Genomic DNA, 72,089 nt, shown 5'->3' on the forward strand with positions numbered 1-72,089 from the left:
AGCTGACATTATCCGGGTATATTGTCTGACATCATCCGGGTATATTGTCTGAATTCATCCAGATACATTTCCTGATAAGACCTTGGTTGATTTCTCGTCATCATCCGGGCATATTGTCTGATCATCCAGATACATTTCCTGATAAGACCTTGGTTGATTTCTCATCATCATCCGGGCATATTGTCTGATCATCCAGATACATTTCCTGATAAGACCTTGGTTGATTTCTCGTCATCATCCGGGCATATTGTCTGATCATCCAGATACATTTCCTGATAAGACCTTGGTTGATTTCTCGTCATCATCCGGGCATATTGTCTGATCATCCAGATACATTTCCTGATAAGACCTTGGTTGATTTCTCATCATCATCCGGGCATATTGTCTGATCATCCAGATACATTTCCTGATAAGACCTTGGTTAATTGCTCGTCATCATCCGGGCATATTGTCTGATCATCCAGATACATTTCCTGATAAGACCTTGGTTGATTTCTCGTCATCATTCGGGTATATTGTCTGATCATCCAGATACATTTCCTGATAAGACCTTGGTTGATTTCTCGTCATCATTCGGGTATATTGTCTGATCATCCAGATACATTTCCTGATAAGACCTTGGTTGATTTCTCGTCATCATCCGGGCATATTGTCTGATCATCCAGATACATTTCCTGATAAGACCTTGGTTGGTTTCTCGTCATCATCCGGGCATATTTTCTGACATTATACGGGCAAACTAGCTGACATTATCCGGGTATATTGTCTGACATCATCCGGGTATATTGTCTGAATTCATCCAGATACATTTCCTGATAAGACCTTGGTTGATTTCTCGTCATCATCCGGGCATATTGTCTGATCATCCAGATACATTTCCTGATAAGACCTTGGTTGATTTCTCGTCATCATCCGGGCATATTGTCTGATCATCCAGATACATTTCCTGATAAGACCTTGGTTGATTTCTCGTCATCATCCGGGCATATTGTATGATCATCCAGATACATTTCCTGATAAGACCTTGGTTGATTTCTCGTCATCATCCGGGCATATTGTCTGATCATCCAGATACATTTCCTGATAAGACCTTGGTTGATTTCTCGTCATCATCCGGGCATATTGTCTGATCATCCAGATACATTTCCTGATAAGACCTTGGTTGATTTCTCGTCATCATCCGGGCATATTGTCTGATCATCCAGATACATTTCCTGATAAGACCTTGGTTGATTTCTCGTCATCATCCGGGTATATTGTCTGATCATCCAGATACATTTCCTGATAAGACCTTGGTTGATTTCTCGTCATCATCCGGGCATATTGTCTGATCATCCAGATACATTTCCTGATAAGACCTTGGTTAATTGCTCGTCATCATCCGGGCATATTGTCTGATCATCCAGATACATTTCCTGATAAGACCTTGGTTGATTTCTCGTCATCATCCGGGCATATTGTCTGATCATCCAGATACATTTCCTGATAAGACCTTGGTTGGTTTCTCGTCATCATCCGGGCAAATTGCTGGACAAAACTGAGGTATATTGTCTGTTTTCATCCGGTTACATTATCTGATATTATTCTCGCGCATTGTCTGACTTATTTCTAGACATTATCGGGGAACTGTACTTTTCCTATATGTTTCTTTCTTTACTCCTGCACATCACTTAGCCTACGTTTACTCATAAATATTTCCCACGAGCCCCGGCATTCTGGATACCCAAAGGGGAAGCCCCTTCATCGAGAATGAACAAATTGACCAATCAACAAGCATTTCTGTGTGATTAAGAGTTACGAATAAACAACCCGTCAGATATCATCATTTCGTTGTAACATTATTGATACAAAACTAGTTTCAATTTCTTCTCCTTGCTATGAAATCCACGTAACTCATATTCAAAGTTGTATTATCATATTACATTTAAATAATATTGTGTTACATGTGTTGTAGACTTGGCGAAGTGTGTTTGTATTATTTATCTAGGTTTGTGTATGTGCTACCCTCATTAATTGACCACATCCCGTTAACTTTGTAATTGGCTGCTATGGTAACGTTATATGATACCAAAAATCAATAGTCATGTTTATCATATATTCATGTAACTTAGATTACAACATTTCAAATGTAAATTAACCAGAGTTAACAATGAAACAATTACTGTACACATAAGAATCGTTTACTTTCCGAGGAATCATTAGGTTAGTAGGAAATCCGGCTGATTTACATACACAGAGTCCATATATTAAGTCATTTAACCCACAGTAAATCTTTCAATTTATATCAAAACGCTTTCAATGAGTCACTTTACTGGGATTTACTGATTTAGATAATACACATATATATTACTTCACCGACGTAACCTACAATAAGTAATGTACCTGCTGAATTCATTTTTTTTTTTTAAATTTTCAATAAGTCGCAGCGATTTCATATTGAACTATAAAATACATATATGTTTTGGTTTATAGACAAAGACTATAGTGAGATGTGATTTGTAGGAACAGACCGTTGTGAGATGTGGTTTATTGACATACTCTACATTGTGAGATGTGGTTTATAGACATAATCTACATTGTGATATGTGGTTTACAGACATAATCTACATTGGGAGATGTGGTTTACGGACATAATCTACATTGGGAGATGTGGTTTACGGACATAATCTACATTGGGAGATGTGGTTTACAGACATAATCTACATTGGGAGATGTGGTTTATAGTAATCTACATTGGAAGATGTGGTTTACGGACATAATCTACATTGGGAGATGTGGTTTACAGACATAATCTACATTGGGAGATGTGGTTTATAGACATAATCTACATTGGGAGATGTGGTTTACAGACATAATCTACATTGGGAGATGTGGTTTACAAACATAATCTACATTGGGAGATGTGGTTTATAGACATAATCTACATTGGGAGATGTGGTTTATAGACATAATCTACATTGGGAGATGTGGTTTACAGACATAATCTACATTGGGAGATGTGGTTTATAGACATAATCTACATTGGGAGATGTGGTTTACAGACATAATCTTCATTGGGAGATGTGGTTTACAAACATAATCTACATTGGGAGATGTGGTTTATAGACATAATCTACATTGGGAGATGTGGTTTACAGACATAATCTACATTGAGAGATATGGTTTATAGAAGGATTATTTGAAGATGATGTTTATTGAAAAGGTAATTATTCGAATTAAAAAAAGATGAGAAATGCAGCCAACTGTAAAAGACTATTTGAAGGTGTTGAAGACAGACACTTAGAAGATGCGAACGAATGTACTTGAAGAGCGGGAAATTTGGCTGTGATTCAAAAACCTCCGCCATGCCTAAATGAGTCACCTTGCGTTTGGTCTTGTTATTATGAACGAGTGTTTATAAGCTGAATATGTAACGCTGTATCTTACACCACATCGGACTACCGGCTTAGGTCAGATAACTGCATCGTCATCGTCACGCATGACTAATTACCAATAATCACCATAGGAAACGCCTAACTGAAAACTTAACAAAAATGTATAAATCTGACAGCCATACTTCTTTCTGACAGCTAATTTTAGAATTTGAGAAAATATTTTAACAGCAATCTAGAAAACAATCCTTTCGTTATGCTATGTTAATTAAGAATAGTTCGTCCTAACAACATAGTCACACAAACAAACGAAAGGACCACTTTCAAAATCTAGAAACACGATTATAGGAGTGTTAATGGTAAGGGAAAGAGCAGTAGAACGAGTAAAGCTGATCCAAAAAGTGTCGTTGGGAGTGGCCTATATATTTTCTTGATTCAAAGCAGAGAAAACCACGAATTTCAATTCAATAATTGCCGTATATACCTAGTCACAGTATCGAACTTCGAGTCATAATCGGAAGGCAAGTTTTGGTTTCAATGTCGTAATGCCGTTACACGTTCTACAGTCGCGCAGAGAAACAATAAATAAAAGTTTGCCACAAACCTGTATCCGGTTATGTATTGAAAACACATGGCTATCTTGAAATCCTGACAACATTGGAAATGATACATATGCGAAGCTTGATTAAATATTCTGGTTTATTGTAGCTGAACTTTGAGTGAATTTTAATTATCCTTTACTACTGAAATCAAATGTAATCATTACGATCACGATCAGCGTTCTGTGTGTATCTGTTTGGACGCTAAATTCTCGAGCGATAACAATCAACAAATTAACAGGTATTTTTCTCAAGCTGTACATTTCTAGTTTTGTAAATAAATGTCTTCTTGTATATAACTCTACATCTGAAATAGATACATTTTCATAGATGCCACCTTAATTTGTTTGACTTACAAATATAGACACCTTTATTGACACCGGGAATGAGAAAGAGAATCGAGGAAAAAGTGAATAATTTATATTCCGATGGTGAATCAACTTACCGAACCCTTTCTCGCGATACATGTAAATGGGTTAAGCTGCAGATGGATGAAAAGAAAACATGACGCAGTTTAAGGTGGAGCAGTGATATGACGTAGTGGTGTGGTTAAGGAAAGTATGTGATGTCATTTGTTACCTCTTGTTACTATAGGCCATAACCCAGATCCTGATACATCTACACTTGTCAGAAGGTGTTATTGGTATCATGTAATGTGCTTTTTTTCCCAAAGCACCTGTTTCCAATTTCTGTTGTGGTAGGTGATTATGGTAACCTCTGATAGGGATGTTCCCAAAGCGCCTGTTTTCAGTTCCTGTTGTGATAGGTGATTATGGTAACCTTTGATAGGGACATTCCCAAAGCGCCTGTTTTCAGTTCCTGTTGTGGTAGGTGATTATGGTAACCTCTGATAGGCACGTTCCCAAAGCGCCTGTTTCCAGTTCCTGTTGTGTTAGGCGATTATGGTAACCTCTGATAGGGACATTCCCAAAGCGCCTGTTTTCAGTTCCTGTTGTGGTAGGGGATTGTGGTAACCTCTGATAGAGACATTCCCAAAGCGCCTGTTTTCTGTTCCTGTTGTGGTAGGCGATTGTGGTAACCTCTGATAGGGACATTCCCAAAGCGCCTGTTTTCTGTTCCTGTTGTGGTAGGTGATTATGGTAACCTCTGATAGGGACATTCCCAAAGCGCCTGTTTTCAGTTCCTGTTGTGGTAGGCGATTGTGGTAACCTCTGATAGGGACATTCCCAAAGCGCCTGTTTTCTGTTCCTGTTGTGGTAGGTGATTATGGTAACCTCGGATAGGGACATTCCCAAAGCGCCTGTTTTCAGTTCCTGTTGTGGTAGGCGATTGTGGTAACCTCTAATAGGGACATTCCCAAAGCGCCTGTTTTCAGTTCCTGTTGTGGTAGGTGATTATGGTAACCTCTAATAGGGAAATTCCCAAAGCGCCTGTTTTCAGTTCCTGTTGTATCGGACCGTGATATTAGTATCCTCTGGTGTGCTTATTTCCAGACCTTATATTGTCAGTTCAGGTTGTTTGTAGTGATCCAGTGTGGTCTTTTGTCAATTTCATTTTCACTATAGGTTATCTCTCTCTCTTTTAACATTGGTTTTATATGATCTTGCACTAAATACTTACTGTTGCAGTTTCTATCAACTTTTGCATGGTGAAGATGAGTTAATGTGTAAATATAGAAATGTAAAAATGGAACATATAAAACGAAACTATCGGACCTCATTTTTAACCCACGTTGCCTAAAACATTATTCTAGGTCCTGATATATCTGGATACATAAATTCTAATCTTTTTAACACGCCTCCTGTTGTCCAATAACAGTTCTTTACTAGTGACATGGGAATCATCAGCATTGCCATTAAATTACTTTTAATGGAGGGAATTCTTTCATGATCAGACCATCTTGTCTCTTATATCAAATAGCATTATATGCTAGTTTCTAATTCTATATTTTATATTTAAAGAAGGTATTGGTATCCTGTTTTCAGATCGGGTTATCATTGTAGTGGTCTATTTTGACTCTCGTATGGTTTCAATGTCCTCCTTCTTGTCAATTTCATGCTCACAAAAATAAATTGGTCACTTATGTATTTTTAAGATTAATTGTATATTTTCTTGTACTAACGACTCTCTATTCTGTTATATAAACCTTAAATCTAACTTTGATGTGGTGTAGTTGGGTGAACATAAAAAATATGAAAATATCTAAATTCCAGCATATTAATAAAGGTCAGTAATACATTTATCATGCTGTCAAAACCTAGACAAAAATCAAATCCTAGAAAAGGCGCTCAAGGATACAGAGATAGGAGGACTATTGATAGCTTTCTGTTTTACCAAAGCAAGCCTTGGTTTGCAGTTCACTTGGAATTAAAAAATTGTTTTCCAATTTACATTCAAACGTTTAAAAGAAAGTTTGAAATTGTTACCAAAATTTGAATTTGATTATATTTAGATTTCAACTTGAATTTTAATTCAATGCTTGACTTCCTCAGACTAAATGATTATTCAATCATCTTACACACAGTCATTTCTTTCGCTAAAATCAATATTCATTATAAAGAATCTTTTTAGCAAAAGCAGTGGTATTTAGAATAAATAGAAAATAAAAAAAATATGTATAAATAAAAATATCTAAATAGATAAAATATTAACATAATCATAAATACAAACTTAGTGGAAAACAGTGTCACAAGAATGCATGGCTATAAACGACTTTTAAATGTGCTAGCACTTATAACACTCATTAGTCTGATATTTAAGCAATGATCCACATATGGTACATATACATTTCATGACCCTAATCACAGCTAGAGAAGAATGGGCCATCTATTATCATACACCTACTTTATCTTGGACTGAAATCATTACACAAAACTTCATCACAAATTCATAAATAATTGTTTTGGACAATAAATGGTCAAAAGAAACAATTATTTGAGACATATTACAACATCATTTTTCAAAACATGACCTCTAATTGCAGTCTGTTCTTATATATTTTGTTATAATGAAATATTCTATTTAAAATAAGAATACTACTGCTTTCATTAAAATTTTCATTCAACAGACCAAGGATATTGATAAATATCTGCTCAAGGTATAATACAGCTTACATATGACACATACATGCAAGTGGGTGGTTGATGCAGTAAACCACAAAATCAAAGATATGGGTTTTAAGGTCATCTGTACTGATCTAAAACTGAACCAGATCAAGTGTGTGGGAGGACACAGTGGCTGTTCAATGAATCTCAATTTGAACTCAAAACATAGTATATTAACAATACATTTCAAACAAGGGTATGTCATTTTCAACTTGTTTTACTACATGCTGTGATTTATAAATAAGAATCACAAACTATGACTTCACAACCCCCTTTCCCCTCGCCCACACACATACACAACAAACAACAATCCTGAATCTGTGAATGAAAGAAGACACAAATACTAGATTTTATGATTTCATAAACATCTAATTTGAGAGTTTTAAAAATATACAAACAGTTTTTTATATCCACAATACAAGAACCAGTCAGACAAATTTACTTGATTTATTTCATAACGATATTTCATTATACAAGGTAATCGTGAAAATATTGCAACATTTCCATCAATCAACATCACATAGTGAAATTCACCATTATTAGTCTTTAGCACTTTATTTTTATTCCTGGTCAAAAGTCACATTCACCAAACCTCTGGTTCCACAAACATTTGCTCCTCTTTCTTTTTATCTGAAATCCCAACAATAAAAAAAAAAGTTAAAAAACCCGTTTTAACCTCAATGGTTCTGTACACAAACATTTGTATCATTCAATAAAGTCAATTAATAATATGGTAACTTTGCTCCATGTGGAAAACAAATATTCAGCAAAATATGATAAAAGATCCATCCAGTACTTTTTGACACATATGCATACTGTGAGTCAAAAATTCAAAGATTTCTGTCTGTCAGTCATCTTGTTCATAGACAATTTCGACCATAGCATAAAAAATCTAATGAATTTGGATATATATATATATATATCTTTAACAACCTTATCTGAATGGCACACTATCAATAAAACACTGAATTGTAAGATTGGTGAATTTTTCAATGTTTTCACATTGTACACTTTGAAGATGAAACTCATACTAAACTTATCTTTTCATGTCATTGTCAAAATGAACATTCATAGTCTTTTTGATTTTACTTCTTAATACTCATAATATTCAAAGATGCATCCATGTGGGAGTAATATGTTTGTACAAGGGCTCTGGCCTTCAAAAAATGATGACAAAATTTTGTGGTCTGACCCAAAAAAATGCATGTGTGTAGGTGTGCAAGATAAAAGCACTTGGTGGCGTATTGAACAATACACAGGTTTGCTTGCATCTAAACCACATCCTGTAAAATATCTCATCACAATGCCAATGTAATGCACCTGTAAATATCTGATCTTTCAAAACCGAAGACTCAGCAAGAAATGTAATTTGAAACCATAAAGAAACTCCACTGAATTAAGCATATTGCCAATATTTACTCAATCAAAGCAATATATCTAAAATGTTTGAATAAGTCACACAAGAAGAACATAATTACATCTTTATTATAGTATTAATAAAGTTAATCTGAACAAAGGCTCCTACAATTTTCCTGAGATCAATTATGTAGTACATACTGTCAAAAGCTGACCAGGCCTGTGAACTTATTTTCTCAAGTGACTTTTTTTGTTTATTAAATCACCCGATTACAAATGTTTCAAATAAAATTTTTAAAAATAAAACCTGATTAAATTTGTCTTGTGATATTGAAGAAGACAATGTGAGGCTTCATTTTGTCAGAGGCTTCATATTTCTTAGAATAATATTTTTGCATTGTGTTTGAGATCACTATTGGGCAGTCTCAAATCTGTGTCTAAAGACCAAAAACTAGCTTTACAGAAAGCGAAATTTTCTTAGTGTCTCCATATAATTTGTTAACACAATTTTTATTTCTCTACTGTTACTGCGAATGTTATGTAGTTTATAGGTAAATATACCTGTATGAGAGTATTTTTCATAACTAATCTGCTTTACCTGTATATCTCAAACATTTTCCATAATTTCAGGAAAATTGCAAATTAACTGTTTCCTGCTTGCTTAGTATTTGTGGATATTTACTGCAGCAGCTAAAGTAATGATAAAGATTAACTGAAATGGACAGGTGATATTATTTTCATCTTATTTCATATTTTCTGTTTTCCTACTTTGCAATAGTGAACATGCTCTTCTACAAGATAAAGACAGGTGTAAATTGATTAAAATCTGTCACAACATATGATTTTTTTAGACTAATGACAAACGGTTTTACATAAGATATAACAGATATCCAGGAGTTTGACATACAAAAAGTGGAAAAATAATAAATAATAATTCATGTATTAGACATACTTACCAATACAATCTGATATGGATTTAACATTTTTACCAGGAATGATTTTATAACAAATATACCTCCAAATCTTTGGAATACATTCCTTCCTTTTTCATCACCACAATTTTTTTTAATATCCTTTTTAAGAAGAATAATAAAAAAATAATCAAAGGCTTCAAATCACTTAATGGATTTTGTTTCCAATTTACAAGGAAAATGTAACAAGTGCATTGTCACTTGAAAGTGGTAAGTACAAAACATTTTCAATGTCTAAGTCATGTTTAACTTTATAAAATTTAACATCATATGATCAAAACCCAATAGTCATTATGATAATAGATATGATTCTATTTAATATCATGGTCAATAGTTACGCTATCTTTGAAAGACAAAATGGGAAAATTTGCAAAGTGTTTTGTTTTCTTCTGTGTATTCCATCCCTTATCAATTTGGTATGTGACTTTATGTCCTTGGAACAGTTGGGTCATATGAGGACAAGTGTTCATATGAATGCCAACAGCCTGGATCATATGAGGACAGGTGTCTATGGAGATATCAACAGCTGCAGTCATTAAAGGGAATATCAACAGTAAGGGTCATATGAGGATGGTTCTATGTGTATGTCAACAGGCAAAGTCATATAGAAGATGGGTGTCTAAAGGAACAGCAAGTCAGGGTCATATGAGGATGGTTCTATGTGTATGCCAACAGTCAAAGTCATATAGAAGATGGGTGTCTAAAGGAACAGCAAGTCAGGGTCATATGAGGACAGATGCCTGTGGAGATATCAACAGCTTCAGTCATTAAAGCAAAAGTGTCCAAGGGAACATCAACATTCAGGGTCATATGAGGATGATTTTACGTGGATGCCAACAGTCAAAGTCAAATAAAAGTGGGTGTCTAAGGGAACATCAACATTCAGGGTCATATGAGGATGGTTCTGAACAATATATTTTCAACAAAGAGCAAAAACACTGAACTGCGAGGTCATGGAACCTGACTTGTCTACTCTACACCTTTCTTTTGTGTGGCTTATGTTTACATGGAGTTTCAATATCCTAGTTTACATGCTGGGTAAGTAAAGATCCTATTCCGAAATTCCAACAAATGGCAATAACACTTAAATAAAGGGATTGCAGGCATTAACATTGGTCCACTGCACTTTGTCTTTGTATGATCAATGTATACCGCAAGTTTCATTATTCTACCTTAAATGCAAGCAATTTTAAAGTTGTGCTTAAGACACAAAATTAAAAAAAAGGGTAATAACTCTGTAATTAATGAGATACAGGTCCTGACTTGGTACACTGCACATTATCTTAGTATGCCCAACGTATACACCAAGTATGATTATCTTAGTTTTAATGCAAGCAAATCTACGCTCATGACACAAAATTCCAACAACGACCAATAACTCTGTACTTAGGGGTCATGGGCCCTGACTTTGCTACATTGCAATCTTGTTTTTGTATGACTAATATATACATCTTGTTTCAATATCCTAGTTTAAAAGCAGGCAAAGTGATGCTCAAGACAAAACGAGTTATTCCAACTTATATTCATCACCTTTGCAGGTGTGGATGGAAGCATACGAGGGGTCTTATGGTTTGCGAAACCAAATATCTTGGGGAAAACCCTAGTGGTCAAACAAGCAACACCATACCTTTTCACATCCATTAAGGTCATTGAACCCCAGACCCTAAAGGTCAAGCAAGCGACACCATACCTTTTCACATCCATTAAGGGCATTGAACCCCAGACCCCAAGTGAAAGGCAAGTGCTTTACTGAATCACCACCTGACAAATCAATCTTCTTATTATTTGTTACATCTAAATCTCTTTCAGGTGTAAAGACAATTGTACAATGTTTTTTTTTTTTTTTTTAATTGCTGAAGAAATTTCTCTTCAAAAGTAAAACAAACATTTTTACAATTCATTTAACTGAAAGTTGAACATCTGATTTCATTTTATTACTTCATTTATAAATGTTTGACTTTTTCTAATTTATTTCATTTTAACTACAAAATATAAGGAAGATATCAATCATTCAAAATTATTCTACTCCCATGCACCTATAGTTTCAGTATTTCTGTTTAACTTTTCAAGGAATAGTAGTGGTGACCATGAAACGTGTTTAAAATACTTTAAAATTTGTGTAAATTTTGATCAAAATCAAATACTTTGAGGAATCAATTCCCTGGAACTGATAAAGATTTCCTAAAAAGTTAACGGTGACTTTGATTCTGAACATGATCTTATCCTTGTTATTCTTACAACTAGATTTAAGAAATAATGGCACTGGAGTGATATTTCTGAACTGGTTGACGGTTTTCTTTGATAAACAGTAACAGTAAATTTAAGCTTTGAAACTTTAAAAATAATCTTGTATATGATGTTTATATAATTGTTGTTTAATGTTTCATCAAATTCTCTTAAGAAATGAAGTGATACCACTCAATTGGTTCATGATTGGCTATAATCAATCATAGTAATAGTGACTTTGAAATCCAGTAATAAGATCAAGGTATTGTCATCAATGACCTTTGCGTAAAGTTTTATTAAAATTCATTGAAATATAAATGATCTTGCTACAGTGAAGACAATGACAGGACAGGACAAGAATTGAAGGAATGGGACTGCATCTGACAAAAATGGATAACTGTATACCTCTTCAATACATAGATGGAATGTGAGATGTTAACTAAAATGATCAAATAAGAAAATACCTTTAACATTGCTACTTTCTGTTTCCATAGCTTTAATGTTGTTTGCATCCTTTCCATTTGGTTCATCCATGTTCTCTGTATTTTCCTCTGGTATTGGAGGCGTGATTGACCTAGATACAAAGGGGGCAGCTCTGCAGTGAAGGACATTACAATGGACAATTACTACTAAGCCTACCGCACAACACATGCAAGCACATACATTATCAAACATGTACTGAAGCCTTGTTAATTCATTCAGCTTTCATCAAAGAATAACGCAAAAGGTGGATAGAAGCAAGCCTTGTTGGATACATAAAGGATGAAAATAGTTTACATAGTGTTTCATATAGGACAAAAGCTAAAACCCTGAAATTTCAGTGACCACTCTCTTGTCATCAGATAAATGACCATACAATAACCTTTATAGAACACAGAATGACAATTTACCTGACAGGTTGATTTGTTTAGAAAAGTATATCAAGGAGTCAATAATATACAAAATGTCTATCAAATTACAGAAATATGAAATCGATTAGTTTACACGTCTATTGTACATGCTATTCTTCCATGAAATAGACAACAAAAGGAAAGAAACAGCTGCTACCTGGCCATCTATATGGGCAGCCTTATCGTGATTCACATCTGTACACTTAAGACTTTAATTATCTGTTGCTAAAACATTTCACTATCATGTATTACCTCTTGATTATTTTATCTTAGTGTACATGAAGTGTAAGTATAACAACAAGTCAGTTTGTTGTCAAGTACAATTTACATTTTGGTGTATAAATAAATGACTAGTTAATGGAGATTACGTTATGAAGATAATAGAGAGTAGTGACTGAAATTTCACTCCTAGATTTCTAATACGTTGTGCTACTATGCACTTTGTCGACATACGCTTGGTTAATAAGGCTAAATACAGATTAATATATTTTGATAATGAAGCCACAAGCTCAAAACACAATAATTACAACATATCTGACTGCTAAGCATATTAAGCAGAGGCTTTCTCTGGGGTGCCCCAGAGGTCCATATAGGGCCTTATTCCATAATTTCAGAATTTTTTGCCCATGTGTGATGGTGATTCCTATTTGAACCTTATTAGCATATCTATGACCAAAATAAATCTTCAGACAAAAAAGAAAATGTAAAGTGAAGGTTGTTGTTTGAGTTTGTTGACAACCTGCTTGAAAAATGAATTATTGTCAAGCAAACACAATTCACTTTGATGAAAGGGCTGTTATGGGTAGGGGCATTTTTTTTATTCCTAATGTTAATTTTTGTTGAGGGTCCTTGTTGATAGAAATATTTTGCTGATCTGTCAATTTTTCCCAGTTTCACCCAAGGGCCTCTTTTCAATTTCACCCAGAAAAAGCCCTGACAGCATATTAACTACTTAAGCCAAACTACATTAGTCATTAAGATCCCCTGCCCATCTTCATTTGTAAAATATATACATTTACAGTGAGCAACATGGAAAACTAAAGTATTGAAACCATTTCTTGTTTATGTTCAGTTTAAAATTCCGTTGAAAGTGATCAATGTAATAACAATTTAGTAGCATAATACTTTGAATATTAAAATCAGATTATCATACCTTTGTATTCTTATACCCAATGGTAATGATAGAATATTTGCCACTTAATTTCACTAATGCTGGATCATTCAATGATTCTATTACCGATCAAGTATGACAAAATAGTAAAATGGTTTGTACACATTGATAAAATACAATACAGCATCTAATAGTCAGATATATAAAATTGAAGGAAAGTTACTATCAGTAAAACAAATTATAACCGGTGATAGTGCAATATCACTTCAAACATTAGACTTCTAAAAACATTTTGGAGATTCACTATCATAGGTTTATGAGGGCTTTTTACCTACTGATGAAAAAGACCTATTGTTATTGTTCTGTTTCTTATCATCATTCTTCTTCTACCATGATTTTGTGGCCTCTAAATACCCCAATCGGTAAGAGATATGTTTATAGTCTCTTATCTCATCAAAAACTTTATCATTCCTTTGAAAGAAATGTGGAAAGCAGTCTCCAAGACTGTTTCATGGTTGATCAAACTTCAATGAGGAGATTATTAAATACGTCTACCAAGTCTCAACATAATTCATTTATTCCTTCAAAAGATAACACGTGGAAAGCATTCAGTAAACATGCTGAAAGATTTCAGCAAATCAGCTCACAGCAGCCTTATTAAATATGCGCAGAATATGTCAATAATCAAACTTGAACAAGGGATTAAGGTAACAAGTATACCAACCATGTTTCATCTAAATCTGACCAGTCCTTCTAAAGATATCATACAGAAAACAGCATCCAAGAGTGATAAAAGAAGTCAGCAAATCAGGTGAATTTGCTGTTAATCGAACTTGGGAAAGGTATTAAGGTAACAAGTGTACCAACCAAATTTCATAAAAATCTGACCAGTCCTTCAAAAGATATTATGCCGAAAGCAGCATCCAGATGGACAAAAGGACATGCAGAAGAATGGACAGAAGGACAGACAGATGGAACTCCCGTCTTAGTTGGGCAGGGGATAACAAAATGTAGAAAACATAGTTTATAAGCATTCCAAAACATATCAAAGTTATGTTGCTCTATACAGCAGTTAATATCACATGCAAAAATTACAAGCGTTAATACACATGCTTTGTGTTATTCTATTGGTCCTTATCAACACCTATTACATACATGTATAACTGTATGCGTTTGAATGAAACATGCAAGTTAGACACATTCTTTTTTAAACACCCTAAATTCTCTTGTTAATTAAATACAGATTCTTAAGTAAACTTAATAAAATTTCATTGTCATGGCTTCCCACCCAATAGTGAGAACAAGTACTTGAACATCTTAATTGAAATGCAGATATTTGTTAATGAGTGCCACAAGTTTCATTAAAAATCTGACATATAATCTGAGAAGTCAAAATGTGACAATATCTACAAAACAATGGACAAAAGGCAATATAATTAGTCACTTTAATGACTACCCTAAACAAATAGAAAAGATTACAGCACAATTTTAATCATAAAGAGGTTAGAAATTTGAACAATTAACAAATTGTAAAAGAAACCTACTCAACATTTAGAGACTTTCTTTTCTTATTTGGGACGTTATTTTCTGTGCTGGGTGTCGGTCGTTTGCGTGACAGCGCTTGATTTCCACTCTCACTGTGCTGGTATTGATGGTAGGTCTTGATAGTGTATACTGTTCCGCTTTTACACAGGTTCTGCAAAACTGTTGAAATAACAGAGTAATGAGTATGGTTATGGTAATATTTTTCTTGTTCGAATGCAAATTTTGTTATCTCTGATATATTTCCAAAGTATCACACTTCATGTTATTAATACTGGGTAAATTTTTCATTCAAATGATGAGTAAATATAGTATCATCAAAAATTCCTGATATTTCATTTGTCAAAGTTAACAGGTCATTATTTTGTATTTTTTATTCAATCATGTAATCCACAAAATGTCACCGAAGTTAATGTGTTAACCACTTCCCATCCCATGCCACGCCCTCAAAATCTGAGGATTTGCATGTAGTTACCTTTTTGTGCCTCTTCTTTCAAATAAAGTGATGCGAATGCTGATGTGTCATCTAGCCAGAATATCTGTGAGCCACCTATTTATCAAATCAGTTACAATACTACAACGAAATGCATTGAAATATGCAAGCAACTTTATATATTGTAAAATAGAGAGGATGCTTTCTTCAAATGTTTCAATTTGACTGCATTATTTGAAACTGATGATAACTATCTTAGGATTAAAACTGACAAGCAAACAGAGAGAAAATGTTGACCATTTCTTTGCAGTCAAACAAAAGTACAATAAATTAATGAAGCCATTATTGTTTTGATTAATGACATCCTGTGCAGTACTGACCAAAGGGAGAGAATAAGTGTATGAGGTCGCTTGTCTTCCACTCTTTAGGAAATGTTAAGTGGAATACATGGTCCCTGTTTGGAGTCACTGTAACAGAAATGGTGTCCATAATTTCATCTACACTTAACAGCAGTGTGTAATTCAATTAGTATTTTTATGACCAGGTATTACTTAACATATTCTTGATGTTCAAACAAAAAAACATCTCAAAATCTAAAATAAAAAAATCTTAAACTAGATTCGATAAGAAGAAATCCTAAAAGCTTAGCCTATGATAAATATGCGTTTCTTGATTCATGTTATATACACATGTATTGTTGTGACTTGAGGTATTATTCTTTTATTACTATGTACAAGTGCCAGAAAATTCAACAACAACTTTCTATGAACACTTTACATTTTGGTGTAGCAGCTGAGGGTTCTTTGTTTATGAAATATGGACCAACATTTTTATCTTAAGTTTTACTTTCTGACAAGACTTTCAAGGCATGTATTTCAAATGTGTACAGATTGGTTGCAATTTCTGCATAAAATATCACATTCACAATAGAGACAAACCGGTCTGACAAGCCCTCTTACCACAACAGAGACTATAGTCCAAGGGAGATAATACTACTTACAATCCTTGCCAGCTAGGTTAAGATAAGGGATATCATGAACTCGCATCAGGAAGAGTCTATTAAAATATAAAATCAGTACAAAAAATAAAAAGAGATGAAACAGATATAACAGAAGAAGTGACAAGATTCTAAAATATGTACATAGAAAAACAGAACAAAATTTTCTCAAACAGAGCTGACAATGAACACAATGTTGTCAACTGCTTAATTGGTACTTAATTGATTCAATATTTTGTTGTCCTTTCCTTTTAATAGGTTAGAAAGATCTATTATATTTGTTAATACATGCATGTCAAACCAACCTGAGACTTCAAATAAAAAAAACCCAATATCTTTGAGTCCACCAACTGAATTATCTCTACCATGAATACCTAGTTTACTTAATTATTAGTTAGGATTTTAGCTAAAACAATATTTCAGTCACAGCTGGGTTAGACTGAGTAACTTGTCTTTTTCAATAGAATACATTGCAGAGATGTGGCAGGCTTACTTGTTTATGAATGGCTGGATGAGTGGCGAGGAAGGTGGAACAATATTTTGGGACGGATTCTGGAAAGTACCTGTCACATCAAACAAGAGAGGTTCTATGACATATCATTTAATTCCTTCTTAAAATGTATTTCTCAAAATTTAGTAAGCACCTTATTGCATAGATAATTCACTGAAAACCAAAGGGTATTTAGGAAAATGGAAAACATCTTTTATTTTATATAAATAACATATAGAAGATACATGATGCGTTATATCCTTATTAAATGTTGCCTTCAGAGTACATGTGTAAATTAAGTCAGTTGTCTTGTAAAATATATAAATACATTCCTGAGTCAGAAATATTGTTGATTCAGGATCCAAATATCGCAGATACTTTATCATTATTCAATATGAGAATAAGTTAGATAGTTAGAAGCACAAATTCAAGTCTCTTTGGTTTATATCAACTGTTGTACTATTAAGTGATTTTTCACCATCAACTTTGTAAGTTGTGGTATACCATGTGTGCCTTGCTGTTTCTTTTCAGTGATATGTAAAACAGGATTTGAGAGTCATCAAAAAGTGTCATATTTGGTTGCAGTATGACCTTGTAATATGTATATCACCAAAGCTTTTACTAACCTAAGAAGTTAGACATGCAGATGAAACATATTCCAGTCAGGTAAGCATCATAACCTGCTTCATGGAGCGGTCCCTTCTCTGTTGTATATTTGTTGAACTTTTCTTCTATTTCTTTAAGTAAACAAAAAAAACCATTTGTAATTATATGTTCAAATTTCAAAAGACTAAAAGCAAATCATAGATCTATGACATGTACTTTGAACAAGAGTTGTAGGAAGGCATGATAACTAATCTCTAAATGCAACAACAAAAAAAACCAGAAATACAAATATGCAGTCTCATTTTATGGGAAAATGTTAAGCTTCAACTTTACTTTAATCAATAATCTTCAGACACTTTGATAACAAGCACAAGAACCCTTGTAGTACTTATTTCTGTGATGAACTATTCAATAAAAAAATAAGTCATTTCCTGCATTTAAACCATGCATCAGCTTGCCATAGAAATATTTGAAATTGTCACTGACAATAGCTTGTACAGATTATAAAATAAATAGTTACTCTACCTACCAACCTGAGGCTTCTGGAAGGGTTTGAACTCCAGGATCTTCTGTAGATCAGACAGACCTGTATTCATGATTCTGTCCTGAGGACATCAACACAATATAATCAAATACTGCCAACAGACTAATTTTCAAATATCATGATGATATGAATAGATTAATACTGTAAGGTTGAAATTTTGTATTCAAATCTATACATTTACTGACAAGATATATTTTTTGTAGATCTGCGGTGTTGCTAACCTCTAGCCATCTGATATCTGGTCATAGTCTTGAACAGTTCATGATGGGAAAAACCTTATAATCAATTCCATTGTGAAGTTATCTAATTTGTATGTATTTAAGTGATGCTTCGTTGCATTTGAACGTTATTTTTACCAATATTTGATCAAGATATTGATTTGAAATGTTTAGATAATGCTTATTCTTTAAAGAGAAGATATATCGTATGATTCTATCATTTTGCTGAGAAATATTTTTGTTCCAATAATGTAAGAAGGGTTAATCAAATTGTAATGTCTATCCAACCATGAAAAGCAAATACAGTCTCAAAATTGAAAATTAAAAACCTAGAGAATGCCTATGAGATGAACGCCCTATTTCTAAGTAGACCAGAATCTGATCAGGCGTAGAATATAATGCTATGATATCATAATAGTTACTTGGCAAATATGAATCAATGAATCCAATATATTTAGATGTTCTCAGGATGTGACGTTAATTCGGACAGTAACAGGCATGATGGAAAGGAACAAGATGGATGAACATGGATTATACTATAAGCTGTCCCCTCCTCCTCCACCTTCACTCCCACATAAAATACAAAAATGTTGATGATTCATATTTCTGCATATTGCTTTTAAAATTCTAAATTTAATGCGTGATATTGCTTCAGAATATCAAAGAGTTCTGGGGTGGGATAGATTCTTTCCTAGAACAGTTCTTATTAATACAAGTACCAGCTTACAGGAACATCAAACTTACACTTCATCAATGTACACTCACCTTGAAGGGACTTGTACTAGCCATAAGTTTAGTGTCTAACAATCTGTAACCAAGAATAATCTACATGTCACTTACTGACCATTGAATCCATTACCAAATGAACATACTTTTAAATGAAAATCTACAATGATGTGACAAATACACTGCCATGACTGCCACATGTGTCACACCATGATAAAAAGTTCCTCTGTGACAATGAAGTTAAAGTATGTCTATCAAACCTGTGAACTATTTCAAACTTATTATTAACTGCATTAACATTTTCAAATTCTTCATTTTCTTTTACATTGGAAAATCTCTTATCAGCTTAAATGATTAGTGTCTGAAATAGCCAAAATAAAGGTGATCATGAAAACATCAAGACATAGAAGTCAATTTTAGTTTCACTCTAATTAATTAAAATGATGATGCCCTCAGATTTACAGACAAAATATACTCCTAGTTCATATACATTATTATTTAATACTACCAGATTTTTTTTTCAATTATCCTAGCTTCTTTAAAAAAAACCTTGAGGAACACAGACGTAAAAACATTGACAGTCTGTGAACACATTCATTCAAAGATCTATATAAATACGCCTTCAGTAGATGGAATTCCGTTGTTTTATACATATCACACCAAGAGGAGAATGGTCACAACTTACTTAGGAAATGCAGACATGGACATATCCTTGAACTCTTCATAACTCTGAAAAAACAATTAATATAAACCATCAAACAAAAAATCCTTCCTGACATCAACTCCAACTGATCAATATCATCACTTAAACTTATTTTGGATTACAACAATGAGACTTTACCAATAGTTACCAACTATATATAGTCCCTGTTGACAACCACCTCAGATTAATAGTCGTAATTACATTTGCATCCCCTGTTAAGGCCCACTCTTTCTGATGACTTGTGTCTATCCATTCTTCTGGTCTAATGGACACCCAGTTTACCAATACTTATTCTAGCCTGTTAAGGCCCATTCTTCCTTGTCTCTGTCCATTCCACTGATGCAATGGACACTCTCAAAGTTACCGTTACTCATTAAAGCCCCTCTTAAGGACCACTTGTCTTGGGACTTGTGTCCATTCTACTGTGTAATGGACACTCTCAGCCTTACTGATAGTTATTTGGGCATGTTAAGGGATTAGGCCATTGTTAAGAACCACATATCTTGGTGATATGTGTCTGTCCATTCTACTGTGTAATGGACACTCTCAGCCTTACTGATAGCTATTTGAGCATGTTAAGGGATCTGGCCATTGTTAATAACCACTTATCTTGGTGATATGTGTCTGTCCATTCTACTGTGTAATGGACACTCTCAGCCTTACTGATAGCTATTTGAGCATGTTAAGGGATCTGGCCATTGTTAATAACCACTTATCTTGGTGATATGTGTCTGTCCATTCTACTGTGTAATGGACACTCTCAGCCTTACTGATAGCTATTTGAGCATGTTAAGGGATCTGGCCATTGTTAAGAACCACTTATCTTGGTGATATGTGTCTGTCCATTCTACTGTGTAATGGACACTCTCAGTCTTACTGACAGCTATTTGAGCATGTTAAGGGATCTGGCCATTGTTAATAACCACTTATCTTGGTGATATGTGTCTGTCCATTCTACTGTGTAATGGACACTCTCAGTCTTACTGATAGCTATTTGAGCATGTTAAGGGATCTGGCCATTGTTAAGAACCACTTATCTTGGTGATATGTGTCTGTCCATTCTACTGTGTAATGGACACTCTCAGCCTTACTGATAGTTATTTGGGCATGTTAAGGGATTAGGCCATTGTTAAGAACCACTTATCTTGGTGATATGTGTCTGTCCATTCTACTGTGTAATGGACACTCTCAGCCTTACTGATAGCTATTTGAGCATGTTATGGGATCTGGCCATTGTTAAGAACCACTTATCTTGGTGATATGTGTCTGTCCATTCTACTGTGTAATGGACACTCTCAGCCTTACTGATAGCTATTTGAGCATGTTAAGGGATCTGGCCATTGTTAAGAACCACTTATCTTGGTGATATGTGTCTGTCCATTCTACTGTGTAATGGACACTCTCAGTCTTACTCATGCATCCTGTGACTAGTCTTTTTGCCTTCCATCTTAGGCGATTATTGATTAAAGATATTCTAAAAAAATTATTCAAATAATTAGAAAACTTGACAACTATGAAAAACTGCAGTATTACTAAAATAACTGAACCCCAGTAAATGGCCGTTATATCACTGTCATTGATACAATACCAGTAGTGTACAGTCAATTTCAATAAATCTACACCTTCAAAATACAAAGGCTTAGCTCTAGCTACATGTATAAATCTTATGTATCTTCTCTGCATTCTTGTAACAGGTTCCGACAGAAATAACTCTCTGTATGAGTCAATATATTGTAGATAAATGCTGACTAGTCTGGAAACTAGTACAGAATCATCTAATAGACAGAGAATCAATAATCAAATGACAGCATATCAGAAAATAGACTTGCCTTGATTTGGATGTAACTTTGTTTTATTCAGAAATAATCAATATCAACCCAGTGATTGTTCAGATTTCAGAAATAGAACCAATCAAATGGCTGTTAAACCTGAGAACCTTTTGCCAAAACATATCCCAAGGGTGATGACAAGATATGGTCAGTTAAGTGGAGCTCTTGTCTTATAAAAGGACAGAAAGCAAAATAAGATGAGTAATAGAACCATACCTCTGGTAGTGGGTAGAAGAACTGGTGCAGTATATGAATGAGGTCCAGCATCATGTTGTGTCCTACTACCAGCTTACCCTGAAGACAAATGTATCACAATGTCTGAAACACCTGGTCTTATCTTCCTTGCACTTGTTTAGGATTCTCTGAGTAAGTTTTTCTTTTGCTTATATTTTGCCTTGGTTTTATTGAATTTGATATTTGATTATGATCATGTTCATATGTTGATATTTGTTGTTGTTTCTGTGTTACAAACAGTTCATTCATAATTCATGCAACTCCTCTTTGAATGTTCTATTTATCATGTTCATTTATAATTGATGTTACTCCTATCTGACTGTTCCATTTATCATGGTATCAATATGACAGTCTAAGAAAGTCTAAGAAACATGCTCCATTATTAAACCTGATAAAATTGTACCAAAATTTCAGAGTACAAAATTCAAATTCTAGAAACTAACCATAACAAAGATTTCTTATCATTTTTTTTGTAACATTACTTACAGATTGAGATATTGTACGGATGACCTTGGTGAAGCCAACAGCATTGTCTAAATCAGTCTTAAATAAACAAGAACTTTCTTTATTGGTCTGATCGGAGTGCAGTATAGTAAAAGTATTATACACAAATGCAATTTGATTAAAATAACTTCAATAGTTGGATTAAACCACTTACTATCACATATATCAATAGAAAAGCAACACTAATAAGTATACTTAGCACATCGGCAATAGTGTAGCAAAATAGATATCTATTTATAAATGTACTCTAAAATCTACAAGGAAGTCATCATTCAAAAACAATATTTAAGCATTTGTAGTTGTGTCTGTTTGAAGCTGATGAGTTATTTGACACAGCGATTGTAGGGTTTTCAATCAAACAGTGTCTAGTGATATTCTATTGCAATTTGAGTTCTATATATGTATATTTAATAAAACTTATACAACAATAATTCGTTCCTTATATCCAGGGAGGCAATTCTATTTAAAGTATCATACTTACCACCTCTGCAGCCTGTTTCTCAGCCTCTCGTCTCTTCATGTCTTCCTCACTCTTTATTCTAGTTACAACAATGTGCCGTTCCTTCTTCTCGTCTGTCTGTGTCTCCAAGTGTATACCTGATAGAAACCTGAACGCCACTCAGTGTTAATGATGTATAACAATATCTGACAAATTCTAGAATTCTAAACAACTGTGGTAACACAAAACCATGGATATAGCAATTTACAAAATATGATAAGAGTACAAAATGTCAAAACAAAATTCAACTGAATTCCCCTTCTCTTGTGTACAAACAAACTATATAAGATATACAAATGATTGAAATCTAGACTATTCTATCATACCAGGACAATATCTATGTACAGAGCATGTAGATGTAATTAGGAGAAATTATCAAATGACACTATGATACAAAAGCTTCTTAGGAGAAGCCTCTCATCATAAATACTAGCTGCCTGACTAATACCTCCACATATGGAAGTTCCTGTGTGTTGCACCAGAGGTATACAAAGGTATACATTGTTTTGTAAATGGGCTAGCACTTCCAATAAAATACTTCTTTCCCTATACCAACTGTAAACATATGAAGCAACTGCCCCACCTCGTTTCATACAGTCATGTGAGCCACTTACGTTTTAGGAGTTGTTTTGGTGAGAAAAAAGTACTCCATCTAAAACTTTACTGATATGTTGACTCTGAAGATGGAATACTCTAAATGTATGTATTTGGAAAAGGCAAGAACAAATCTTTCTTTAAAGACTTATTCTCAAAACTACATTTTTTGTAATGTTTATTACGACTGGTAAATCAGATATCATTAGGTCATTTCACCAGTTTTTTCTCATTTTGTACTTACTGAGCTCGTAAAGACTGGTAAATCAATTTTCTCTGGAACCCATTACAGGATGGTAGACTCAGTTTGTCCTCAGTAGATTTTTCAACAAAATCAGAAACTTTTTCACTGCAACAAATACAAGCATCTGTCAATGAACAATAAAATGTCCCTTCAAACATCTGCTGTGGGATACATTCACATCGACCAAATCCTTTTCCTTGTACTTCTTTCTAATGCAAGTCTTTTTATTGGGTGATAGGATTTGAAGTACTTGGGATGAATTAATTGTTCCCTACTGTTAACAATAAACTTATTAACTAAACTTAAGTTGTGATATGGTCCAACAAAACAGTCAAAATGAACAGAGTAAATACAAATATACAAGAAATTTACAATGACCAGTCGAACAGCTGATGGTCCACTTTGTTAGAAATAATCGATGCTAAGATCTTCTTCAAAAAAGATTTAATCAGTTGACAAAAAAAAAAAAAAAAACAGAAAAAAACATCACAAACAGAAGAAGCAATTTCAAAATGATTGCCATTAGATGTCATGTGGGCCACAGTGACCTAATTTTGCTATATGATACAGCAGTACTTGTTAGTTACTCATGATTATAATGTCAGTGACTTACAATTTAAGCTAGGTCTATAAGTAAGTTTTCAATTGATCTCACAGTACTAGTTTGCATACACAACAATAATCTACAGGTATATCATACACTTTTTTCTTTTATAATATGCAAAGATGATATTACCAAATTTCTTTGATAAATTCCTTCTGTTCATCTGGAATGCTGACTGGCCCTTTTGATGTCCCCTGAGAGACCCCATCTGGAGTGACAAAAGCTGGAGACGAGAACTGTGAGAATTGCTGGTGTTTCTGATGTAATGCCTCTCGAAGATTAGCTTCGTCACCAGGGGTCAGGTACGATATACCTGTAATAGATATATCTCAGGTACAAAATTCAGAACTGGCATTCACTACTAAGTAATTAATCCAATGTTAAAGCAATTTCAAAAATGTGATCAAATTAACAGCAAATGCCGATCCACACAGATAAATTCAGGTGAACAAATGATGCCTAATTATCAGAAATAGTAATAACTGCAAATTTGGATGTGTAGTGAAGTGTGTGCATTGTGAACATTTCACCAATTGTATGATATGACAGGTGTCATTTGACAAGCTTCACCAGTCTTTCTTGCATTTGTGGGAAGATAAAAAATATTCAGTTTTTCAGAAAACCATTCTGATTTTTTCCCCATCAAAACTTAGAATAACTGGCATTAAATAAACAATCAATTAACAATATATATATGAATAGCATTATGTAATATTTAGAATCCATTACAAAAATCAGATGTGATATGACTGTAACGTATATCATTCAGTAATATTCTTGTATGTATTCCTTTCTTATTTTTACAGAGACTAAACACTTTTAAAAACCTGATTTTGTACTTAAAATGCACCAATCTCACCATCTTTAAAGGCCTTGTTAAAATCAAATCCTTGAGATACCAGAAACTCTATACTTGAACTCTACAAAAGAAACATAATACAGATTACTTTTCTTTGTTATGTGATAAAAGTTTCTTGAATTTCATTTCATTTCATAATGATTAGATTTTATGAAACTAATATTGTAGTTTCAATTTTTACTTGCCAAAGCTTGCAAATATAAAAACTTCCAAAACTTCATATCATGTAATCTTTGCTTGTAATAGAGTGTGTTTCAGGAAGTCTGAAATGGTTTGTTATGAACTCTAAAAAAAAAATCACAAGATCTCAGACAAATTGAACATTTCACTATTAAGTGATGCTATTAATAAATTAGTTACATTATGTATTATTATTGGGGTATAAAGAAGAATCTGAATAATGAAAATATCAAACAAGATGTTTATAAAGGGCAGACTGCATCAATACCAAAACTTGTGATTAATACTAGCATCACATAAGGAACTCATCCTTAACTTGCACCAAGTATTCATAGTGTTAATCTATATACTTCTTCAAAATATTGTGATGCAATACCAATCAATCAATACCTGTATCAATGAGTGAATAATGCTAATACAAATATTATTGCTTGAAATAAGTAATATTTCCATTAATTGGGTATTGCATTTGCTTAAATAACCTTTAACATTCACAATATGAATTTGATCTTATATTAGTTGGTTGGTGTCAGGTTTTCTGTTTCAGTGACTGTATCTATCTCAAATGAATGTTAGTGTTCTGGTGACATGAGGGGTCAACCTGCATCTATCAAATTAGATGGAACCATCCATAATGATGTCTTGATATTGAATAGTTTAAGAAGACATTTGACCTTACACCTGTAAGTTATTGATTGATTATCTGTTGAGAGATTCCCGAGAAATTTTAACTCAATACTTTTATTCCATATGTAGTTAAGGTTGCCTTTGGACCTTTAACCTTGACCAATGAACACTACCAAGTACCACCTAATCAGCTGCAGAACTTAATAAAGTAATGCTTTAATGTAAATATTGAGTAACTCTGTCCAAGTGTACATAATATTTGCACCTATTGACGACATAGTGATTACTACAATTTTTGTACATACCCTTTCCCCACTCTATGATGGGGGTATAATGAATATATATACCTGACACAAGAAGCGGACATCAGGACCGGATCGTGAATAAGGACGAGGGAAAATGTAGAAATTAAATGGCCTGGCTTTATACCTGTAATGTTATAAAAAACATTTAAATGTACATTTGCTGTACATAAGAGCAGCTGCAACTGCTATTATTTATGTTAAACATACAACAAAAAATAATTAACACATGAGACAATACATAAATTTACTTCAACTTACTAATATAAGCTATTTCATCTAAAAAGTAGAAATGAAGGCTTTTCAAGAACAATCATCTTCTTTATTGTGATATAGATGTCATCAACATGTTCCGACCACTATGTGGCCGTCATCAGGACATTTGTAAGCTCTGAAGTACAATTTTGCAGCTGAAGATGATGGTTACAACTGTTTGGTAAACATTTAGACACTATGGATACATAACTTTGTGACATCATACAGGTAATTATACAAGGACTAATGTGATTAGCTGCATTATTCCATAATCAGTGGCAGTGTATGTTTGTTTAATGATTAACTTAGACACAATCACATCTAAAAGAAACTTTATGTCATCACACATAAATGTTAGGAACATTGTATTTATAACAATTTAGCTATTCTGGCATAAAATTGAAATTAACTGTAAATCAAGCCGTATAGAAATTTCACTAAATAGTGTACGAAACAAAAATCTTGGCTATGAAATCTTCTGTAAGTGTGAATTGTATCACTGTTGATCTAATCCAAAACCTGGTTTAAATACACAATGGAGGTTATGACCTTCAATGTCTTCGCTAGGATACAATACCCTGTGCCTCAGGTTTACTAGTCTGAAGCTCAACTGCTGAAGCTAAAGAGAAGTTCTCTCTAGCCGAGTGGTATATTGTGGCTAGTATTTTACCACCATTACATGTTGATTTACAAATTAATATGAAATGAATTTCTCATCAATAGGTTTTACTTACAATGATTTTTCTTCATTATAATGAAAGGTACAAACACCAAACTGCAGAAGTAGGAAATCACATGTACCCTGAATAACAAAACAAAATTTCTGTATACATTATATCAAACATTTCAACATTCATTCCTAATGTATGATAAGTTTGATTTAATATCTGATGTATTACAAAATCTGTGTATTCCTACCATGGTAAATCTCTTCATATCGATACATATCCTTACTGTATATGAACAGTACACAGGGGTCTGAAAAAATATTTTAAACCACTAGGCACAGGACTAGTGGGCTGAAAAATTTACTTGTCTGGATTGGAAATTTACTCGTCCAAATTCAGGTATGAAAAGGCGACTTAATCAGCGAGGATGTGACATGTGACTTTTTTTCTATTTTTATTTAAAATTTTAGTGAAAAAACTATGCAGTGATGGCTGCTTTGTGTCAAACATTGTGCATGACTTAGGCCTAGCAATAGTGTTTGTTTACATCCCATTGACTAGGTGCTGCTAAATACAGACCGGTACATGTTTGTACTGCCCGAGAGCTCCTGACATCATTATGACCGCAGGAAAATGACTAAGGTATTCCAAATGCTATATTTGACATCATGGGAGTTCCAGTGTAATCAAAAGTTAGAGTGCAGACTGGAATATGTTGTTTTCGAAGTACCATAAACACGTTTCTTTGTTTTAAATTCTCTTTACATTTTTATTGAAATTTGTAACATTAATATCATTGGAAAAAATACTCGTCCGACGGACGACTGACAAAGATAAATCTGGTTGTCTGAGACAATTTTCACACGTCCATGACGACTGGACGAGTGCTTTTCCGGACCCCTGAGTACATTGTAACTATCCAGAAAAAAGATAATAGCTGGTAAATAGCTCACAGACTGCTATTGCAGTTTCAGTTCAGTACAAAATAATATTTTTATATGAGAAACATTTAAAATAGACTCTCAGACACATTAATCATATGTGTAACGTTATACTTCTTCCCATATAAACTCTACATTTAGAAAGAGTAAGTAATTTGCTTTAACAACATATGAAGTTTTCAGTGGAAGAGCAAGGGATTTCCAGAAAAACTGTACATAAATGGTGATAGACACATGTACTGGAAAATTTGAAATATAGATATCTATTTTACATGAAATGCACCTACAGTATCTTATGTAAATACCTGTCTCACTCGCTGGTAGCGTACTTCTGGTGTATCAAATGGCATGGCATGACCTCCATTTTTTGCATCCAACCCTTAACAAAAAGCATATCGGTAAACAAATGTGATAAAACTGAAATATGCACACGAACATTTCAATATTCTTTTATTGTAAAAAATCATTTCAAAGCTTACTGATGCCTTAAGCTGTCATTTTATTCATTTTTTAGAAATCAAAAATGCATGTCAGTGTCTTTTGACAGGACATATTAAAATGTAGTCATTGAAAAGTTAACTTAAACATTGTAGTTATATATATTTATTTTATCTATGTGTGAAAACTTTTATCACACTGTATAATTTCCAAGGAATTATTTCCATTTCATATTTTACATTTCTAACAAAGTTGATCAGAAATTTGATAAAAAAAAATAAATTCTTTCTATTCACACAAATGTAAATCTATTTATATCAAAAATATGTATCATTCAAATGAATCAATCTGATGTTCTATCGACTATTTCATATTGGTTCATTAACTCTAGAATGATATCAATATTTTCAGTGCAGCAGCAGCTACAGTTGTTAACAAATACAGTCAATATTACTGTACCAAATACTATAAATGTGCATGTGCAGCCAAGTATAACACATTTCAATTTAATCCAAACCAAGCTGTAAAAAACAGTACTGTCTATTGGGTTTGTCTAACCTGTATATTTGATTTTTTAATTCTCTACCAAGGAAAAAAACATTTGTTTCCTTAACAATTCCACTTAAGATCTTAAAACACTTTCGTAAATGCTTTTACAATAACATTCCTGCATGTGAAATAATTTAACCTACTTTCGTATACTGAAATCCTTCAAATTTTTCATGAGGATTTAAGAACCTGTTTAGCCAAGTCTAATCTTCCACAGGGTCCTCTTGTTAGTAAAACATGGTATATGTTAAAATACATGATTGTTCACAACAGGATTATAAGATTTTCATACATTTTTCACAATTACATGATTATGAATATCACAGAATGCACAAAAGTTTGTGCAAATTGTTTTTTTATTATTAAAGGACAATTTGTCTATTATATATACATACTAATATAGTAAAGTGTAGAAATTGACAATTATATGCTAATAGCCAATATAGCATACAGTAAAACATTACTGGTATTGGAAAGAAAATCTAGAAATTAGTTGATTACGACTTTTCATTTTGAAGTTTGTTCCATTCCTGACAACCAAATACATAACATGTTTCGAATAAGATGTCCAGTGATTTGAAACAAATATATTTTTAATGGATACCTTCCTTGTAAACTGCTGATGAACATTGTCAGCCAAAATAAAATCACTGGAAAGATGTTGTGATACCTTACCATTTATGTCATAATTGACTTTTTGAGCTTGAAATAATTTTGAATTGGCATCAATTTCAAAACTTTAAACATTTCTGCTAAAGGAGCATCATATGATTTCTCTAAAATCAATTTGGCAGCACATTTTTGAGCTTTTGACAATTTGTCTACAGAAGCTTCTGTAATTCCAGACCAGACCAGAATATATGTTTATGTTTGTAAGGGGAAGAGGAGGGGTTATATTAATGATCCACATATGGTTCACTATATATCTTAATCAGAGGCCTTTAGGCAAACTGAAGAAAAAGTTTTCTTGTGTAATGTAAAGTACAAATTAAACTGCTTGATTTGAGAGAACTTATTTTTTGCTTGATAGGTTAAGTGTAAAAAAGACTGGTTAACCACAGGTCCCAAGATTTTATCCATGCTGAGTCACTTAAATGAATAATGACTTCTGTTACACTGACACCCATATAGGGACTTTCCAATATTACTGAGCATTATTTTCACAAGCATAGCAGTAACCTTTTGATACTTTATTATGCAATACATATAAATATACTGACAATTTTCTGTGTATACCTGTGAATTCCCCATCGACAGACAAAAAGTCAGCATCATTGATGGACTCTGTGACAAAATTCAGCATCTGTTTAAAATCTGAAACATGAAAATGATGTGACAAAACACAATCGTCAACATTTTGATAATAACAGATTACAGCCCAAGAGTCCTGATATCAGAGCCCAAGGGTTGATTTGAGGTGTGATATTAAAATGGTCATATAATTGTCTTTTTATCAATTTTTTTTTCTTTAACTCATCCAACTTTACAATTCCTCCCGTAAGTTCTTCTAAAAATGCCTTGTCATAATTAGTCCTAGTTGCCATGATTTGCTGTTTATGTGGAAAATGGCATCATGTGGAAATTTTAGAGTGATTAAAAAATTATTTTGTTTAAGAAAAATGTTTATTTCTTCCACGCCAACAATATTATGTTCAAATCAGACAGTGGTAAGCATGAGCGCCAATCAACTTGTGGAAATTTCAGATTTGTCACTCATACAAAAACGGTGTTATCAGCAGTAAACATATGAAACTTAATAATAGCAGATGTTTATATATATATCACATAAATGTCACGTGCCTCTACCTAATACACCTATTAGAATCTGGATTGATTATAGAACATGATTAATTTTCAAAGGAATTATTATTAAAACAAGTAATATTAAACAAAGAATCAAATTTTGGATATTATTATTGTTTATACTACTATTACATAAAATTAACATTGTAGAATCATTATTTTTTCTTCAAATTATCATATTACTTGTGACCACTGCTTTCCTTCATAGTCTGGAGCTAGGACTGAGCTAAGGGACGAAATGACAAGCTTTAATTTATGAATGCAATCTAGGCTTGTCAAAGAGAACGCAATGGATGTATCTAAAAAATCGCTAATAGGAGGATTTTAAATTTCAGCATTGCAACAATTATTTCCAATTTTGAAGATATTACGCATTTCATCACTCGACAATGTGCCACAATCAAATTACCCACTTTTTCGTGTGATCTCCATTTTCCCAGCCGCTTAAGACATAAGAAATATGTTGTTCAACTTTACAATGCGAAATATTTTTAAGCTATCAGAAATTAGTAGGATAGATAGTAAAATTACTAAACAAATGTTTATAAAATTTTACATAGTCAATGCCAAAAACAATATATCATATGTCACAAAATGTAATTTTGTTAGATGTAAGGGACGATTGTTTCGATTTGACTTGTAGGTGTTTACGTGCAGCTGGGAAAACACACGTCTCATGTTCGCATTGCTGTAAACAATATATATATATATATCATATTCGCCAAAGATTTATTGGAAAACAGGTACTTACTGCACGCTTATCATAATACTTTAGAAAAGATATCCGGAAATTAGAGAATTTACTATTGCAAAAACAGATCTACAGTAAAGGTAAGGAGCTGGGGGTTTCCCCATGGTATTAGTTATAAATATCTTGTTGATATGGCTATGACTTTTTTTTCAAAAGTAAAACCTGCCACGTTGAAAGCGAAATTTAACGTCTGGTAATGACTGCCTCGTTGAAACTGTTTTGAATTTGTTGTAAGTTCATTTTATGCATTTTCATCAATTATTGATATGGTAACGTTAACATATTGGAAATGAAAAATAGCTATCGTGTCTGGAGCAGGAAATTGAAAAGGTCCAATACAGAAATAGATATGTAAATCTTCAATGTGTTCGGATGAAATTCTTTTCAATTATTTGAGAGAGTGTACTTACAGTTAGAATCCAATATATCAAATAAATAATCTCATCTCTTCTGATAACATTTCTATATGACCGCAAATGAAGTATTGTATCTATGGTATGTGGTGAAATAAAGATTACAAATTATTACATTGTGGTATATGTGACTACTTTCTAACATGTAGTTACTTCACACTTCAGTGATATATTGCATGATTAAAGAAGGACATTCAGCTTGCATCATTTCCAATTACCTAAAAGGACTAGTCATATATTTGATTTGTTCATGTCTGCTCCAATAAAAAATTGAAAAACATTGATATGTAGTATGCACCATTATAACAACCTTCAAGATGGATAGTGTTAAAATCTACCTTGGATAGCTATATCTAGACAGACCAGAATTATGTTCTGATAACATATACACTGTTTGAAGAAAAACACAGATTGATAACTAAAATATTGAGGCAAGAGAAACTAAGATGAAATGTGATCAAGATGTACTTAAAAGGATGACATAAAAGAACTAAAAAAGTGGCTTGTGATCCCTAGATTTACTCCTTGGATATCAACATACTGTTTTAGCATAATAATGTTTGGGTAATCCTGATACATATGAATAGACATGTAGCCACCTAAACCTGGAGACATGGGTAACCTCTGAGGTAATAAAAGGACATTCCAATCTTTTCTGCTATAGCTAGGACTTGCATACCTGTGTATGGGTTGGTGGTCCCTCTGTGTCGCGGATGTGTTTTTCAGGAAGCTGGGTATGAACATGTCTGTGCTGTTGTGATTGTGTCCATGGGCAAGACACATTACTTTTATTGCTCTGGATGGTATGGGACGGGCCTCCTGTATGTTGTTCAGTGAGGAAGCCACCAGCAGCTCTCTTAGACCCCGTCTGAAAATGACCCTAACTGTTCACGAAGCAACATACCCAGCAAAGAAAATTACAAACAATTGAACCTATTGGATTGTAATATTGGGCTGTGAAAGTTAATACAATGAAAAATAACAAAGTAATAGATTTTTTTCCAATCTGTATTGATTAATATCTATGTATTATACATACAGGGACAGCTCCCAGAATAAAAGCCAGTTTAGTAACCACAATAAAAAGCCTTACAGTCTCTGAGTATTCTTTTAAACAACATAGTAGACTGTTATAGGCTTACATGATGTTTGTTATGGACTCTGTTCTGAACTTCAAAATATTGTTAATTTGTTTCCTGTATTGTAGGTGTTAAAGAAGATAAAAGAAGTTTTGATGTCTGAGGTTGCCTACTAAGAAATGATGAAGACTACAGAAGACCTATGGCGAGATGCAAATACAGAAATGACATCCTCACCACATCAAATAGAGCGACAGACTTCCGTGTATGACATGGACATTAAGTGTCACATCTGTTATGAACTGTTGGTAAAACCTACCTCGCTTGCATGTGGTCACACCTTCTGTAGGCTATGTCTAGTACAATGGTACAACACCTCGAAACGCTTGGAATGCCCTGATTGTCGTTCACCATGGCAGGAAGTACCGAAAGTCAACATCTTCATAAGGTAATGATAGCTAAACATAGTTTGTGATCATACTAATGACTGAATTAATCATTAGCACCCAAAAATATTAACAATGTCTTTATCATAATAAAAAGCACAAATGTGTTCACAAGAATCCATTTTTTTGAGAGAGCCTATAGCTTTGTAACGGTATGTGATTTTTGTGTTTTTCTGTGAACACCATATATCCTCATGCAATGTTTTTTTGTTTTACATTTAAGCTTTGATAGGAATATTTTCTAGTTTTATGCTGATATTAAAGAATAACCTCTGCAAATTGAAAGGATGCATCAGGCACATTCATGATAAGTAAACTGATATTCCATTTATAAAAAAGAGATTCTGACAGAAATGCAGCAAAGTGGCGTGTTGCCATTGACTCCTCCAATCATTATCAAGTGGATGGAGCTACGTTGAAGATGTGGTTTTATCATCGAGAAATGAAAAGAAATAATCGACAAATCTGAAAGCTGCATTTTGTGTACAAACAACGAAAAATTAATGATATGGACTTATATGACATTACCTAAGAGGTATTATGATTTCATGTAATAATAATAAAATGACTTTAGAAAGTTTAGAATTATATTATGATGTTACATTAGAGATATAGATATACGTCCAACAAAATGTTACATATACCATGCGCTGTAATTTCTGGTAGTGATGTACTACTCACTGCACCTTATGTTAGAAATGATTTATAGTAGATTATTCCACTCTGCAGTATTGCCCATGGAGTGTTAAGTAGAATGGTAGACAATGTTTTTGATTTTTATTTGAAACATTAGTCTATACAGTATTTCATTTCAAACTTGAAACATCTCATATAGTCAAATGAGGTGTTACAGTATTACATCTGTGATTCAATTTTGTCTCGACTTTTTCTTGTTTTCAGAGAAGTGTTGCAAAAAGACTATCCTGAAAAGTTAAAGGAAAGAGAAGAGGCATTAAATACAGGAGAAAATGATAAAATAATAGCAGACTTTGAGAAATTTGGTCAGCAATTAAAAGCTAAAGGTCCTGTAGCTGGACTACAGGGTAGGCCTGTACAACCTCCAAGACAAAATGCAATAAAAGCAAAGGATTTCTGTGTAGGGTTCCTAGTAGCAGCTGGGGTAGTGATGGTGAGTTTAGCCTCCTGCCAAACAGAAAAAACCCATATCAATCTAACATTAAGCCATATCTGATATGATAACCCAACCTATTTACAGTTATGCTGTTGAGGTAAGCAAGAAACCTAAAATCATTCAAATTTTATATAATAAGCCAATCCCAAACCTTTGATTAATGCCATGGCCTTTCTATTTGTATTGAAGTATTGAAGGCCTCAACTTAAAACGACTGTGGTCGTTATACCCAGCAAGCAAAAAAAACAAATTATGTTTAAAGTGTTATGACTGATAAGGAAATGATGTTTACTTAAAATCACCCACTTTTGTTACACTTACAATGACTTGGAAAATATCAGAATGTCATATATATGATTTACGATGATTATTTTTACAGATGATGTATGTGGGATGGTATTGGCGTTACAGTAACGATGGATTGTTGATATACAAGCCAATCTTACGTTGGGAGCCGGAGGATGTAGGAACCTGGCTTGAAGAGTTAGGGGCCTGGAGTGCTGATTATGCCAGCAATGCAATAGAAGAACGAATAGGTACATATATTCTGTAGTTTAACTGTTAAATTACTGCGATGTTAATTCTTCAGACAGTTTTTTATAACAAAAAATAAATTAGAAGTTTGAAATAGATCCCTTTTTATTTAAAACTGGTTTTTTTTTTTTTTTTTTTTTGATGATATATACTTTACATTTGTATTTTCCTACAACATGTCTGCTTGGTACATCTTTTAGATGGACGGCAACTTTTAGTCATGGATGAAACTGACCTATCGGAAAAATTAGATATCATGGACAATCTCCATAGGAAGGTGGTATTGCAATCCCTGAAGGAGTTGACTGAAAGAGGATCAAAGCTGCCAGGAACACTATGGGAATACAAGGTGAAAAACCTATACCAGCTAACTACAGCTAGAAACAATGAAAACAAACACTGGGCCAGCACATACTATACATACCAATAAATTACACAAACACTGGGCCAGCACATACTATACATACCAATAAATTACACAAACACTGGGCCAGCACATACTATAGATACCAATAAATTATACAAACACTGGGCCAGCACATACTATAGATACCAATAAATTACACAAACACTGGGCCAGCACATACTATACATACCAATAAATTACACAAACACTGGGCCAGCACATACTATACATACCAATAAATTACACAAACACTGGGCCAGCACATACTATACATACCAATAAATTATACAAACACTGGGCCAGCACATACTATAGATACCAATAAATTACACAAACACTGGGCCAGCACATACTATAGATACCAATAAATTACACAAACACTGGGCCAGCACATACTATAGATACCAATAAATTACACAAACACTGGTCCAGCACTGACTCTAGATACCAATAAATTACACAAACACTGGGCCAGCACATACTATAGATACCAATAAATTACACAAACACTGGGCCAGCACATACTATAGATACCAATAAATTACACAAACACTGGGCCAGCACATACTATAGATACCAATAAATTACACAAACACTGGGCCAGCACTCACTATAGATACCAATAAATTACACAAACACTGGGCCAGCACTCACTATAGATACCAATAAATTACACAAACACTGGGCCAGCACTCACTATAGATACCAATAAATTACACAAACACTGGGCCAGCACATACTATAGATACCAATAAATTACACAAACACTGGGCCAGCACTCACTATAGATACCAATAAATTATACAAACACTGGGCCAGCACTCACTATAGATACCAATAAATTATACAAACACTGGGCCAGCACTCACTATAGATACCAATAAATTACACAAACACTGGGCCAGCACATACTATAGATACCAATAAATTATACAAACACTGGGCCAGCACTCACTATAGATACCAATAAATTACACAAACACTGGGCCAGCACATACTATAGATACCAATAAATTATACAAACACTGGGCCAGCACATACTATAGATACCAATAAATTATACAAACACTGGGCCAGCACATACTATAGATACCAATAAATTAAACAAACACTGGGCCAGCACTCACTATAGATACCAATAAATTACACAAACACTGGGCCAGCACTCACTATAGATACCAATAAATTACACAAACACTGGGCCAGCACATACTATAGATACCAATAAATTACACAAACACTGGGCCAGCACATACTATAGATACCAATAAATTACACAAACACTGGGCCAGCACATACTATAGATACCAATAAATTACACAAACACTGGGCCAGCACTCACTATAGATACCAATAAATTATACAAACACTGGGCCAGCACATACTATAGATACCAATAAATTATACAAACACTGGGCCAGCACATACTATAGATACCAATAAATTACACAAACACTGGGCCAGCACATACTATAGATACCAATAAATTACACAAACACTGGGCCAGCACATACTATAGATACCAATAAATTACACAAACACTGGGCCAGCACATACTATAGATACCAATAAATTACACAAACACTGGGCCAGCACATACTATAGATACCAATAAATTATACAAACACTGGGCCAGCACATACTATACATACCAATAAATTACACAAACACTGGGCCAGCACTCACTATAGATACCAATAAATTACACAAACACTGGGCCAGCACTCACTATACATACCAATAAATTACACAAACACTGGGCCAGCACATACTATACATACCAATAAATTATACAAACACTGGGCCAGCACATACTATACATACCAATAAATTATACAAACACTGGGCCAGCACTCACTATAGATACCAATAAATTATACAAACACTGGGCCAGCACATACTATAGATACCAATAAATTATACAAACACTGGGCCAGCACATACTATAGATACCAATAGGCCAGCACATCACTATAGATACCAATAAATTATACAAACACTGGGCCACTGGGCCAGCACATACCTACAAACATACATACCAATAAATACCAATAAATTACACAAACACTGGGCCAGCACATACTATAGATACCAATAAATTACACAAACACTGGGGCCAGCACATACTATAGATACCAATAAATTACACAAACACACATACTATAGATACCAATAAATTACACAAACACTGGGCCAGCACATACTATAGATACCAATAAATTACACAAACACTGGGCCAGCACATACTATAGATACCAATAAATTACACAAACACTGGGCCAGCACTCACTATAGATACCAATAAATTATACAAACACTGGGCCAGCACATACTATACATACCAATAAATTATACAAACACTGGGCCAGCACATACTATACATACCAATAAATTATACAAACACTGGGCCAGCACATACTATAGATACCAATAAATTACACAAACACTGGGCCAGCACATACTATAGATACCAATAAATTACACAAACACTGGGCCAGCACATACTATACATACCAATAAATTACACAAACACTGGGCCAGCACATACTATACATACCAATAAATTACACAAACACTGGGCCAGCACATACTATACATACCAATAAATTACACAAACACTGGGCCAGCACATACTATACATACCAATAAATTATACAAACACTGGGCCAGCACATACTATACATACCAATAAATTATACAAACACTGGGCCAGCACATACTATACATACCAATAAATTACACAAACACTATACATACCAATAAATTATACAAACACTGGGCAAGCACATACTATAGATACCAATAAATTACACAAACACTGGGCCAGCACATACTATACATACCAATAAATTACACAAACACTGGGCCAGCACATACTATAGATACCAATAAATTACACAAACACTGGGCCAGCACATACTATAGATACCAATAAATTACACAAACACTGGGCCAGCACATACTATAGATACCAATAAATTATACAAACACTGGGCCAGCACATACTATACATACCAATAAATTACACAAACACTGGGCCAGCACATACTATACATACCAATAAATTATACAAACACTGGGCCAGCACATACTATACATACCAATAAATTATACAAACACTGGGCCAGCACATACTATAGATACCAATAAATTATACAAACACTGGGCCAGCACATACTATAGATACCAATAAATTATACAAACACTGGGCCAGCACATACTATACATACCAATAAATTATACAAACACTGGGCCAGCACATACTATAGATACCAATAAATTATACAAACACTGGGCCAGCACATACTATAGATACCAATAAATTATACAAACACTGGGCCAGCACATACTATAGATACCAATAAATTATACAAACACTGGGCCAGCACATTCTATAGATACCAATAAATTATACAAACACTGGGCCAGCACATACTATACATACCAATAAATTATACAAACACTGGGCCAGCACATACTATAGATACCAATAAATTATACAAACACTGGGCCAGCACATACTATAGATACCAATAAATTATACAAACACTGGGCCAGCACATACTATACATACCAATAAATTATACAAACACTGGGCCAGCACATACTATACATACCAATAAATTATACAAACACTGGGCCAGCACCTATAGATACCAATAAATTATACAAACACTGGGCCAGCACATACTATACATACCAATAAATTATACAAACACTGGGCCAGCACATACTATACATACCAATAAATTATACAAACACTGGGCCAGCACTCACTATAGATACCAATAAATTATACAAACACTGGGCCAGCACTCACTATAGATACCAATAAATTCCCCTACCACTGGGCGAGCACAGACTATACTTTCGATTAAATTATACAAACACTGGGCCAGCACACAATATGATGTGGGCCAGCACACAATATGATGTAAAACCACTAATAAATACAAACACTGGGCCAGCACACAATACAAACACTGGGCCAGCACATACTATACATACCAATAAATTATACAAACACTGGGCCAGCACATACTATACATACCAATAAATTATACAAACACTGGGCCAGCACATACTATACATACCAATAAATTATACAAACACTGGGCCAGCACATACTATACATACCAATAAATTACACAAACACTGGGCCAGCACACAATATGATGTAGAACAACTAATAATACAAACACTGGGGCAGCACACAATATGATGTAGAACAACTAATAATACAAACACTGGGGCAGCACACAATATGATGTAGAACAGCTAATGATACAAACACTGGGGCAGCACACAATATGATGTAGAACAACTAATGATACAAACACTGGGCCAGCACACAATATGATGTAGAACAACTAATAATACAAACACTGGGGCAGCACACAATATGATGTAGAACAACTAATAATACAAACACTGGGGCAGCACACAATATGATGTAGAACAGCTAATTATACAAACACTGGGCCAGCACACAATATGATGTAGAACAACTAATGATACAAACACTGGGCCAGCACACAATATGATGTAGAACAACTAATAATACAAACACTGGGGCAGCACACAATATGATGTAGAACAACTAATGATACAAACACTGGGCCAGCACACAATATGATGTAGAACAACTAATGATACAAACACTGGGGCAGCACACAATATGATGTAGAACAACTAATGATACAAACACTGGGGCAGCACACAATATGATGTAGAACAACTAATGATACAAACACTGGGCCAGCACACAATATGATGTAGAACAACTAATGATACAAACACTGGGGCAGCACATGTAATAATCAATAAATTACAGTAAAAACTGCACACAAAAATATACTCAATGCATTTTATATACCAGCTCAGGCCTATGCAATTTCTCCCCAGTAAAGCCTTCCACGTATTTTACAAATATTTCCAGTTAAAGCTTAGAGATCACATTCTTAAGATATAATTTATTTAACAGGTTATACAGACAGAAATGAGCTATCAGATACATATTGAAAGATGATAGATTTACAGTCAAGTGTGTTTACATTTTTTCCTTTTCTTCCTTTAACAATGATCTTATCAAAATAAATCAATATCATAAACAGTTGTCGTCACTGGTTGTTCCTGATACTTACCTGATGTACATTTTATACTTACAGTCACTGCACCCTGGACTTGCCATACTGTTGTTATATGGAATGAAAGACAACCCTCGCACTACAATGTTACTCATGTACATGTTTGAATATGATTCTGTATTCATCCCTTTTGTACACAACACATGTGCTGCTGATTCTGAAGCAGGTTTAGACATGGTGAGTAATAAAACAGATACATAGATCTAAGGATTCTGAGTCAGAGTTAGACATGGTAATACATTGTATATATCTCAGGATTCAGGGTCAGAGTTAGACATGGTAACACATTGTATATATATCAGGATTCAGGGTCAGAGTTAGACATGGTAACACATTGTATATATCTCAGTATTCTGAGTCAGTGTTAGACATGGTAACACATTGAATATATATCAGGATTCAGGGTCAGAGTCAGACACACTAATGCACTGTATTGTATGTGAACGTCATAGTTCATTATATTTCCCATGTATTGTTATCTTTATGAAATGCACACCTTTGGCTCAGCAGCATTCTCCTTGATATGAGTAGCCCGTATGATATGTGACATTACAAGTTCAGTGATGTCAAAGCAGCCCTTCAGAAATATAGCTTTAATTGTATATTGAATATGTGAACCTTTTAGCTACTGATGTGATATATTCCACTGAAAATGTCATACTTTTTATAATTCAATAGTTCTCTAGAAAATATAATAAACCAGTAGTTTATACAACCCAAAGCAAATTATTAAAAATTCAGTCAAATTAACGAACGCCCCAAACCCCCACCCCCCTACTCATTCTTTACATTGTCAAATGGCCTACAAATATCCCAGTACATAAATCTATACTGATAAGGAGCTGCAACATAATTATGTATTTTAATCTCCAGTTATAAAGTCTGAATCAATATGAATAAGTATGTCATATCTGTGACATAGGTTGTCTTGAATAGTTGCATTAACTAGAGGTATAGGGAAGAGATTGTTTTGTTATTTTCAAGCTTTAGGCAATTAGGAGATTTTATTATGTTAACCCTAAATAGATGTACAAACAATTTAAGAACAGTCCATTCAAGTATCAAAAGTCTCATATTTATATTTTTCTTCAAATTGGTCCTTTTATATTACATCATAGTACATCATTTTAAAATGGAAAAATGGAATACACATTACAATGACATTACCAAAGTATAAATCTTTGGAAATAAAAAATTCTGGCACAAAGTATCTCCATTCATTGATATGATATGGAATTACAATTTTCAATATAGAGTGAATAAAATGATTGCAAACTGAATTTTCATATACATAAAGAGTTACACAGTTTAATTTTCTCACAACTTGTTTAATTTAACAATTTTCTCATCTGCGCTCAGAAACATTGCTACCAGTCATTGTTTCCTTGAGTCATCTGTTTAGTTTCAATTGAGATCACTGCCTGAAAATTCTGGCAAATTTCTTACAACTGGATCCAATCTGCATGATATTATCATCAGCATTATCTAATTACTCTCAATTAAAAATATTAATTTGTAATGTGATGATGTAAACCATAGCTGTTTTCAATCTTACCTATTCCTTTCGTGGTGGCTGTTACAGTTGGTGAACTTGTGATGTAAGAACCGATAGAGTCCCATTCAGGGCGAGTTACAATTATATTAATTAATAGTAGGAGCACAGGTGAAAATCCTACACTACACTCATAAATATATCCGTATTGAGCCAGCCAGTTTTGATGTGACTTTCAACCTTTTTGATTATGGATTATATAGAGAATGATAATATTCATTTCTGTTTTTGTTCAGGGTACACTGTAAAGTCAGTGTCCGGTAAGTCTCCACATCATTAGGTACCAGTTACATAGTCACCAAAGTAGATTACATAAAATGTTGCATTATTTCAAGACAGAAACAATTCCCCAGGTTTCTAAATAAATAACATATTGTATTGTTTGATACAACATCTCACTAAATGGTTTGTATGGATATTAATGTGATGAAACTCTACATCATTCAGGCCAGTAATATATTACATATATCAAGAAAAAATAATAGAGACTTTAAGTAGTTATTTTGTAATCTCTTTTGTTCATGTTTAAAACTTCTTTCCATGAAACAGCAGTATTAAAAGTTCACTTATTCCTAGATACATGTAGTGTAGACTAGTGTCTAAATCTTGAGAATTAATTGAAATGGAAAAGGAAAGAAAGTGATGAAAAATTAGAATGAAATAGCATATGGAGTCACATTTTATTTTGACAAATGAATTTCATATGGAACATGCACTATCAACACAGTAGCTGTACAGTGATATGTTGCATAGATTTTCTAGAACATTTTAGATGTGAAATAAATCTACTTAGAGTTATCGCCCCTTGACCCAAATTCTGCTATGAAACTCCCTGGTTTGTTTGGTTTTTTTTTTTTTTAAATGTTGGTTGTAAAGAGAGTATTTTTTAAGAACTGGGTGACACTCGGCTTGAAATTACAACATTGACATTTTTGTTTTGTAAACCCTATATAACTGTAAATCTATCAAAATCTGTTGTTTATTAGATTTACAGAAACTGGAATTAATCTGCATTTAATTTTTTTTTAATTATTTGCCAACAATAAGTCATGGCATGGCAATGCGAGATTTCCTGTCTGTACACTGATGAGTGAGTGTCTGACATCATATGTTATGTAACATTAGTGATATTGGGTGGATTAATATAGATTTAATGGTCTCCCCGGTGTGACATCAGATTCCAGTACAACAGGTACAGCCTATCCACAGGTGCAACATTAACTTCCCAGCCATTGTTACTATCTCTGTAGCCATTAAAGCTTCTTGTCACTATACACACTTGATTAGTCTGTCAGCACCACATCTACAACATGGTGGAGATAGGACCAGAAAAAGAACACAAAACAAGACAACCAGAGACTGACTGATGATAGGGTTACAGATGGATATTGTATTTTGCTTTAGATAAAGTAATAATGCTTTGATGACATTTCTTCGTAATATGATGAATGTGTATCAATGTTTCTACATACGATAGCTTTAGTCTCATTCCATTCATCAGTCTGCAAGTCTTACAAATCTGTGCAATCTGGTCACTTTACTGTAACCAGTCTTAGATGGTCTGGGTGGCACAGAATTATTCTATGATTAACAAAAGTACCTGTACCTGAAGTAACAAATGTTACATGTCTAACCCTTACTCTGAATGCACTGTTTCAAAGTTTCTTGTCAAACATAAAACTATGAACCAGTAAATTAACCCGCAGTGAATATCACATTACTTCAGGAAATATGTACAAGCACCAAACTAGTTTTATGTTGAAATTTAAAACCATTTATGTTCCTCAAACTGCGCATGTAGAATATTATGCAGTCCTGTCTCAGTCACGATCTGTTCCTTGCTTTCCTCTTGCAAGTTCAGCCATTTTAACCATTTTAACTGCTTATAAGAAAGGAACCCAGTACATCTCTGGTAATTACATTTTTGGGCAGCAGTGCATTTTAACATTATTAGCTACTAATAGTGAAGGGTCAGACAGATATATACAGAGAGCTAGATGAAGCTGCAGAAAGCCCTGTAGAATGATTAATAGTGGAGGGTCAGACAGATATATACACAGAGCTAGATGAAGCTGCAGAAACCCCTGTAGAATGATTAATAGTGAAGGGTCAGACAGATATATACAGAGAGCTAGATGAAGCTGCAGAAAGCCCTGTAGAATGATTAATAGTGGAGGGTCAGACAGATATATACAGAGAGCTAGATGAAGCTGCAGAAACCCCTGTAGAATGATTAATAGTGGAGGGTCAGACAGATATATACAGAGAGCTAGATGAAGCTGCAGAAACCCCTGTAGAATGATTAATAGTGGCGGGTCAGACAGATATATACAGAGCTAGATGGAGCTGCAGAAACCCCTGTAGAATGATTAATAGTGGCGGGTCAGACAGGTATATACAGAGAGCTAGATGAATCTGCAGAAAGCCCTGTAGAATGATTAATAGTGAAGGGTCAGACAGATATATACAGAGAGCTAGATGAAGCTGCAGAAACCCCTGTAGAATGATTAATAGTGGAGGGTCAGACAGATATATACAGAGAGCTAGATGAAGCTGCAGAAAGCCCTGTAGAATGATTAATAGTGAAGGGTCAGACAGATATATACAGAGAGCTAGATGGAGCTGCAGAAACCCCTGTAGAATGATTAATAGTGGAGGGTCAGACAGATATATACAGAGCTAGATGAAGCTGCAGAAACCCCTGTAGAATGATTAATAGTGGAGGGTCAGACAGATATATACAGAGAGCTAGATGAAGCTGCAGAAAGCCCTGTAGAATGATTAATAGTGGAGGGTCAGACAGATATATACAGAGAGCTAGATGGAGCTGCAGAAACCCCTGTAGAATGATTAATAGTGGAGGGTCAGACAGATATATACAGAGAGCTAGATGGAGCTGCAGAAACCCCTGTAGAATGATTAATAGTGGAGGGTCAGACAGATATATACAGAGCTAGATGAAGCTGCAGAAACCCCTGTAGAATGACAAAAACTTATCTGATAACTCATTTATTTCATTGAGGAATATTCCTGGTATCATGCTATGGGAGATGTTGTGCAAAAGATTTTTAATGAATTAAGTTTATGAGAGTGATGTTTAATGAAATTAAATTAATAAAATATTGCATGATATATCCATGATTAATGACAAAAAATACTGTGTTGTACTGTATCCCCAAAACAAATATTTCTCTCCAGTAAAGTCTGAAGACATAAACAGATACGACAAATCACAATAATTAACTTGGATGCTATGATATAGGCTTTCTTGGCTTTTCAAATCTTAAACATAATGATGTGTAGGCAGCCACATTGTTGTCTTTAACATGGACTTACTTAGAAATATAGGAGAAACCACATGACATCAATCAACCCATGGATTGAATAGACTTCATTCCGAGATCAACTGAAATGTGGATGTTCCCCTCTACTAAGGCTATATCTATATACACCACTTAGTTAAGAAGGGGTGGGGCAGTGGTAGATCTGTAGTAATTACTTTGCTTGTGCCTGTCTCCATGCATACAAAGTTTTTGTACGAGGTATCTCATGAAACTCTTGACATATATACATATATATTCACATCGTCATCAAGTTCTACCTATGATTAAACTTTGATGATCTTTGATCAAGGTTAAAGGTGAAAGGTCACTCTTGACCACTTTTGAAATCAAAACTTTATTTAAACTTTGTAATACTAGCTGCAATGCTGAGCAAGATAAAACTCTTCTTTGATCAATTGAATGTCAGACTTGTAAACCAGAGGTCCCATGTTCAAATTCTAGTGAAGGCATTGAAATAGGTAATGACTTAGATTGTTGCCCATATAGAGTTTAGCAGTTTAACGCTCGACCAATCTAGTTAAAGAGAATTTCTCTTCAGCTCAATCAGTTGAGCGTCAGACTAGTAAACCTGAGGTCCCAGGTTCAACTGGAAACGCTGAAATAGATAATTACCTCTGTTGCATTAAGTACTAATTATGTTTTCAATCCCCATTCAGATATACTGTAAATTCATATTACCATATAAAATTATTACATAAAGTTCTATACCTGATTTGAGTCGAGGGTAAAGGTCAAAGATAATCCTGGACCACTTTTAAAATAAAGAGTTTGTGTACAAGATATTTTGTGAAACCATTAATAGATTTAGTTCATATTCACCTTAAAACATCACACCACTAAGCTCTACATCGGACTTAAAGATTTTGATGTAAATGATGAAAGGTTAAGGTCAAAGGTCACTGTTGTCCATTTGAACTTTCAAAACAAAAGTTTGTGAACAAGACATCTCTAAAACCTCTCAACAGATATATTTCATATATTCATACCACAGCATTTGTCTAGCTCTACAGTTGACTTATACATGTATCTTGGTTATCTACCATCAAAGTTAAAAGTCAAATGTCTCCTCATGGTATACAAACATAGCAACATTTAAGTCCACACCTGAGTCCATGTTGGGGGTTGGTTATGTAAGATTTAAGGGTCAGAGTTCACACTTAGACACTTTTGAAAAAAAAAAAAAAACTTGTTGACAGGGTATCTCATGAACTCCATAGTAGACTTTGTTAAGATGAAATGATCAGGTAGTGAGGGGATATATATGTAAGCTATTATTCACTTTGTATTTATAGATATAATGTTTTAGCTACTTCCAGGCTATAATCTGTACTTTTATGACTGTTAGAAAATTTGATATCATATATATTTTTGTTAAAGCATTAGTACATGAATGTACATATCTCTTGAAATGTGCTAGTGTTACCTATTTTGATTTGGTCTTGTGACTCACAATAATAAGAGTTACTGTCCTTTGTTGATTTTCCATGCTGAGCAGTAGGAGGGAGGCTCTATTGATATTTCTTTTTATACATTGCAATACTTTATCATCATGTGTCAGTTACTGTTAATTATCATTTTTATAACACTATTACTATCTGACAGTACAGATTCAATGTTATGTGATTTCATATCTGCTACCAGTGGCAGTTCATGTCTAGGAAATCTGAGATAAGTACCAGTCTTTGCTGTCACACTTTACCTCAACTGCTGTGGATGCAACTGGCCTTCTGTATTCTCTTTAGTTAAGGTAGCTGCAAGTTACTAAAAGGAGTCCCTGCCTCAAAGTGAAAATGACTTTTCTCTGTGCAATAAATCTAGCAAACAAATTTACAAAATGTCTTTTTTTGTCTTGAAGAATTTGTTTATGGACTTAGAGTTAAAATTCTGTAAATATATTAAGTTATTAACTCATGTGCTATACCAGGGTATAAATGTCATAACATTTCTTTGTAGACCAAAGTCTTCGTAGTGGATCAGATGCGAAATTGAGTGAATATGACTTTCATCTTTTTGTTAACTACAACGAAATTCCACTAAATCATCGTGAATCATTCTCTGAAATGGATTTTGGTAGAATGTGGCCTGAAACATTCATTGATAAGTTAAGTCTGGAGCATAATAGACTTGGCTGGTTTGATTAATAAGATATTGGATTTGACGCCACAATGTAATTTAGCTAACTGTCAAGTTATTGTCAATGTCACCATTATTAAAACAATATGGAAATGCTTGAAGAATAATTGAAGCTATTATATTTTAAATTGTGGCTATGACACTAATTAAACTACCAGAAATAGATGCAGGAGTTGAAAAAGTAAATTGTGAAATCGTTTGGGATGGCTCCTCTTCTAACTAATTCAATTGCAGATGTCTTGGCTGGTGGTTATAGATTTAGTTCAAGGGTGAACAGAAAAAGATGTAAAAATGTAATGTATATGTTTACGGCTACTAAATTTTCACTTTGCTATCATTGAATTTGGAATTGACACAGCATACAGTTACTTGTTAATTATAAATGATGTACGAACAAATGCACACTGTAGCAAAATTTCAAAAAAGAAAGCGAGCTCTTAAAAGTAATAATAAAGCACTCATTCATTCATTCTTATCAAAGTTATTACATTGATGTACACTGTACAGTTTACTTATATTTATATCCATTATATTACCATCATTTTTCAAGGGGTTATGCCCCTTTCATGGAATCAGTTTAAGTTTGTGTGAAGTTGAACATATGATTGAAAAGGATTTATGATGTTCAACCAAAGTAACAAGTGTTAATTACATAGATATAACCACTAATCATAGTTTGGCAGATGGGACTTTAAAGGGTGGCCCCATGCAAGGATTGTCCAATTTCCCACATTAAAGATCTGTCTGTGGCTTTTCGAAAAAGAACAGGTATGATAATGCCAGTCCAGGGGTGTAGGGATAGCATTAGGCCACACACCGTGTCAGATGGTTCCACCCCTCTGAGGGGGATGCAGGTCACCCTCTCACATCGCCAGAACGCTGATGTTTAACAATGAGATGATGTCTGGAAATAGGAGGAGTCATGGAGACGAAAAACCTGTCAGTCAACCAACCAACTGAACATATGATCAGTAGTTTTCAACTAAAATTATAGTTCATGTTCCATTTGCAATTTTTTTTTGTTTCATTTTTATGATTTCTTGGGTGTTATGCCCCTTTTCTGATTTTTTGTATCCTTGTACTATAATGTAGGTACAGGACTTTTTGGTCAATAGCCATTAGCTCAGATTTCTTACAATTGATCTTTGGTCTTTATAAGATGATAGATGCATTGTCTGATGTTTTGGTACATTCTCATGACACAATGTCTGATGGTGATTTATTGCAATCCCCATTGTCTAGTGTCATGCATCATACATCTGTAAACTCTTTACATTTTCGTCTTCTTCTGAGAAACGTTTCAATCAATTTCAATCATGAAGTTTGCAGAAAACTTCCATAGCCAAAGCAGAACCAAAACTGTTAATTAGATGGTCCTGACCCTTCATTGGGCTGAGGGGCGGGGCCAAAAAGGGGTCAAATTGTTGAAATTTCAAAATCCTTCTTCTCATTACCTCAGTATATGCTAAAATCAAATACATTTTATGGATGGAAGAGTCTAAAGTGTCTCACATTTCCCCAGGGGAGGGATAAAGTTCACTATTGTTTATGTAGAAAAATTCCATTTTTGAGCATAATTTGTTTATTTTTTATTGGAAATATGTCAAACTTTGATGCCAGTTTGATGATAATCACATCTTGACCCTGACTGACCCCCAGGTGCTGATGGGTGAAGCCACTAAAGGTCAAATTGACATAAGTTTCAAAATTGTCCTCAACACCCAGATATGATACAATCTATAAAATGCTTTCCATGTATGTAAGTTTATATAGGAAAATAAAATTTTTGAGTGTAATTCTTTAAATTCAAACATGGTTTGAAGCCTGAACATTTGATTGCAGGTAATGGTATGCACATTTAATGTTTGTATTACATGTAAAATGTAGTTCAAGTTATTTTACTTTGTTGATAAGATTATTTCGAGGACATACTACAAGGCCAACAACAACATTGTAACTCGGATGACTGTTAAGGCCATTGGGCCTCTTGTTTCACATTTTCATACCTATATTTCCATTCCAAATTGTAGGAGTTGAGGCTGCTTGACCCCAGTGTTTTCATCATTTCTCATAGTAGAACTGATCTTAGTTTCAACACTGTTCCAAAGTTTTTTCACATATTCGGAATTTCATACTTGTTATGAAGAAAAATATTTGTCAAGATTGGACTCTTGCTGTACAAAAGGATCATCCAGTGCAATTATGTCTTCATAGAGATATTTCATTTATTGTTGATAAGAGATTTGAAAGTCTTGCAGTTTAATACTGTTTCAAGCATAACTTGTACAAGTATGGTGATTTAATGTAAGAGCTATCACGTTAAAAAGCATGTCTGTCTCCATCATTAATGTGCACAGCGGGAATTTGTCTACATGTTTGTCTGATATTCATCACTTTGAATTTTTTTTCGTATGTAAGAAGCTGGTAATTTAACAATTCTGTTTAACACTAGTAGTTTTAGACATTTTGTTATATAATAATTAAGTTGTTAATTGTCTGGTTGCTGTTTAACAGTCACGTTATGAGATGTGTTTACAGACTTTTGAATTCTCCTTTTGTTTATAAGGAACATCAACCAAAGTATTTGTTGAATTCTTATTATGTAAGTTGTGGTCATATTTGGATTTGCCTATTGTGACATTAACATAAACACATCTGATTACCATAAAAATCCTGGGAATCAAAGACCAGATAGCAAGCAATTATCCTTAGTGTGTGGGCCAATCTATATTATCAGTCATTGTCATCCCTGATCAAAACTGAATGGTGTTTATAGAATTGACTGGTGGTTACCGTGAAATCATTATTCTTTGTGAGGATTAATTTTTGCTGACTTCACTGGTACTCTTAATCCACAAATCTAGATGTCCACACACTGTCATAATTAGTGTGATGTTTATTTAGCTTTATGTATCTAGGAAATTAAATGTCCAAGAAAAAGTAGTTTTGAAAAAAAACCCACAGAAACATATGGCTTTACAGTAATAAAGTTTATAAGGTGGTTGTAGTATAAGCAGGAATATATATTTTATGACGTTTAAATTTATATTGATATTTGAGACTTGTTTGTTGAACACTGGGTTTTTATTGCACAGTCAATAACCAGGGCTATTATGAGATATGGTCTCCTTGAAGTAACTTATCACTATATAGCTATCCAGAACAGCTCGGTTAAAATGTCTTCATGCCCAATTAACACGAACACAACCACATCAGTATAGACTGGTGCATTTCTCAGCTTCCTGATAAAACACAAACTATCACAGGGAGGGAGCATGGAGCACACACCTTGGATCTTAACATTGGTGCACTACCCACTGAGTTATGACAGCCCCCAAGTTCTAGACAACAGACTGGAAGCATGCTTTGTTTATTAGTGTTTCTGTTGTGTTATTTTTCTTTATTTATTTGTCAGCTCTATCTGATAAAGTGAATCATGACAATGATCATATTTGCTCATCTTTCATAACAGCTAGTTGAAGTTAACAGCATTATGATGTCCGTGCAATGAATTGTCAGGGGTGTATTTAGATCAAAACCATTGCCTGTTTGTATTTAAATTTTGCTTTTCTCTCTACAAACTTACTCTTTCTTGTCAAATCTGTAAAAATTTGAACTTGTCAAAGAAATGTTTGTATTTAAATAAACTGGAACCTTTTTTAATGAAATTTTAATTCTGTTCAGCATTCATTCTGACATTGTTCTCAACAGCAATGTCACTTTTAATGCACAGAATTTTTGTGTCAGTTTTAGGTCATGATCATCTTTTGTCTGGTGTCATTTGTCTAGCGTTGTAAACAGGTTACATTTTCAACTTCTTTTCAAACAGCAAAAGGCTAATGAATGACCTTGACCAAATTTCACTGTCACAGGGGTGAAATGTTTCCAAATCTTCAAATGAATTCTTCTAAATAACCAAATGATCCATGGTCATGATAATTGGGCCAGTAGCATTCTGGTCAGAAGGGCTACCAAGTTTATTCAAATAAATGACCTTGACCTACTGTCAAGGTCAAAGGAGGCAAATGTGTTAAAACTTTTAACAACTTCTTCTCAATAGCCAAATTTTCCATGGTATGATATTGGGCCAGTAGCATGCTGAGATTAAGGGCTAACATGTATGTTCAAATGAATGACCTTTACCTACATTTAAGGTCACAGGGATCAAATATGCTAAACTACAACAACAGGCAGTGTTATCAGTTCCATTTAATTGAAAATTAAACCTTCAAACTTAGAAACAATAAAAACTTTATAAATATGCTTGCATCAGTTCTGTTCTGTCTGCCCTAATGCTGGGACTGATGGAGAGGTTCTAAAATTGCCCAAAGACCTGGAAATCTCAGGTGATTATTAAGGCACTATGGGCCTCTTGTTATTAATTTTCATCAACTGTATTTTTATAAGTGTTGCCATCATCCTTATTCAAGTTTTCAAATCACTTTGGATTTCTTTGGTATTAATCTTCAATACTTTGTCAGGTTTTTAAATCAGAAATATTTGCTTCACAACTAGACATTTCAAATTATAGATATTCAAGTCCTTGCATTTAAATTATGTGTTTGAATAGAGCCAATTTAGAAAATCAGCATATTGCAATTTTACTGCCAGTGTGCTGGTAGGAAGTTAGGCATGTGTCAGCTGTAGTCTGTACTTTTATTAAACAAAACTGTTGTTGTTCACAGCAAAAGGATCAGAATTGTTATCAATTTTGATGCTATCCATTCAAAATCATATATGATCAGATTTCACAGATTTGTCTTGGCAGATTTCACAATGTAATGTTTCAATAAAAATTAAAGAATTTTGTGAATTGAAAGCTTTTGGATTTTAAGTTGATGATTGTGTGTCTTGAATATGGTTACAAGTATCTCATCAGTGTTTATTGAAATAGTTACAGACCTCCTCCTATTTTATGTACATCTGTACTTAACATGTGTAATCAGTTTTTATCAATTTTATTGGCATTGTTCTTACTTATAAGAAAACATTTTGATAAAACTTTTGTTGTTAATATAATTCTTAAATTGATTTTTGTTTATTTTGTTTTTTGTTTTTTTACTTCAGTTTTCTATTCAAGTAAAGTTTAATCATAGCTTTGACCTTTACTGCAGCAGGTGCTAAAATGAGACATATTTAACAGCCTTTCCAGCAAACATCATGATTTTTTTGTAGTTCGATAACATAACGAGCCGTCAGCTGACCGAGTTTGTATCCTGTGGCATATTCCTCCCTTACTACCTCATCGGAATCTATGCTTATGACTGGATGACTACCCACTACTGGATCAGTCGACTCATAATACTCACCTGTATGAGTCAGACTTACTTGGAGTGTACCTTCATTGTCAACTTCCTACGAGGCGAATACAGGTTAGTTCTTCATCCTGTCATTATGAAGTATATTGCTGTAATGTCTGGTGTATTGCCCGTTTCAATTTTGTAAGGTAGTCTGTACCTCAGTGGAAAATTCACTTGACTTTCACAAGGGTGACTGAGGTGTGATTTCCAAATTGCAGATGAACAGTTTGGCATTATCTATTTATTCCTGACCAATCACTTTAGCTTCTTCATACAGTAAGACCTTCCTAAAACTTCTTAAAACCTGCTTTTGATTCCTTTTAATTACGTCAGTTTTAACATCTGTTATCTGATATGTCATGCTGTAATAATGTTTAATGTTTTTGATAAACAAAGTTTCCGTTTCCTTTTTTTTAGATGCAAATTTTATAGTTTATAAAAGCATAATTATTTCATTGGGGCTCGAATTAAATTTTCTAGATAATAGAACTTATAAAAATCCACAAATATTCTGTTCATTAGCAATATGAATTCAGATATACCCCCCACAAGAATTAATGGTTTGACAATATACCCTCATTTTATATGCTTTACATGTATCTGGTTTTCAGGAACATTGCAATGAGCGGAAAAAATTATGGAAAGAGCTTGTTGTCTGGTGTATTTTTTGTCATCATTTGGCCGGTGATTCCATCCTTCATCTGTAACATCTTCTTCTACGTGGCTCTATACCTCTCCCCCTACGTAAGCTTAGAGAAGACCTACCATCACATCAGGAGTAACAACCCCAGGAACTAGACAATTACAAGGACTGTGTACACAGGATTTATCAATAGCAATAGGTTTTGTTTGTAGGTCTGAGAAAAAATTGGCATTAGTCATAATTCAGCCTAGTCAAAATTTGACATAGAGGATATGTCATAAAAATTGATGTCATGTTTTAGAACACATTATTTTTTGTGAAGGAATTATGAGTTATGTTGACTTAGGTTAGTATGAAATGTAAACAGGAATAACAAATTTTGTACCCTAACCTGCAGGTACACTATGTCATTATAATGAGTTTGAAGGTTTGAAGGCACTACACTATGTCATTATAATGAGTTTGAAGGCACTATGTACTTCAATATAGAAAATCAATTCTCTATGCAACATAGTGTAGAATCTGTAATCTCAAGGTTATCAATTGTTAGGGAATAATTTTCTTCAAGAATGAATACTTTTTAAGAATTGGGGTTTTCTACATATTTAGTTGTGATCTGTGAATCAATTCCTTATATAGAACTATCATTAACTGTGAAACTAAAACAGCTGAAACCCAAAGAACAAAATGTTTGTAGTGTATAAAGGGTTCTTTGGAAAAATCTATGTCAGAATGAAATTGCTGCTGATTTAGAGTATAATAAATCAAATGTAACTAGTAATCCTGGATTTAGGGATAATTTGAGTTTAAATAGTGACTATAGATTTGGAGTTGAGGGCGAATTATTGATGCAATGTAACTGATGTAACTAAAAGATTAAAAAGACAGGAAATCCAGTGTTACTAGTAACAATACATTTGGATTGTAGTGAATCCAATGTTATTAGTAACAATACATTCAGATTGTAGTGAATCCAGTGTTACTAATAACAATATATTTAGATTGTAGTGAATCCAAAGTTACTAGTAACAATACATTCAGATTGTAGTGAATCCAGTGTTACTAATAACAATACATCTAAGGTGAAGTGAATCCAATGTTACTAGTTACAATACATCTAGAGTGTATTGAATCCATTGTTACAAAGGTTTCCACATAAGAAATCTTTTGTAACAATCCTTTTTTGAAGGAGAGTTAAGGAGTATAGCATGCCTGATACAGGCTTGTCACATGACTTTTTGAACGCCGCCCTTCACAGTTATCCATAAAATGCCATAAAATACAGAAATCTTTCTGTACATTAGAGGATATGAGAGACGATACAGTCTCTGCTAAGACAGGGGTTAACACATTAGGCATAGCATTGAGAATGTTGTGCCACTGAATCAGGCCATCAAGACCACTGATTTTCATCTGTTTTAAAACATTCTCATTGTTTTTGTTTTATGACATTCTCCTTTTACTGTTTGAGAATCCAAGCTTCAATTTTTCAATGAATTTAATACTTCTCTGATAATGGTAAAATCATGTACTGTTATTATCCATAGCCTGAGGACTGCTCACTGTTACAGCTTTATAATGGCTATTTCTCTAAAACTTTGATGATTTTTTTATTGACATTGGGTCATTCAGTAGATGTTATCTATACCTTACATGTGCTTTTAAGTGTTGTCCTGTACAAATTCACTTTTATCATTCATAATGGAGTTTATATTAGAAAGAAAATTACTTAAAAATTCTCAATTTTATCAGATCATTTGAATATTTTTACTCGCAAAATTGTTATTTCCAACTTTTTGTGTGTGTGTGTGTGTGTGTGTGTGTGTGTGAGGGATGGGAACGGTTTTATTTATTTTTAATCATTGATGTCTATTGATTCCAAATATACTGTTTTAGGAGATCAACAGTCCTATTTGATCTAGAGATCATAAAAGGTTTGATTACATTATGCGGGCGAAATTTTAGACAATCAATTTTTCTTTTTTAAGATTTTTATTTACTTGTATTGACAGTGTTCTTGTATTTGACAAGTAAATCAGATTTAGGTAGGGCTGGAGTCTGTAACAGACAATCAGGCTCTGATTGGACCATCTTCTAGTACTGCTTTCCACATGCTGATTCAATTTTCAGATTTTTTTTCCAGAAAAAACTAGATTACAGTATGAAATGTTGTCAGGCAGATGATTGCAAACAAACCTAGTGTCTACGTAAGGTATACATCACCCTTACAGCGTTCTTATATATCTGTGTAACTGGTGGCTGTCATGGCTTTGTACTGTGGTCACTTTGTCTTTACATCCTCAGTCTTACTGTATTACGTATACTTTTTGCAAGGCTAATATTTTGCAATGTTTTAATACTCACATATATGCAGACTTAACATGTTTTCTGAGTTTTGGTTTCATTTTAAGATATTTGCTGGATATTAGGTTTTGCGCATTCTCTCTTACTGACCACAAATGTAATGAAATTTGATCCATTGCATATAATCAACTGTACAATATGTCCTTTTGTATTGTTATGTACCCTCAGTTTGGCATAATCTTAGGAATGTTGTTATCACATGTTTTACAGTGAAATACTACTTTATAATTGTAGATACCTGTTTTATCAGTTGACATCGTCCTCCATGGATCATATTTACCTGTAGTACACACTGTCAACAAACAAGTTTTAAAATGAGGAAAAAGTACCAGCATGTTGTCAATATTGTAGATTGTATATAATATTCTCGGGAAAGAAAATAGTGGTACGCGTACATGCAAAATTAAAGAAAAACAAAAATTAAAATTTGTTTATGTAAAAATAAGATAAACTCCAACTACTTGATACACTGAATGAGCAAGGTTGACAAGTATTGCCAGTATATGAGCTAGGGAGTTATGTTGCTCACACATATTCTTATATCACAGTTACTGGTCTTCAATCTCCATTTGTCTTCATTTGTAGTCTGAGTACTTATTCATAATGATGATACGTTTGAATTGCTTATTCAGTTATTGCTCTATTTTCTATATCAGAAACATATCATTGGTTATCAGATGTTTTAACATTTAGTTATGTTAATACTTGTAACAGGGTAATGATCTTTAAATACCTTCATTTTTCCTAAAAATCCTGTCAGTCTACTCGTAACATTATTTATATGTTTATTGGTTTTAATTGGCATGGCTGTACCTGGCTCTTTCATATTTCTAGCATTAAATCACTGTGGTTCATAAGACTTTACTGTATATTTAGGACTGTCTTACATGAACTGTAACATTTAGGAATATCTGAGATGGACTTTTAGTCTTGAGGACTGTCTGACATGGCCTGTTTGCATTGAGGATTACCTGAGATGGCCTATTAGTATATTGTGTGGACTATCTGAGATGGCCTATTAGTATATTGTGAGGACTATCTGAGATGGCCTATTAGTATATTGTGAGGACTATCTGAGATGGCCTATTAGTATATTGTGAGGACTATCTGAGATGGCCTATTAGTATATTGTGTGGACTACCTGAGATGGCCTATTAGTATATTGTGAGGACTATCTGAGATGGCCTATTAGTATATTGTGAGGACCACTGAGATGGCCTATTAGTATATTGTGTGGACTATCTGAGATGGCCTATTAGTATATTGTGTGAACTACCTGAGATGGCCTATTAGTATATTGTGAGGACTATCTGAGATGGCCTATTAGTATATTGTGAGGACCACTGAGATGGCCTATTAGTATATTGTGTGAACTACCTGAGATGGCCTATTAGTATATTGTGTGGACTATCTGAGATGGCCTATTAGTATATTGTGAGGACTACCTGAGATGGCCTATTAGTATATTGTGAGGACTATCTGAGATGGCCTATTAGTATATTGTGTGAACTACCTGAGATGGCCTATTAGTATATTGTGAGGACTACCTGAGATGGCCTATTAGTATATTGTGAGGACTATCTGAGATGGCCTATCAGTATATTGTGTGGACTATCTGAGATGGCCTATCAGTTTATTGTATGGACTACCTGAGATGGCCTATTAGTATATTGTGAGGACTATCTGAGATGGCCTATTAGTATATTGTGAGGACTACCTGAGATGGCCTATTCGTATATTGTGTGAACTACCTGAGATGGCTGCTTTGCATTGAGGACTACCTGAGATGGCCTATCAGTATATTGTGTGGACTATCTGAGATGGCCTATCAGTTTATTGTATGGACTACCTGAGATGGCCTATTAGTATATTGTGAGGACTATCTGAGATGGCCTATTAGTATATTGTGAGGACTACCTGAGATGGCCTATTAGTGTATTGTGAGGACTACCTGAGATGGCCTATTAGTATATTGTGAGGACTATCTGAGATGGCCTATTAGTGTATTGTGAGGACTATCTGAGATGGCCTATTAGTGTATTGTGAGGACTATCTGAGATGGCCTATTAGTGTATTGTTAGGACGATCTGAGATGGCCTATTCTTATTTGAAGACTATCTGTAATTGCCTGTTGGTATATGGAGATTTTCTTGGATGGCATGTTCGTATTAAGGATTAAGATTGCCTGTTATTATTAAAGGTTAGCTCAGATGGCACTCTAATACTGAAGACAAATAGCATGTTGAAATTTTTCAGTGGGCAGAAAAAATCTTGGTAATTCAGTTTGTAGAATCCATTATACAACCTAATATATTTGACATACTAATCATAAACTATAATTAAATTTTGCTAAATGTATATAGTGTTCTCCAAAATTCTTTCAGATAGCTCAGTTATTGTGTAGGCTTTTAGCCTTGGAAGTATTAGTAGGCTCCTCCTTGTGTACTAATGGGCCTGATTCTATAAGAGGACTTCAATTTCCACCATCCATTCCCCAAACACATTTGTCACCAGTTCTGTCTCAACCTGTTTATCTTGATTCGTATGTAACTGGCTTTATGTCGGCACTCCCCCATCTGGTGTCTGAGAATAACTCAATAACTCTCCACCCCAGGGTAGTAGCTCTCTGCTAGCTGGCACCATCTTAAGGTGTCTGTTGTCAAGGATGACCTACAGTGGCGGTCAGTTTTATGTATTGTTCACACATCGTTTGTCTCTTTTTGTCTGAAATAGGGTTTAAAAAGAGATTCAAGTCAATGTACGACAAAGTTTATGGAAGTGTGAAGGACATTGCCTTCAGGTTTGAAACTTTAAGGATTTGGTTATGTCTGACTTCATTGTTAAATTGTATGAATTTTTTTTTTTTTTTTCTTTTTCTTTCAGGCTTTAATAGACCTACCAATTAAACACATACCTCAAAGTTAATTTATTACAAGTTTTATCAACTTTGTTTTAAATTCATCAAATACAGATTAATGTACATATTTAGTTTTGTTTTATGAGTAATCAGTTTCAATTAAATGTATCACATTTTAGCCATATTTTTTTTTATTTCGATTTATTACATGATGTTTGTGTAATGAAAGTTACTTCGTGTCAGGGACTGAATAGAAGTGCCTTATTGAGATTACATCAAGTACCTCACTCTGTAGTTTTTTTTTGGTAGGGATTTCCTGAAGTTCCCTCCCTTCTTGTTTGTTTGGATAAAGACAAAAGGTCCTGAATCACAATCAATAGAATAGTTGTTAAAAGTATATGACTGCTGGTTCTCCAAGATATTGCATGATTACCACATTTCCACAAATCTCGTTTTAGATACAAATATTAATCTTGGATTTTTTCTCTCATTACAGAGGCTGTTCCTTATTTGTCTGAATCAAACAGATTTGATATATTTCTCTTTCACACAAGGATGATATTTTAAGTTGATTTTATATCTGTGTGTACTATTGGGTACATTTAGAAGGAGTGAGGTATTATATTTGTTTGCCTTAATTACACAGGAGTGGTATTTTGGTAGATATTATTTTGAGGTGTATTAAATTATAAAGCAGCGATATATTTATTTTTTTATCAATGTCTTTCAGTTGTGATGTAATATATACTTTGAGTTCTGTTCCTTTGTGATAGTTTGTTTTATTGTCTTTTTTGTCTGTAGGACACAGAGGTGATAGATTCTCTTTCTCTGTCTACATCACACAGAAGTGATAGATTCTCTTTCTCTGTCTACATCACACAGAAGTGATAGTTTCTCTTTCTCTGTCTACATCACACAGAAGTGATAGATTCTCTTTCTCTGTCTACATCACACAGAAGTGATAGTTTCTCTTTCTCTGTCTACATCACACAAAAGTGATAGATTCTCTTTCTCTGTCTACATCACACAGAAGTGATAGTTTCTCTTTCTCTGTCTACATCACACGTCTACATCACACAGAAGTGATAGTTTCTCTTTCTCTGTCTACATCACACAGAAGTTATAGTTTCTCTTTCTCTGTCTACATCACACAGAAGTGAAAGTTTCTCTTTCTCCTTTTTTTTTCGTCAGGTGGCCATCTTGGATTTTCCCTTTGCAAGTTTGATATCACTATTCCTTAAAAGGTACTAGATGGATCTCTCTCAAATTTAATTTGTATGTTCCCTTTTGTCTCTGCTTGTGCCATTTGATTTTTGGAATAATAAAAAAAAATGATGGCTTTCAGGCAACCACCATGGATTTGGCAGGTTATGATCATCATTACTATTTCTGCAAAGGAATGTTCAAATTTCTTATTAACAGCAAAAACAGAGAAGTGAAGAGAAAATAAAGGGAAATATCTAACTTTCAAAGAGCAAATAAAGATCAAATAATGGTGGACACCAAGATCCCTCTGGGATCTTTCCTCATGATTATGAAATAAAGCACATGTTGAAACATGTGTACATAATCATTGGTAAATCATTATATTGACTGGTGGATGACTAGATTCACCTTAGCCTATAACAGCGTCATTTGTTATCAATCCAAAACATCCACTTATTGTTAGGCTGGCCTTGTTTTCCAATTCAAATTTCCTCTTACTGATGCAAAGGTTTTGATGTTTAAAGCAATAATTACATTATATAAATTCAATTATGTTACATTGCAGTACTTTGATATTAGACAGATATAATCTAAGAGTATAATGCAAACATATTTGGAAAATGTGTCCATTATCAAATTTACCCCAAAAAAAAGTATTTTCTATCTCAAAGATCTTTGTGTTGAAACAAATGTTGATATATGTACAGAAATACTGGGCTAAAGCTGATACAACATCACTTTGGTACTTTATCTGGTAAGGTAAAGGGTCAGTATGGCAGTTCTCATATACTTATATCTGAACTTTTACTTGCATGGTTGACAATAATAGAAGTTTAAATCATGTTTATCTGTGATTCGCTAATGGGTGATAAAGTGTATGAATAAATCATATTTTGTGATTGAGTAGAAGATATCAACATACACAAAAGTTCCATCAAATTTTGTCTGTGATTTGGTGTAGGATGTTTGAGTTAACACATTTACATGTATTTTGTCTATGAATTACTGTAGTATAGATTAAATGTAAAGTTTATAGATAAATCATATTTTGTGTGTAACAATATTACATATATATAAAATAAATATAAATGAACTGTTCTGTCACTGTGTTAAAGTTTCAGACCACGATAAAGTCAAGCTAGACGTATGAAGTATGTGTGAGATGTTTTATTAGTGCATACTGATGTTTGGTTTTTTGTTCTTTTAAAGAGCTTTAAAGCTGCATGGTTGAAGCTCTACAGAGGCAAACATTATGATTTGAATTAACTTGTCTTTGATAAATGCTTGAGTATATCGGTGTGAGAGTTCTCCTATCAAACACAAGGGTTTCCTTCCTTCCAAAAATAGAGGCCCCTCCCATCTAAGAATAAAATTCCCTTCTTTTTTAAAATATAGAGGTCTGTCCCATCCAAAATTAGGGTTTCAAAAATATAGTTCCCATCAATCCCAGACTTGTAGTGGACACACACAGATCACCAATCTAAAATTAGGACGCTTTTTTTTTTGTGTTGTATATGTGAGAAATGTTTGGTCAGTTTGTTCATTTAAGAACGTTTTTCTTAAAACTTGTTTGAAATACAAATATATTTTAATTAAAACTTAAATAAGTATGTCATGTTTAGAGCTGGAAATTTGCAATTTAGGTCACCCAATTCACAGTCCCAAAGTTTTGAAAAAATGCTGACTGTTAATCTATACACAAAAAAAATGTAATAGGAACATTTTGGTATTGATAATTATATAATAAGAGATTTGATATATTTACATGAAAATTTAAAGCTGTTGAGACAAAACTTTCAAAACATGTAAAAAAATATAAATAAAAATATGTCATGATGTCATTTATTCAGCTTTTGTCATAATATAATAATGTTGTTGATTTGTGTGTACATTTTCAGTGAAGTTTTTTTTGCACTTCAAAATTCTTGTGATATCCAAGCCCCTGTACTTATATACAAATTTGTTTAATTTTGTTCAATTATCTAAAGTTAAACACCTTTTAATGCTTTAAATATTTTATGTGTTGATATCGTAGAAAATACTGTGATTGTGGTACGTGAGAGTTCCATTTGTGATATATTTACCACTGATTGTACTTTTTTATTCATTCAAATATATTTTTGTAAAAGTTTGTTCGTGGTATTTTGAAAAATGATATTTAATCAATCATATAACACTGTTTTCTATCAGATATTTTGAAAATCCAGGATATCAAAGTATAAAAATGTGTTTGTTTTATGTCACAACATACACTGTATACAGGTTTTTGTAAATTGAAAATGTGTAGAAAATCTGTGTTCATTTTTTCTTTTCTGTAAATATCTCTTTGTCATAAAATAAATTGTTGAAAAAAATATTTGCTGACTTGTCTTTTTTTCCATTCTTTGAAAAGAAAGTTGAAGATACATGAATGCTACATGGCTTCAGCACAGCAGAAAAGTAGTGATAGGAGTGTTAATATTGATAAATAGGAATTCCTTCAACTTTGACTTGCCATCAAACTATTTCCACATTGTATCTGGTTGTAATGTTATGGATCTGTGTAATGGACACTGTTGAATAGCATATTATATCTACTAGATTAGGTAAGCAGGTTGCAGCCAAAGAGAGATGCTCTTCAATGACTACTACGAATATTGTACAAAAGGCACTTGAAGAAAGCATAGAAGTCGTTGTATCAGAGTCAGCTGCCAAGAGCAGTTAACAATGGGTTACATTGTTTTGTAATCTCTAGGAGATCTACCGGAATTTCATAAATTGAATAGAATTTAATTGGACGATATTGGAGGAAGGCTTAAAACCTCTGGGCCCACATCAACAATCTTTAAGTACAGGGTTTATCAGAGTGTCAATAACAGAAATTTAGATATATGAAATATGACTTAACTGTGTTTTTTACAGGTTTAGATTGTTTCTTTAAAGATGTTCAAATAAGATTTCAAACTCCCTAAAGCTTTGATTATGTACTGGTAGATTATTCCACACACCAACTAAATGTGAATGAGTTTCTCCTTGTCCTCATGCTGCATCTTGGTGTTTGTACAGTTTGTAATTGTGGCCTTGTTTTCTTTCAGTTCTATAAAGTTTTATCAGTTTTATCAAAGGTTAATAGCTTGGATGTTACTTATTCATCAAATAAATTGTCAGTTGTTGTAAAGATTGTTCCTATGTCCCTCTCATCCTGTTAATGTTTAGAGATGTAGTGTTTGTAGAAGTTCTCCACAGTAAAAGTTTTCTAATCCTGGCTCTCTGCTTAACATTCTCAATTAGTCATGTCCTTTTAATTTGTACGGGATCCATGCACTTGCTGCATACTCCAAATGTGATCTTACTAATGCCTTGTACAGATGTTTAAATATGGATTCATCTATGTATCTGATGGATCTTATGCCCTGTACGGAATTAACTTTATACAATTCTGCATATGAGTTCTGTAGAAAAGCTTGTTACACACCATTACACCCTAAGTCTTTTCCAGTTGTAATGATTTTTGATATGGTGTTCTCGCCGTCCCTGAGACGACATATTCTGCCATTCATGGTTAATAGCTTGATATGGAACACTTGGCATTTATTCGGATAGAATTTTAGCAGCCAGTCGTCTGGATATTCTTACATTAAATGTAGATTGGATTGTAGAATTCTTATATCATCTTTGTTATTAATTTTCTGGTGTTGGCAATACATGCAAACTTGATGTGGACAGGGAGAAAAGATGTTTTCCAGCATATGGTTTACATACAGCACCAACAACATTGGTTTCAGCAATCTTCCTTGAGGGATTTTCCCTGTTAACGCTAAGGTATCAGGATCATTACCTATCTACCGAAACCTTTTGATGCCTGTTATTCAGGAAATCTTCTATCTATTTTATTTTTTTTCGACTGATTCCATATTCTTATGTAGCTTATATATAGGACGGCGATAAGGTAACTTGTTAAACGCCTTCATAAAATCCATGTAGATAACACAAATTTCTCTTTCTCTATATAACAAGCAGATCCATCCATCTAAAACTGTTAGCATCGAAAATATTGTTGATCTTCCTGGTGGATTTTTTAAAACTGAATAAATTAACTTGCATATGCCGCACAATGGAATCACGGATGAGCTTCACCCGGTTTTCAATATTGCATTTGCTATGATCACAAGGCGATAATTTTCTGTGTCAGATTTAGCGATCTTTCATAGATGGCAGAAATGTTTGCTTCCTTCCATGTTTTCGGTTGTTTACATTCCTCCAGAAATTTCTTACATATAACTGACAGAGGTTTACTCCAAACATTTCTAAATTCGTTTAATGCTTTTGGGCGCGTTTCATCAGGACATCGTGATTTATTTGCGTCCATTTTCATGAGACATCTCCTGATGACATCGCCACTGTAGGGTGCGTCCAGGAACTGGTGATTCTGGCTTTTTGGTAGCTCTACTGCTGGTTCTTAAGTAAAGACACTGGTGAAGAAGTGTGCCTTATCTGTATTACTGTAAGCAAATTGTGTTTGGTCACCATCTGGTCTGAAATCGTGCTTTCCTCTTAGCATTTATATATTTCAATACTTTTTTTTCTTTTTCCATATGCTTCTTTGCTTTTCTTAATTTCCATTTGACGTGGTTCCACCATTTTGCATACTCCTTGTATTTTCTTGGTGATTTTGTTTTCAAGTATCAAGTTTCTTGTTTGTCGTTTTTTTTTTATTAATTCTCGACCTAAAACCATGCCGTCCTTGTTGCCGATCGATAGATTTTTCTTTGGTATGTGCTTGTATACGATGGTTTGAAGATCTTAATTACACGCCCTTTCATTATCCTGTACCAAAATTGTGTTCCAGTTGATTTTCTGCGATTTCTAATTCGTGTTAATATAGTCTCCTCTGTAGTGATTATATCTTGTGCTGGAGTCCTTCGTTTTAAAACAGATTTAAAGGATAACACGAGATTGTACAGCCAGCTGTATGAAAGACACACAAGTAAAGAGCATCTTGTAGTTTTAATACAAACTTAGAGTTTGATAAAGTATAGTCAAATAATGAATTAAACTACGTTATAGAATAGAGCTGGTACTTATCTACTCGCGACTAATACATGAACACTTTCCGTCCTGTTGGTTTTAATTTCAGTTTATCCTCTCCTTCTCTATCATCTTGGTAAGATCATTTTAAATTTGTTTGAATTCTATTCTACTTTAGCTTGAAGGTTGTACATAATTCTATTAACATCCCTTGTGTCATTCAAACATCCGAAAATCAACTGTTGTTCAGTTTTTTACTGGAAGCAGTTACCAAGGGAACAACCATGCCTTTTGGAAATCATGAAGGTGTAGGAAATGATGAAAAAAGGGTTTAGATATGTTTGGAACTAATTTAAAAGAACTTAAAGTAAGGAAGAAGCGGACATCACTTTCAATTTCTTTCAAATATCCAAATTCACAAAGAAGAACTAAAATATATCGTACGAGATTTGACCGCTTACAATTAATAACTTGTAAGTAACCGGGGCGAATTATGTCGATGTTTGTGAATTTCTGAATATGACGAAAGAGTCGCTTTAACATATTCCATATGAATACCAACAGCAGAACACCAAAGATCAACTTTTCCAGCTTCCGTGTAATAGACATATCCCTGTCTTTAATAATTCTTAATATTGTTGGACTATCAGCGGAGCCACTGGAGTTTGACAGTCTAGAAATGGGATTACATATAACGTATATATCGATCCTATTAGCAATATTCCGCATGATAAAAAAAACTAACACATACATAACACACACAATGATTTCTTCTAGGGATTATGCTAGAACAACGACCTCACTCTCGCCCACTATATGTTATTTTTTCCTGCTACATTGACAGCGAATGAATCACGTGAAAACACTTTTAAAAAAACGAGTCTCTTTCAACTGGCTGTCATTTATTGACTGAAATGGAAGTGTGATTTTTTTCTTCGTTACGGTTTTCTGACAAAATGATCAAAATATGATGTTACAATAATGAAACTAAGGATAAAATGAGCCAAACTTGTAAAGTTTTAATAGAACTACTAATCTGAAGTAAGATAATAACTTTACATCGTCTTGTTACCTCGATCAGTCTCAGAGATGCGGTAAACCTTCACAGCTAGGAACCATTTTACAGATGTCAAATCCAGTGCCAATCCAATGTTTTCTTCAGAAACACTGATGATACAAATTATCGTCGGACGAAGAGACCTAAACTTTGTTCGTGCCTATATAATTCATAAATCTATGATCAGTCACGCTTTAAATCATAAGGATGGAGTATAAACTTTTACTCATATACCAACCAGAATGTATCTCTTTCCATAACAATTATTCTCAATCTTATCTATTGCTGTTGCCACAAGTACCGAATGGTCTACATGTAGGTATACGTCATGCGATCGACGAACACTTGAAATATGTGATATATAGGTGTTTGCTAGATAAGACATATTTTTATACAAGGCCGGCTGTACGTGAAAACTACCTCCCGTGGACGAAGGAACGACAACGTTAAAACATCTTAGACTCGAAGGGTTTTCTTCCACTCAGAAAATAACGTTGATGTGTTCCAAGTGTTGTACTTTGACAATGCGGTGTGTTGGTGCGATCCCAATTGTCCTTAAATTGTTTGAAGCAGTGCTGGTTATGTCAAAAGCGTTATGATTTCCGTCAGTATCACAGCATGGCTCCGTTGTTAATGACGAGCGGGGATAATCAGCCATTTGTGGACAAAATGTCACTGATGAGGCCGAGGTAACTAGATAAAGGAAATGTTTTCTGAATTCGATCATCAAACAAGATCTCCCTGTCAAACCGTTCCAATTAGACTAGCTGTCTCTATCCCCGATAAGTCCTACTGTCGGGGTATGACGTCCAAGGAATTATCTACTGACATTCGCAAATTGGCTGCAAAACGAGCACTCTTCTTCAGGTTTCGCGGCGTAATCATCAAAGTTCGGACACTGCTTATCAAATTTCGACGCAAAAATGCAATTTTTAAGAAGAAAAAAATATGAAAATGCTCGTTTATTTCAAATGATTCCGGTTTATGATTAGCTTAGTGTTCATTTTGTCGCTTCTTGGAACAATAACATGCATATACACGTCAACTCAGACGGAAAAGCTATTGGTGAGATAACGGTTTGGTATAATTGTTGACAAGTAACTATCTTCTGCAAAAAAAATTATCACAAAATAGCAACTCACTCAGAACACTGGAGACATTCCGAGGCAGCCCCAAAAAATCAGATTTTATTTTCAGAACACCTTGTTCGAATTACACCACGAGATAATAGGAAACATAAAATCTTGTGTGAAAAAAACACACTGACCTGATGTAACCCACTAATTGCGTTTCGCTATTAAACTTAACATTCCTTACATTCACCGTGATTCGCCCCTTCACAGAGACGTAAGTTACGTAAGTACTTTGCTTGTATTTGAGGTCGTTATCTTCAGCGGTGGTACGCTGACTATTAAAGCCAATAGGAATACCTATTGCTCCACTGAGCTGACTACTTCACCTAATAGTCAACTTCCACTCACGCTCGGCGTTAACTGCTCGTTACACACCCAGGTAGCATCAATTCCTTATGTACACCGCTGTATTGAGAGGTGTGTAATGTCTTCGATATGTACCAAAGTTTGTATTTACTTAGCCCACCACAGTAACTACAGTTTTAAGCGACGCTTCCCATTGTCTCTGTCAGGTTTATTTTTCATACTGTTTCGACAATAAATGCCGGTGTGTATTTGGATATCTGTTTTGTTGGCGTTGTGTCCCTAAAATGTTACCACACGTTGCCTATCAATGGTTATGTCACCTTGTCAGACATGATTAGCTTTGTGATGTATCTCGTGTTTAACTGATACAAGTCAGGTCCAATAACCAACTGTTTAATCGTAAATATATTCTGGAATCGTCACAATACACATGCTAGCGCAAGGGATATCGATGGGTCTAAAAAATCACCATTTTTTTTTAAAACTAAATCGACACTTTCGGAAATACCTTTCATACGACTGTTAGGAATTAGTCTGATCGATTTTCACTGCGATCGATAGAAAAAAAATTATGTTACCGTTTTAATTAATACAAATTCACGGTAAACTTTATTTTGAAATTAGTTTAGCGCATGCATTAATTTAAAACAGAACAGAAATAGGTCATGTTCATAGCGTGACATCGATTTTCTACCAACAAATAGTTGGAATGATTGTGAATATATATTACATTCAGTGATTTCTCTGTGTATTTTAAAAGTCAAAAATGCTATTGGCATGACAAATCCCATGAAGTAAGGTTTTGCTCTGTTTATCACGTTAATGTAAATTAAATGACAGAATTGTTATATTCTTCATATCACAACTGTCACAGACAATGCTAAGTTAAAACACACTGGAGATTTATGTTCTACTAGATTGGGGTTTCCATTGTTGTCGCGACGCAACTGGTCATTGAACTGTAAAATGTCATCACTATGATTGTGTAATATTACTAAAGTATCATGACTATTGCTCGATTATCGATGTTTGTCTCTTTACGTCATTCTTGGGATTTAGAAATGTCCATATTCCTTTACGATAATTGAATAAAACTAAATCAAGGATAAATGACAATAGTGGTAATTTGGTCTGGTAATACCAAAACTAAATAACAGCTATCACTGCTCGCTTTATCTCCTAAAGCTTTGTAGATTACTACAAATGCATCTTGTCATTTTACACACTTGGGTATTAAATTTCCAAGTTGTTCCTTATTATGTCAAAACCATTCATTTCCACGTCACCCACCTATCCAGTCTTTGTAGAAAACGAACTCATGTACATATTTCATAAAGAACTTTATTTCTACAGTGAACATGTTACCAGCTATATTTAGGTATAGGATGGGGTAATCAGATTGAAGAATATCTTATGTTTTTGCTGGTCTCCGATGTGATGTCGGCCTACCTGTCTAAATGTCAAATCTATATAATGGTTGAACGCAGGGACCTCTAAGCAGATATTCTATAACCTGACGTATCATGAGATGTTGTATTACGTTATATTAAATAAACATATAGGCATTTCACAGACCGTCGATATGACGCAATGCGATTGAGTTGGTGTTAACTTTCATACTGAAAATAGTAACAGCGGGTCTGTGTTATTAAGAAGGCAATGAAACTGTCAACTACAGTCAAACACTGGGCCTGTTATACAGAATACATAGGAACAGTAAACAGAGTTTGACATTAGTGACTTGTCTCTACGACAGGGTAACAATTTGCCAAAACCCGGGCAATGAAAAGGGTAACAACAATAAAGCTGTGTCTTCGTGATGGCGAAGACCATGGAAGAGGGAACATCTAGAAAGAAAGGTCTGTGTGACGGTGAAGGTCATGGAAGGTAACAACAGCAAAACTGGGTCTGTGTGACGGTGAAGGTCATGGAAGGTAACAACAGTAAAACTGTGTCTGTTTGACGGTGAAGGTAACAACAGTAAAACTCGGTCTGTATGACGGTGAAGGTCATGGAAGGTAACAACAGTAAAACCGGGTTTGTGTGACGGTGAAGGTCATGTAAGGTAACAACAGTAAAACTGGGTCTGTGTGACGGTGAAGGTCATGGAAAGTAACAACAGAAACACTGGGTCTGTGTGACGGTGAAGGTAACAACAGTAAAACTAGGTCTGTATGACGGTGAAGGTCATGGAATGTAACAACAGAAACACTGGGTCTGTGTGACGGTGAAGGTAACAACAGTAAAACTAGGTCTGTATGACGGTGAAGGTCATGGAATGTAACAACAGAAACACTGGGTCTGTGTGACGGTGAAGGTAACAACAGTAAAACTGGGTCTGTGTGACGGTGAAGGTAACAACAGTAAAACTGGGTCTGTGTGACGGTGAAGGTAACAACAGTAAAACTGGGTCTGTGTGACGGTGAAGGTCATGGAAGGTAACAACAGTAAAACTGGGTCTGTATGACGGTGAAGGTAACAACAGTAAAACTGGGTTTGTGTGACGGTGAAGGTCATGGAAGGTAACAACAGTAAAACTGGGTTTGTGTGACGGTGAAGGTAACAACAGTAAAACTGGGTCTGTGTGACGGTGAAGGTAACAACAGTAAAACTGGGTCTGTGTGACGGTGAAGGTAACAACAGTAAAACTGGGTCTGTGTGACGGTGCAGGTAACAACAGAAAAACTGGGTCTGTTTGACGGTGAAGGTAACAACAGTAAAACTGGGTCTGTGTGACGGTGCAGGTAACAACAGTAAAACTGGGTCTGTGTGACGGTGAAGGTAACAACAGTAAAACTGGGTTTGTGTGACGGTGAAGGTATCAACAGTAAAACTGGGTCTGTGTGACGGTGAAGGTAACAACAGTAAAACTGGGTCTGTGTGACGGTGAAGGTAACAACAGTAAAACTGGGTCTGTGTGACGGTGAAGGTAACAACAGTAAAACTGGGTTTGTGTGACGGTGAAGGTCATGGAAGGTAACAACAGTAAAACTGGGTTTGTGTGACGGTGAAGGTAACAACAGTAAAACTGGGTCTGTGTGACGGTGAAGGTCATGGAAAGTAACAACAGAAACACTGGGTCTGTGTGACGGTGAAGGCCATGGAAAGTAACAACAGAAACACTGGGTCTGTGTGACGGTGAAGGTAACAACAGTAAAATTGGGTCTGTGTGACGGTGAAGGTAACAACAGTAAAACTGGGTCTGTGTGACGGTGAAGGTAACAACAGTAAAACTGGGTCTGTGTGACGGTGAAGGTAACAACAGTAAAACTGGGTCTGTATGACGGTGAAGGTAACAACAGTAAAACTGGGTCTGTATGACGGTGAAGGTAACAGCAGTAAAACTGGGTCTGTGTGACGGTGAAGGTAACAACAGTAATACTGGGTCTGTATGACGGTGAAGGTAACAACAGTAAAACTGGGTCTGTGTACCGGTGAAAGTAACAGTGAAACTGGGTCTGTGTGACGGTGAAGGTAACAACAGTAAAACTGGGTCTGTGTGAAGGTGAAGGTCATGGAAGGTAACAACAGTAAAACTGGGTCTGTGTGAAGGTGAAGGTCATGGAAGGTAACAACAGTAAAGCTGGGTCTGTGTGACGGTGAAGGTAACAACAGTAAAATTGGGTCTGTGTGACGGTGAAGGTATCAACAGTAAAACTGGGTCTGTGTGACGGTGAAGGTAACAACAGTAAAACTGGGTCTGTGTGACGGTGAAGGTAACAACAGTAAAACTGGGTCTGTGTGACGGTGAAGGTCATGGAAAGTAACAACAGAAACACTGGGTCTGTGTGACGGTGAAGGCCATGGAAAGTAACAACAGAAACACTGGGTCTGTGTGACGGTGAAGGTAACAACAGTAAAATTGGGTCTGTGTGACGGTGAAAGTAACAACAGTAAAACTGGGTCTGTGTGACGGTGAAGGTAACAACAGTAAAACTGGGTCTGTATGACGGTGAAGGTAACAGCAGTAAAACTGGGTCTGTGTGACGGTGAAGGTAATAACAGTAATACTGGGTCTGTGTGACGGTGAAAGTAACAGTAAAACTGGGTCTGTGTGACGGTGAAGGTAACAACAGTAAAACTGGGTCTGTGTGAAGGTGAAGGTCATGGAAGGTAACAGCAGTAAAACTGGGTCTGTGTGACGGTGAAGGTCATGGAAGGTAACAACAGTAAAGCTGGGTCTGTGTGACGGTGAAGGTAACAACAGAAACACTGGGTCTGTGTGACGGTGAAGGTATCAACAGTAAAACTGGGTCTGTGTGACGGTGAAGGTAACAACAGTAAAACTGGGTCTGTGTGAC

The 72,089-nt window shown here is 34.4% G+C and overlaps 2 protein-coding genes across 5 annotated transcripts; one reads left to right on the forward strand and one right to left on the reverse strand.

Annotated features, from left to right (window-relative positions):
* Positions 1-7,466: 7,466 nt before the first annotated feature.
* LOC132544606 (poly(A)-specific ribonuclease PARN-like) lies at positions 7,467-31,410 on the reverse strand. 4 transcript variants are annotated; one of them, XM_060208226.1, is made up of 22 exons: positions 31,392-31,410; positions 30,412-30,489; positions 28,494-28,567; positions 27,314-27,381; positions 26,370-26,451; positions 25,216-25,276; positions 24,489-24,669; positions 23,753-23,857; positions 22,897-23,023; positions 22,398-22,454; positions 21,894-21,971; positions 19,831-19,874; positions 19,185-19,227; positions 18,187-18,262; positions 17,678-17,788; positions 17,055-17,124; positions 16,565-16,620; positions 15,945-16,031; positions 15,607-15,681; positions 15,134-15,293; positions 12,053-12,162; positions 7,467-7,665 (listed from the first exon to the last, which is right to left on the reverse strand). In XM_060208226.1, the coding sequence occupies exons 1-22, from the start codon at positions 31,408-31,410 to the stop codon at positions 7,619-7,621; spliced, it is 1,809 nt and encodes a 602-aa protein (XP_060064209.1). In that variant the 3' UTR covers positions 7,467-7,618. The 4 variants fall into 4 exon arrangements, 3 of the variants coding, with proteins under 3 accessions (XP_060064209.1, XP_060064208.1, XP_060064210.1); XM_060208225.1 differs by having other exon boundaries at positions 12,053-12,183; XR_009554004.1 differs by having other exon boundaries at positions 7,578-7,665; positions 15,139-15,293.
* A 1,990-nt stretch (positions 31,411-33,400) lies between these two features.
* Positions 33,401-54,013, forward strand: LOC132544592 (bifunctional apoptosis regulator-like). Its single transcript, XM_060208209.1, has 7 exons — positions 33,401-33,669; positions 34,568-34,796; positions 35,179-35,335; positions 35,534-35,682; positions 40,908-41,063; positions 53,091-53,287; positions 53,827-54,013. Exons 1-7 carry the CDS (start codon positions 33,401-33,403, stop codon positions 54,011-54,013), a joined length of 1,344 nt encoding a protein of 447 aa, XP_060064192.1.
* Positions 54,014-72,089: the final 18,076 nt, after the last annotated feature.

The sequence above is a fragment of the Ylistrum balloti genome, unplaced genomic scaffold (genome assembly GCF_031769215.1).
Source record: "Ylistrum balloti isolate Yb309-2 unplaced genomic scaffold, AGI_CSIRO_Ybal_v1 Utg369802, whole genome shotgun sequence".
Taxonomy (NCBI): Eukaryota; Metazoa; Mollusca; class Bivalvia; order Pectinida; family Pectinidae; genus Ylistrum; species Ylistrum balloti.

What these genes read in the sequence shown, in the direction of transcription:
- LOC132544606 (XM_060208225.1), bottom strand. An exon ending in ATCCAGCCATTCATAAACAA is followed by an intron (nt 16,621 to 17,054) that starts GTAAGCCTGCCA and finishes ATATTTTAATAG; the next exon opens with ACTCTTCCTGATGCGAGTTC. An exon ending in GAAAGAAGAGGCACAAAAAG is followed by an intron (nt 15,294 to 15,606) that starts GTAACTACATGC and finishes TTATTTCAACAG; the next exon opens with TTTTGCAGAACCTGTGTAAA.
- LOC132544592 (XM_060208209.1), top strand. Translation starts at nt 33,401, where the DNA reads ATGATGAAGACTACAGAAGACCTATGGCGAGATGCAAATACAGAAATG. An exon ending in TAGCAGCTGGGGTAGTGATG is followed by an intron (nt 34,797 to 35,178) that starts GTGAGTTTAGCC and finishes TTATTTTTACAG; the next exon opens with ATGATGTATGTGGGATGGTA. An exon ending in GAACACTATGGGAATACAAG is followed by an intron (nt 35,683 to 40,907) that starts GTGAAAAACCTA and finishes TTATACTTACAG; the next exon opens with TCACTGCACCCTGGACTTGC.